Source organism: Vicia villosa, linkage group LG3 (assembly GCF_029867415.1).
Source record: "Vicia villosa cultivar HV-30 ecotype Madison, WI linkage group LG3, Vvil1.0, whole genome shotgun sequence".
Lineage (NCBI taxonomy): Eukaryota > Viridiplantae > Streptophyta > Magnoliopsida > Fabales > Fabaceae > Vicia > Vicia villosa.
Genome location: NC_081182.1, coordinates 179,858,152 through 179,930,240, shown reverse-complemented (window position 1 = coordinate 179,930,240; position 72,089 = coordinate 179,858,152).

Here is a 72,089-nt window from a genome sequence, read left to right as displayed (position 1 = left end):
AAACATGATGACTACAGTTGATGGCGTGCTTCTTTGAATAAGCTTGTCTTTCCAATGCGTTGCATGTGGGTTGCTTCTTCTTTCAGCCTTGGGAGTTATTCCCTTGTAAATGTTGCAACTGTTTTGCATGTGATGATGTTTTTAACGGATCTCCCTTGATTTTGAATTATTTCAATTTTGTATGTTGAGCTGTAGTTTCTTTATTAGCTTGTACGTGACTTCAGCTGATTGTTTGTATGCTATATGTCACTGTATCGTAGTCTTCAGAACTTGTAGCTTCAGAACTTCTGATCTTCATACTTGTATGATCTTCTGATGCTTTCACAGTTTCTTGCGGCTGATCTTTCTTGTTTATTTCCTTGCAGCTTCTGATGTACTTTCTGATTGAGACTGTTGTATGTAGATCTTGATATTGCTTGTTCTTCTGAATGGTATTGTTCCTTATTATTACTTCTCTTTTCTGATCTGTGGTCTTATGCTTGTGTAACGAGTATTACAGAAAAGGAATAAAACAGTGCTGGAGAAATTTGATTGTAATAAAGGGAATGTCAACTCAATGATGTCATCACTGAAATCAAGAGGAATATTACAGATAGAGCAGAAAGATAATAATGCAGAGAGAAAAGTTCAGACAGAGAGAGAGAGAGCTACAAGAATGAATTCACATCGATACCCCGCTACCCAAATAATATTCTCTCTTATAACTACTCATTCCCTTAACTTCCAGCTGGCAATTTTCTCTCTCTTACCACGTCCCAATTCCACTACTGCTGCAAGTTTGTTAGGACTGTTCCCATGTGCCTCCTCATTCACCTTCTCTCCTGGCCCACATGGTTTGTTATGCATGACATTACCTTCCCCTATAAAACCAACCTTGTCCTCAAGATTGAGATTGGGATAATTGGTTTTAATGTCTTCCAAATCTTCCCAAGTATCTTCACCTTCTAATCCATTTTCCCATTGTACCATACACTTGTTCAATTTGATGTGATCCTCTTAAAACCGTTCTGCTAGCTAACACCCTTATAGGTTGTATGATTGGCCCAATCTCTGTTACAGTCAATGGTAATGGCATATGTGAGTCTTGTGAACTCCCCTTGAATTGTTTGAGTTGTGATACATGGGACACCGGATGGATTCTTGCAGTGGAAGGAAACTGCAGTTTGTAAGCAACAGTCCCCACCTTATCTATTATCTCGAAGGGACCAAAGTATTTCATTGACAATTTTTTATTCTTCCTCAATGATGCTGAGTGTTGTCGGTATGGTTGTAGCTTAACCAATACCTTATCCCCCACTTGCAATGTCAAGTCCTTTCTCTTCTTATCAGCTTGTGATTTCATGATTTGTTGTGCCCTAGTCAAGTTGTTCTTCAATCGAGACAGCAATTCATCCCTATTAGCCAACTGTTCACTGAGCTCTGCATCATCTTGACTATTTGGTGTGTGTCTGACCAGGTTGGGAGGATCCCTACCATACAAGGCTTTGAAAGGCGTCATTCCTAAGCTTGTGTGAAAAGCAGTGTTGTACCAATATTGGGCCCATGGTAGTGCTTTGACCCAACTCTTAGGATTTTCCTGAGTAAAGCACCTAAGGTACATCTCCAAGCACTTGTTGAAAATTTCAGATTGACCATCAGATTGGGGATGATAAGCTGATGACATAGCCAATGTAGTGCCTTGTAACTTGAATAGGTTTTGCCAAAAGGAGCTAGTAAAATTTTTATCTCTATCTGACACTATAGATTTAGGTATTCCATGTAGCTTGGCTATATGATTCATAAATGTTTCAGCAACACTTCTACTAGTGTAGTTTGCTTTCATGGGAAGAAAATGGGCATATTTGCTTAGTCTATCCACTACTACCATGATAACAGTTTGACCATTAGAGCTAGGTAATCCTGTGATAAAGTCCATAGCGATATCCTCTCATACTTGTTGGGGAATCGGCAACGGTTGCAATAAGCCGGAAGGTAATGTATTGTTGACCTTGGCTTGTTGACAAATTAGGCAGTTCTGCACAAACTCCTTGACATCTTCTAGCATTTTTGGCCAATAAAACTGAGTCTTCAATCTAGCCATAGTTCTAGAAACTCCTGCATGGCCACCAATCGGGGAGTGATCAGTGCATTTTGATGCACGTTCTTCCATGTTTGTACTCAAGCATTTCTTCGGTTTGTTTTATTTATTTTTATGTTTTAATATGTTTTTATATTTTATTTTATTTTTGCACTTAATTGTTTTTCGTATTAATTTTTCAGCATTAGCAGTCTGCACGGAAACGATCATATCTGGAGTTCCAGGAGTCCGATTGAGGCGTTCTAATAATCGACGGAAAGCTAAGAGAAAGAGCTACAATTCTTATGTTGGAGTCGAAGTCAGATTCGGAACTCATATTTTCCAGAATTGCGTTTGAAGTTGCAGCACTAGTTTTAGTTAAGTTTCGGGTCAATTAGTTTTGGGCCTGGGTCGTATGTTTGACCCAGTTGGATAGTAAAACGGGTTGTACTCTTTCCCCTTAGGGTAGCAGCCGGGGTGCTGTAGCAATCATCTTCCATTCACGAAATTTTCCAAGCTTTTGACGATCCTGTAATGGAGAACTAATCCTAAGGGCTAATCTGCCGAATTCGAATTCCACAAAACTTTGAGGTTATTATTACTTTCAATTTAATTCAGTTCCTTTCCAATTTGTTATATGATTTCGTTTGCTTAATTCGTTCTTATAGAATATATTGGATTTAATTCGATTGATGCATGTTCCTTACTTTAATCGCGTTTAAACTTAGCTTATTCGTTAATTCGCGCTATCGATAACCGTTTGCTTAATTCGGTGAACCGTTTGCTTAATTCGGTGATTAGGAACATAACTCGTGTAGTATTGTCGACGCTTGTTTCATCAATATTGCAATCGAATAGGAATTGGTTCCGCTTAGGGAATTGAAATTGTAATAATCAATGATAAGTTGGAAGTAGAACCGGTAGATTAACCTGTTATAATCACTTATTTCAAAACAGCTTATTTTCAGAATCACTTTTGATAATCATTTTTTTCGACCAAACCAAACCCCCCCTAAATCGATTTACCTTTGGTTAATAATCAACGAGAATCCTTGTGATACGATACGCGAGTCACTTGTCGCTTTCTACGGTTTTTTTCAAAACTACTCGTTTTTGATCCGCGCGCGACAGCGGATCAAATTGGCGCCGTTGCCGGGGATTCTTGTGAATATTAACTGATATTAGAGTCTTAGGTGTAGTGTTTGTGTGTTTTGGCCATAGTTTCCCCACGGTTTTGGCCAATTCACGTTTAGAGTCGAAAAAGTCAGTTTTTGCAAAAATTGTGTTCGATTGTAAAAAGTTTTTGCTTACTGGAAGCAGAAAAATCGTGTGATCAATACTCCCTTACTCTAGAAGAGTAAGGGAATTCGACCCAAAATTGCCAAATTCATCGTTTTTCTATTTTTAATGAATTTTTTACTGTTTTGATAGAGTCGAAAAAATCCAAAAAAATTCTCAAAATTCTTATTTCATCTAATTAGATTAAATTTTGTGTTTTTTATATTTTTCTGAACTTATTTTAATCGTGTTCCTTCATTCTATTTGTTTATGGCTGTTATAGGACATTGTTGGCATTTTCGCATTTGTTGCTGCATTGCTTAATTGATTTTGATTCTGAACTTGATTTTGATAATATGGTTGATCAAAGAACACTAAGGCAGCTAGCTGAGCTTGATGTTAATTATAATGGTTTATGTATTGAATATGCTGATGTTGTTGTTCCCTTTGAATCGAAATCTGGTTTAATACACTTGTTGCCAAGGTTTAGTGGTCTTGCAGGTGAGGATCCACATAAGCATCTGAAAGAATTCCAGATTGTTTGTTCTACACTATTGAGACCTAAAGGAATAACAGAAGACCATATCAAGCTTAGAGTCTTCCCGTTCTCACTTCAAGGTGCTGCAAAAGATTGGTTATACTACCTTGAGCCGAATTCTGTTACAAGCTGGAATGATCTCAAAAAAGTGTTCTTAGAAAGATTCTTCCCTCCCCAAGTTACAACTTTTGCATCTTCCAGACCTTCACTAGAGGATATTGTCAAACAAATGGCTGCAAATAATCTCCAGTATCAACAACAAATAGATTCTACTCTTCAAACGTTGCAAACACAAATTGGACAGCTTGCCACTTTGATGAATGTCATGCAACAAGCTCAAGGATCAAACCAACTACTTTCCCAAAAAGTAGTGAATCCAAAAGGTCCTAATGTAAGTGTGATTTCCTTGAGTTTCAAAAAGAGTGTTGAATCAGTTGAACCAACACCAGAAAAAAATAAAGAGGTGGTTAAGTCCATTCCTAAACTTGATTCTGAAATTGTTGATGACACTTATAATGATTTGTTTGCAGCTGTCAATTTTCCATCTTTTTCTGGTTTTGATGATGTTTACTCGTGTTCTGATTGCACTGACACTAACGTGTGTGTTGTTTGTGCTGAGATTAATGATGCCTTGCAGGGTGACATTTTTCCTAAAGGTGAAGTTGTCGATGAAGTTGTTTATGCCGTTGAACTTGAAATCTCGGCTGCCCAAAACACACCATCCGTTGAACAACCACCTTCTTTAGAGTCTGCACTACTTCCTGAAGATTTAAATTATTCATCAAAGACTGAATTTGAGAATGAAGAGAAATCATTGAAGAAACATAGAAATGGAGTTGGATGGACTTTGATTGACATTCTTGATATTATTCCATCATGTAATGACCATAAGATCTCACTTTCAGATGAAGAAAAATTAGTGAGGCAGCCCTTTCATCCATTGATCTTTGATGTTGTGATAAATGGCATCACTTTCACGTGCGGATTCAACACTTTTACTTTTCGGAGATTGTTCTTTGATCCTGGAATAAAAGGAGAAGGAACTAAAATAAATTTCAAGGTCAATGTACACCGTATTAGGCTATTCCATGAGAGCCCTACTTTGGAAGGAGAGATTGTAAAAGAGGCTTCACTAGCAAAGGCTGTTTATGCAATCACATATCCTCCTTGAATACTCGGGTGTGTTCTTTCCTTTCTCCCACTCTTACTTTACATTTGAGTTCTTTTCATTGAGGACAATGCTTGTTTTAAGTGTGGGGGAGGGAATCATTTATTTTTTTTGAATTTCTTTTGTTCTTTGTTTTGTTTTGTTTTCAGTTTAAAAATAAAAAAAATAAATATGCATCGTTTTGAAAGTTTAAGGCTACAGACTGATTTGAGTCGAGTTTGCGGAGACTTGGGAAAAATTCACAAGATCGGTATTGTTCTAACACCGTAAGTCTCCGGCATATGGAAATTGATTTGAATTTGTTATTATGTTTTAGCCTTAATTTCTCATTCTTTGACAGCTCTTGAGTAGTTTATTTCAGCAGTCGGCACCATCTCTCACACACTTTACGCAGGGAAGCCGATGAATATAAGTGAATGTTCCAACAAAAAAAAAAGAAAAAAAAAATAAGGAAAAGGTAATACACCTTCTAAGTTTGGTGACCCTCACCCGGTCACTTAACCCAACGGTTGTGTAATCTTCAAAAAAAAGTTTTCAAAACTCTTTGTTAGTTGGTTCAGCGGTTTCTGGTGCTGAACTTGGTAGGGAGGATTACGGTCCGATCCCCCGCAACTACATTTGAGTAAGCAAAGGGTTATGCCACGCAAGTACCAGAACCCCGTGCAAAAGGATCAGAGTCACTAACCGGTCGTCTTGCTATAAGTGTGTGGAGATAACGGGCTTAATGTGATTGCGCCTGAATGAAAAAGAGCAAAAGGATGAGTAAGTTAGGCTATGGTATAATAATATGATTTGAATTGGTTTGTGTATTTAGGAGGCTTATGTCTGCATAACTGTGGTTAGTGTTCTTACAATGTCCTTAATATGCTAGATTCGTACCTGTCGATGCAAACTTACCCGAAGAAGATTTGTAGCCTAGGATGAGTAACTGTTGATGTATTCGTGCTTTCTTTGTTCTGTTTCTCATTTTGCTCGGAGTGCAAAAGTTCAAGTGTGGGGGAATTTGATCAGTGCATTTTGATGCACGTTCTTCCATGTTTGTACTCAAGCATTTCTTCGGTTTGTTTTATTTATTTTTATGTTTTAATATGTTTTTATATTTTATTTTATTTTTGCACTTAATTGTTTTTCGTATTAATTTTTCAGCATTAGCAGTCTGCACGGAAACGATCATATCTGGAGTTCCAGGAGTCCGATTGAGGCGTTCTAATAATCGACGGAAAGCTAAGAGAAAGAGCTACAATTCTTATGTTGGAGTCGAAGTCAGATTCGGAACTCATATTTTCCAGAATTGCGTTTGAAGTTGCAGCACTAGTTTTAGTTAAGTTTCGGGTCAATTAGTTTTGGGCCTGGGTCGTATGTTTGACCCAGTTGGATAGTAAAACGGGTTGTACTCTTTCCCCTTAGGGTAGCAGCCGGGGTGCTGTAGCAATCATCTTCCATTCACGAAATTTTCCAAGCTTTTGACGATCCTGTAATGGAGAACTAATCCTAAGGGCTAATCTGCCGAATTCGAATTCCACAAAACTTTGAGGTTATTATTACTTTCAATTTAATTCAGTTCCTTTCCAATTTGTTATATGATTTCGTTTGCTTAATTCGTTCTTATAGAATATATTGGATTTAATTCGATTGATGCATGTTCCTTACTTTAATCGCGTTTAAACTTAGCTTATTCGTTAATTCGCGCTATCGATAACCGTTTGCTTAATTCGGTGAACCGTTTGCTTAATTCGGTGATTAGGAACATAACTCGTGTAGTATTGTCGACGCTTGTTTCATCAATATTGCAATCGAATAGGAATTGGTTCCGCTTAGGGAATTGAAATTGTAATAATCAATGATAAGTTGGAAGTAGAACCGGTAGATTAACCTGTTATAATCACTTATTTCAAAACAGCTTATTTTCAGAATCACTTTTGATAATCATTTTTTTCGACCAAACCAAACCCCCCCTAAATCGATTTACCTTTGGTTAATAATCAACGAGAATCCTTGTGATACGATACGCGAGTCACTTGTCGCTTTCTACGGTTTTTTTCAAAACTACTCGTTTTTGATCCGCGCGCGACAGCGGATCAGGGAGCTATGATACTCTTGAAGGATTCTTTGTATCAGTTCATCTTCCACAGGAATCACTATTCTGTCTTTCCAAAAGAGCAGTCCTTCTCTGGTTGTGTAGTGACTAGTATCAGTGGATTGTTGGCATTCTGTCATAAGTTGCTTCAGATGTGGATTAGTCACCAACTTTGTTCTTAGCTCTTGTAAAAACAAGGAATGTGGTTCAGACCAAGCTAGCATAAACATTCTTGACAAGGCATCAGCTGCTTGATTATCTTTTCCTGGCTTATACTCAATTTTAAAATCAAAACCCAAAAACTTATGCAACCAAGCTTGTTGTTCAGGAGTTTGAAGGGATTGATCCATCAGACTTCTTAAACTTCTTTGGTCAGTTCTAATAATGAACTTATTTCCTAGCAAATAATGTCTGAATTTTGATAAAGCCTCTGTGATAGCTGTCATACCCCAATTTTTGACCTAAGATACCACCTCATATCATTTGCATATGCATCATTTGCATCTCTAACAAATTGCATAGCTTGTGTTTGCTACTTGTGACTCAGCAGGATTTAATCAGGAAATCACTCATCAGTACAAGTAACAATCAATTAGGGTTTTGTTCTCCCTTCATCTCAAATGAATCATCTTCATCAACAATCAACATTTGGTCCTAAGAGATTCAATTCAACAAGCTCAACAGCTTTGAATCGACCAGATTAGGGTTTTGACTGAAGATAGCATACTCCTGACTTCTGCTCAGGATTTGACCTAATGACTTGGGACATGACCTCAAGACCCCAAGTACATCATTTTGACCTAATCCATTGACTCAAGACATCTCCTACACAAAGATTGATCAGACAAATCCTCAGATCAGGGTTTTTGAATTATCAGGGACTAAAATCAGGGATCACATTTGGGAAACCCTAAAAATCCCCAGGAAGTCAATCAAAGGTTTCAATCATCTTCAAATAATCCCTATGACAACATCCAATGGAAATTACATCTCAATTCAAGATCCACAGTCATCAATTTCATCTGGTCGACAATTAGGGTTTTTGACCTGATTCACTGAATAACTGACTTTTTTAATCAGGACATGGTGTCACAACTCAAACCATGGCTCAATATCCTCTAATGCCTCAATGTGATCCATTCATACCATTCATTTGATGAGGATAGCCTGTTTCATTTGAAATCTCCAGAAACGCGATTCGTCTGAAAAAGTCAACTGTACAAGATCACCATTGACTTTTGGGGAATTTTGGTCAACCATGACTTTTGAAGTTTTAAATCATCAATATATGATATGAGAAGTCATTTGATCAAGAAAAATCAAGAAAATCAATCAAGAATCAAAAAGTCAAAAGTTTGACTTTCATACTTAGAAAATTTTTCTAAGTGTTTTTCATGGTTTTTTCCAAACTTTGGAGGGGAATAACTCAAAATTTCACCTACAAACTGAAAAAAACTCCCAACATGAAAGTTGTAGATTTTGATCCAATAAACAACTTTGACACATATAATTTTTTTTCATAAGATCAACCATTTAAGAGATATGGAGCTTCAAAGTTGGCATCTTATGAAAACTTCACTTAAAACTTCATTTTTCTCAAAGTTCATGGATCTTTTTCACCCATTTCCTTAAAGGTCTTGAAGAAACTTTCAACTAGGGTTTTGAAGTGTGTAACATGAGCTTTCCAAAATGTCCAAGAGCATGAAAAAATATGGAGTGTAGCTATGGTTTTGAATTTTGCCATTAGTGAACTTTTCACTTGAAATTTCAAGTCATTTTGCCAAAGTTATGAACCAAATTGCCAAATGATCCAAATAATGATGCATAGATGCAATGATTGAAGATATTTTCTGATTTGAAGATCAGAATGGAAGAGATAAGAAGCTTGGCAAAATAACCATGGTTAAGTCACTTTTAACCATTTGCATTTAATGTGAAAGATTCCATTTTATCTCTTAAGCCAAATCATCACTTCTTGATCAACTTGCAAGAGCTTTGCATTCAGAATCCTTGCCCTATAAATAGAGGTTCAAATCACTCTTCAAATCACACCAAAACCTCATAATCATAGGTTTTCTCTCTTCTTTCTTGATTTGCAAGTTTCATAAGTTTCAAAGAGGAAGAATTGCAATTTCCATCTCTTGCAATTTCTGAGCAAAGTGAGGGTTCTAACATCTCATAAACATCAAATGTGATGTGTTTGAACCATCCATACACTCCAAAAACACCAAGAACTCAGAATCACTACCTCACTTCTCAAATATGCATAACTTAAGCCTTATCATGCCAATTTTCATTCAAGCTCAATTCTGTCCAATCTAACCATCCAAACACCATCCATGTACCATATATGAACTATTCCAATCATCATCCCTGACCTGTAACTCCAAAATCACCAAGCTTGATCCTCACTTGAGCCCTACTGCAGATCGAGCATCACCAACTGGTCCAGAGGTTTTCAGTTCATTCCAATCATCCAAACATGTTCCATAAGGTCCACTGAAGCTGTCCAGATCAAGAAACAACATCTGGAACCTCTCATTTGCAGAATTCGATTCCCAGTTTGGCCGTTTTTGAAGGTAAGCCTCATGAACTCCAAACTCATACATACATGCATCATAAATGAAAAATTGAATTGCTATCTTGTTTCTGCACTATCACTGATCAATAGCCCTCAATCAATTTCACAATTCATCAATCCTACACGATTCCATGTTCAAATTCAGAATTAGGGTTCTTGGTGTTCATCACAAAATTGATCACCTTAGAGCAAATATAAATGAATTATGAGGGCACCATCATGTTTCTCGTCCAAAACCGAGCAAGATAGACTATCTACTTGATCAAAACAATCCAGTTTTAGAGAAATTCAAAATCAAAATAGGGATGTGTTCTTGGCGCCATTTTTTGTTCAGAGATTTCAAACACTCGTTTTTGAATATAATTAAATGAGCGTGTATCATAAACAAGCTGCGCGCGCAGCTCAGTTGGTTGTTGTTTTGAGTAGTGAACCTCAGGGCGTGGGTTCAAGTCCTAGTGGAGACAAAACCATTTTTTTTTTGCAACCTATTTTCTTTCATTTCTTCACAATTTCATTAATCATTTTAACCAATCAAAATTAATTATTTTTACTTCATTTTTTACACACTTATTATTTTATATATGTATTTTATGAATGTCAAAAAAAATCACAAAAATATATTTGTTTAATACATTTTTAATTAAGTTTAAAATAACATATTTTAAGTGTTTTTTAATACTTTTAAATATTGTTTTTCACTTGATTTCTCAAACTTAATCACTTGTAAATATTTTTTTGAGCAAACCCTAATCATCTAAGTGTCAATTGAAGACAATCTTTTTGTTTATCTTGATTAAATTAACTTCTTTCAAAATTCAAATCATTTTAAATAAGCGATCGCGATTCTTTTCAAAAACGATAAACCACTTTCTTTTGATTTTCAAAGAAAACTATTGATTAAATCTTTTTAATTAATTGATTTTCAAAACGATGTGGGGCCTCTCGAATATTAGAGAGTATAAGTCCCTTTCGTCTTTCTTTGTACAGAAAACTTTTTCCAAAACTTCAAAACAGTTTTTAAAACAATAAATCTCACATCTTTTTTTTCAAAACCATCCACCCTGTTTTATGAAAATAAAACAGGGGCCTCTCGAATATTAGAGAGTATAAGTCCCTTTCGTCTTTCTTTGTACAGAAAACTCTTTCAAAACAATAACTTTCAAACAGTTTTTCAAACCTCGCGTCTGTTAAAGATAATCAACCATGTTTTTGTAAATATACCATGGGCCTCCATGTAGGTATAAGTCCCGAGCCCTTTTGTACATACCCACTCAAGTACATGAAATTAGGTATTTCATTGTACGCCTTTTGTACATATCTCAATCAATGCGTTTTTAAACTTTGAATAACAAACCAAAAACGAAGGTTTCTTTAAATCTTCCCAAAATTATCATGGGCCTCCATGTAGGTATAAGTCCCGAGCCTTTTTGTAAATACCTGTTTACATAGCTTTGAATAAACTCAAGTGGACCTCTCCCCGAGTATGAGTCCCGAGCCCTGTGTATACAAATGGATCATGCTTACAGGTATATTTCCTTCATAAACTCCATTATATACACACACTTTGTCATATATATAATTGTTCATACCTGTTCATGTTTGTTCATACTTGTTCATGTTTGTTCATATGTGTGATATGTGTGCTTGTTCAACTTAGTACAACACTAGGTTCCCCATAGCCTCCTATTGGGCTTCGTGCAAAGAATCCCCACTAGTTTAGGTTAGGACATAGAGTATGGTTTCCCGGTGAAATCGCTCTAAGAGCTCAAACCAACTATACCATGCCTCCCCTTGGGCTTTGTACAAACGAGTGTCCCTCCCATAGCCTCCTCTTGGGCTTACAATGCAAGGACCCTGGATTGTCCCTCCCATAGCCTCCTCTTGGGCTTACAATGCAAGGACCCTCGGATAGCCTCCTCTTGGGCTTCGTACAAGGACCCACGGGCTTCTTATAAGCATCCCCCAATATCCAAATCAAATACCCTAGGAGATTAGACATTTTTCATCTCTATGCTAGGAGTATCTCTTATATATCATCACAAATAATCAATCAATCAATCAATCAAACTACTTTTTTGCCACAAGGCTGGCTAATCAATCAAACTGTTTTACCACCGTACTGGATGATTAATCAAAGTTTTTGTCACAAGGCTGACTTCATTGAAACTTTTGCCACGAGGCTGGCTGATTAATCAAAGTTTTTGTCACGAGGCTGACTTCATTGAAACTTTTGCCACAAGGCTGGTTAAACAACAAAAACATCTTTATCATTCTAAGCACCCTAAGTGGCATGGCCCCGGGCTTATAATGAAAAGATTTTCAAACAAAAATCAAACAGATGTATGTGATGATATAGATTAGATACATCTAGCATTTAGACGACATTTGTCTATTTTCCTTTGCTTCCACTAGCATAAGTGGGAACTACGATTGCTCTGATTTTCTCAACATCCCTTTGAGAATACGTAGGCACAAGGTCGATCCTTGGCGAGCAAAACAAAACACAAAAAAAACCACTCAAACCTTAGCACCCGTAGACCCCGAGCTACAGATGCTCTGATTCCCTCTAAGGGATATGTATGCAGAGGATCGCGATGATCTTTGCGAGCATAATCAAACAAACACCTTAGGTCCCACCTATTTCACAAGAACCTCCACCACAACAAGAATGGAATAAACAAAATAAAGAAACCTATAGAGTACTATAGATACGTTGGGTGCTAATACCTTCCCTTCGTATAACCAACCCTCTTACCCGGAATCTCTCCCCCGCTTTTTAGGTTATTGCAGCTTTTTTCCTTTTCCTACTTTGGAAACAATAAAAAGTTTGGTCGGTACAAAAGAAAAATCATTTTTTTGAGCACTCGAGCCCAAAGAAGGCATCAGGTGTCTCATCCCGAAAAAAGAGGAACAAAACGATTTTTCGCCCGCGACAGAAAAATGGCGACTTCACTGGGGATAAAAGACTTTTTGTTGTTTCCAAAGAAAGGGTTATTTCTATTTATTTTGTTTTTATTTTATTTTTGTTACATGTGTGGTTCCTTGGTTCTGTTACTTGTGTGGTTCTGTTACAAGTGATACATTATGGACAAATCCTAACCCGGATTAAGTACACATAAGAATTAGGTGGAGGGTATAGTCATGTATGGCATACAAGGAGTTCAGTCCTTAAAAAGTCAGCATGAGAATCCTTCCGCTCAGTGGAGGTTCCTTGTTTGTAGTATATGTTTAGCAAGTTCAGTTGCGAAGACATTATTGCTTTCATTGAACTGTAGAAGCTGAGTTGGCTGTAGAACCATAACCCATCCTGGCCTTATTAGGTTGTGGTGCAGAAACTATTCAGGTGTAGACTTGGATTAGTTGTCATGCGGAGAACCACACTCAGACGAGTTTTTCTTGAGAATATTGCTGGCTCACAAGTTCAGTTGTGCAAGCCGGTAATATCCGAAAGAAAAATGTGGACTCTGACGTATCAGTAGAACATGTTTTGCAGGTGATAAACCCTAGTACTATCCCATGTTTGGTTCTCTGACCTCATGCTCGTGACGCTGGACCGTTGAACTTGTGTGTACCATGTTTGTGTTACCATGTTTGTAGTACCGTGTTTGCGTTACCATGTTTGAACTACCATGTTTGCTTTACCATGTTTGAATATGTGGCATCCATGCATCCATGCATTCATACATTCATTAAAAAACCCATCTTTTTCCATAAAAACATGATTTTTCCAAAAAATTTTTAGAAATTTTCCTTGCAAACATTATAGGATTAAGTTATGGAGTGGGTAAAAAGGCATACCAAGAAGTACGGTTTCAAAGCGCCTAATATGGAAAGACTGAAAGAGTTAGCATCTTTTGTACAAGATCCTTCTGATTTTAGGAAAAGCCATGGAAAGCTTTTGCCTATCTTGAACACTCATGTTGATGAAGGACTTCTCAAAACTCTGGTTCAGTTCTATGATCCCGTCTACCGGTGTTTCACCTTTCCAGACTATCAGTTGGTACCAACCTTGGAAGAATATGCCAATCTTTTGGGTATTCCTGTGTCTGACAAAATACCTTTCAATGGTTTGGAAGCCATTCCTAAGTCACCAGCCATTGCAGCGGGTATCCACTTGAAGAAATCTGAAATAGAAAGTAATTGGACTACCAAAGGAAACCTTCCGGGTTTGACTTCGCAGTTTCTAATAAAGAAAGCCTTTGATTTCATTGAAACTGGTAGCATGATAGCTTTTGAAGCTGTATTAGCCTTGCTCATCTATGGGTTGGTTCTGTTTCCCAACATCAACGACTTTGTTGATATCAACGCCATAAAGATCTTTCTGAATGGAAATCCTGTTCCGACTTTGCTTGGTGACATGTATTTCTCTATTCATCACAAAAATCGCCAAGGTGGTGGAATCATTGTATGTTGTGCACCTCTTTTGTACAAATGGATTGTTTCACACTTACCTAAGTCTCCTATTTTCACGGAAAACCGAGAAGGTTTGCATTGGCCTCGAAGACTTATGTCCCTTACTAATAATGATATCCATTGGTATGCTCTGGCTCGCTGCGGCACAGAAATCATTGATAGTTGTGGAGAATTCGCCAATGTACCCCTCATTGGTACACAAGGAGGAATTAACTACAATCCGGTCCTAGCCCGACGACAACTCGGGTATGCAAATTCAGTTAAACCTGTTGGTCTCGCAGTGGAAAGCTACTTCTACCAAGAAGGGGAGGATCCTCAAGGGTTGAAAACAAGAATGGTGAGAGCTTGGTACGACGTCCGATGGAAAGGAAAAGGTGAGATAAGAAATTGCATTGCTACGGACGCCTATACCTGCTGGGTGAAGAAAAGAGCAAAGGAGTTTCGAATGCCTTATGATTATGAAAAACCCATGTTCCCTGTGGTGTCTCAACTACCCAATGTTCCCATTAACAATGTGGAGGAGTACCAGGAGATCTTAGCCAAGATGAGGTTAGAAAGGGACTCTTGGGAAGAAAAATTTCGTAAAACTGATGTGGAAAATAGAAAGTTGAAGAAAAGAGTGAAAGATCACGAAGAAACTCTCTATTACCAGGATGGATGGCTCATGAGCAAAGATGAGAAGATCCGTCGGAAAGACGCCGCAATCAGAAGATACATCAAAGAAAGCAAGAAGAATCCTGAAGCCTCGACAAGCAACGCTCCGATGCCTGACAATTGGAAGAATGTTGTTGACAAGCTGAAAGCTGAAAAAGCCGAGTTGAAAGCTTACTATGGAAAAGAAATCATGAAGCTCAAGCTGCACAACGCATTTGGTTCTTCGTCCGATGAGGATGTTTAGGATTTGTTTAGATTTTCATTTATCATTTGCTTTTGTAAGGAGCTATGCTCCAATGTTGTAACATTTCCCATTTATTCAATAAAAGAATTGTTTGTGATCAAATGTTTGCAAGGAAATAATCTTTAAAATGTTTGGAAAAATCATAAATTTCTTTTTGCATACATCATTCTGCATATCGAGTCTGTTGTATAGAGTCTCATCTTTTGGATCTTTCTCCAATAGATCGTCAAGCTGTCGCGTCTCAAAGTTTCTCGACCGCGTTCGCAATCAGATCACAGATACAATACTCGTTCAAGCAGAAGAAGAGTAATGGAACACTCTGAACAAGAGAATATTGAGCTCCGTGGTACAGTGACCACTCTTCAGGAAAAGTTGGAAAGTCTCACTACTCTGGTTGACTCCTTAATGGCCGCACAGAATCAGCCGCCGCCACCTAACAGTCAAGCAACGGTAACATCTGAAGTCACTACTCCAGTTTCTACAGTTGCATTCAACATTCCATCTTTCTCCATGCCAGAAGGTTGGGGCCCGCCTTTCAGCTTTGGTACAGGTTTCCGCCATAATTTCTCTGGGGTTCAAACAACCACAACTGAAGCGCCTGCTGCACAAGGTTCGGCGTTTATTCCACATTTAGGGGTAACTTTTTCCCAAATCACTATGGCACTTTCTCAACCCACTATGACAGTTCCGACCCCTACGGTTCACACTGTTCCTTATGATGGCAATAAGATTTATCATGATCAAGGTGATAGCACAAATCAGCGTAATCTTGTGGGAGATCTCCAAGAGCAGTTTAACAAGATGCAGTTGGAAGTTAAAGCTATCCGTGGAAAAGATTTGTTTGGAAAAAATGCCCAGGAGCTATGTTTGGTTCCCAGCGTACAAATACCGGCTAAGTTCAAGGTCCCTGACTTTGAGAAGTACAAAGGTAGTTCTTGTCCACAAAGCCATCTTGTGATGTATGCCAGAAAGATGTCTACTTATGCAGATAATCATCAGTTGCTCATCCATTACTTTCAAGACAGTTTGACTGGTGCCGCACTGAAGTGGTACACAGGCTTGGATAGCACCAATATTCGAACTTTCAATGACCTAGGCGAGGCCTTTGTCCGACAATACAAATACAATTCGGATATGGCTCCAGACAGAGATCAGCTTCGATCCATGGCTCAGAAAGATCATGAAGCTTTCAAAGAGTATGCCCAACGATGGAGAGAAACTGCTGCTCAGATTAATCCACCGTTAAAAGAGAAAGAGATGACCAAGATCTTCTTGAATACTCTCAGTCCGTTTTATTATGAACGCATGATTGCTAGTGCTCCAAGTGATTTCACCGAAATGGTAAACATGGGAATGCGTCTAGAAGAAGGAGTCCGAACCGGACGTCTAACTAAAGAAGGTGGATCTTCAAGCGGAACCAAAAAGTTCGGAGGTGGTTTCCCAAAGAAGAAGGAACAAAGTGTTGACATGGTATCCCAAGGGAAGCCAAGAGGAAACGTCAATCGTCGACAACAGATTGCTGCTATTGCGCCAGTCGTTAATACAACGCCAAATCCGGGATTTACCCCGCAGTTTCAACAACAACAGCCTCGACAACAGGCTCAACAACTTAACAACAATCAGAATCGTGTGCAAAGAGCTCCACAGTTTGATCCGATTCCAATGACCTATACAGAATTGTACCCTGCTTTGATTGAAAAAGGGCTCGTTCAAACTAGAGCACCACCACCAGTACCTGAGAGACTCCCATGGTGGTACAAAGCTGAGGTCTCATGCCCTTATCATCAAGGAGCACCTGGCCATGATCTTGAGCATTGCATAGCTTTGAAATATGAAGTTCAGAGGTTGGTTAGATCTAATCTTCTCTCTTTCAGAAATTTGAATCCTAATGTGCAAGCAAATCCGCTGCCCAATCATGGAGGGCATGTTGTAAACATGGTATATGGATGTCCTGGCCAATACCGAGTCTATAATATCAACTTCTCAAGAGCAGATTTGGTACAAATGCACGCTACTCTTTGTCGAGGGCCGAATTTTCGCCAGCATCAATACGGTTCTTGTAGAATTTGTTGTGTGGATCCTCACGGGTGTTCAATTGTGAGAAGAGATCTCCAAGTTTTGCTAGATAATGGTACTATTGAGATCTACAGAAATAGGGATGAAAATGAAGTTAACATGATAGGATGTTATCCGCATGAGCTTTTAGTCTCAGATATCAACTCGGAAATGCCTACAGTTAACGTCATCGTTCCTCATTTCAACATGCCTGAGCGCATGGAAGTTACTTACAACAAGCCAAAGGTTCCTATTGCTCCTTTGATCATTTGTCTACCTGGACCTGTTCCTTATGACTCTGACAAGGCAGTTCCATACAACTACAATGCAACAATGATAAAGGATGGACAAGAAGTTCCTTTACCAACTCTCTCATCTGTCGTAAACATCACTGATGTGAGTCGAGTAACAAGAAGTGGACGTGTGTATACTCCGCTACCTCCAAAGCAGCCTGTTGCTCCTGTAACTGGGCAAAATCCTGTCAATATTCCAGTGGGAAATCCTGTGGAAACTCCTGTCAGTAATACAAACACTGATGTTGGTCAATCCAGTGGAACCAATGTGAATCCTGACTTTGATGAAATTTTGAAGCTTATCAAAAGAAGTGAATACAAGATTGTGGATCAGCTTATGCAGACTCCTTCAAAAATCTCAATACTTTCATTGCTGTTAAACTCAGAAGCCCACAGGGAAGCCCTGATGAAGGTCTTAGATCAAGCTTTTGTAGATCATGATGTGACTGTTGACCATTTTGATGGGATAATAGCCAACATAACTGCTTGCAACAATTTAAGCTTCTGTGACGAAGAACTCCCCGAGGAGGGCAGAAATCACAATCTTGCTTTGCACATTTCTATGAACTGTCAGTCAGACTCTTTGTCCAATGTGTTGGTAGACACCGGATCTTCCTTGAATGTGATGCCAAAAACGACTCTTGCTCGTTTATCTTACCAAGGAATGCCTATGAAGTTCAGTGGTGTAGTTGTCAAAGCATTTGATGGATCGCGAAAATCAGTTATCGGCGAAATCAACCTTCCCATGACAATTGGTCCACATACATTTCAAATCACTTTCCAAGTCATGGACATTCAAGCTGCTTATAGCTGTCTGTTAGGACGACCATGGATTCATGAAGCAGGGGCAGTAACTTCTACGCTCCATCAGAAGTTAAAATTTGTAACAAATGGAAAATTGGTAACAATAAGTGGAGAACAAGCCTTGATGGTGAGCCATTTATCCAATTTCTCTTTCATCAGTGCTGATGATGTGGAAGGAACTCAGTTCCAAGGTCTCTCTTTAGAAGACGAATCTTCCAAGAAGAAAGCATCGATCTCTTCTTACAAAGAGGCAGTGAAAGTAGTGAAAGATGGAACTACCAATGGCTGGGGGCAAGTTGTGATCCCGACCAAGAATGAAACTAGAGCAGGTCTCGGATGTTCACCAACATTCTCAAACTGCACCAAGAAGGATGAAACCCTTCGACCGATCAAAGAAACATTCATTAGTGGAGGATTCCTTAACCCAATTCCTCAAGAGGTTAATGTCCTTATTGAAGAATGCATTGAAGAAGGTCTACCTGATCCTGAAGAAGAATGGAAATGTTATCTCAATGACTCGGGATACATATCTCAGGAAGAACCATATCCTCCTTCAGAGAAATCCAAAGGCACAGAAACTGAGCCTGTTCCTGCAGAGGTTTGGGACACCTTGGGACAACCAAGTGGAAAATTTGATTACATGGTGAAATACACTGCACCTGAAAGTTACAAGATTGCGATTGAAGATATCCAACCAACTGGATGGGGAGATTCCTTTGAATATGATAGTCAACCAGAAGAGGCTTATCAGCCCTGCCAATTTTCTCAGCAGCCTGAAATTACTGAAAATTTCAGCTTCAATGCACCTGCCAAGGTTTATAATCCTGAGGATGGTTATTATCACATAAATGCCATTTTTGAAGATGAAGGGGAAGATGGTCCCGCAACTGACTCAGAAAGTGTCGCTGACAATGAGTCTCTTCATCCTGAAGACTGGGAAATACATCCTGAAAATTCCGAAGATTGTGACTCGTCTTATGCTCTTCAAGAAGTAGAAGAAGACCGTTTCAACTCTACAAAGAACAAGGGTGACAAACCAGGACCTTCAAATCCTGCTCGACCAGCGGTCAATGTCAATACTGAAGATAATTCTGGGGAGAATTTTCCTGAATACATAATGCACAGAGGAGTTCGTTGCTACTGGAAAGCTGTCGACGTTCCGAATGTTGTTCGCCGCTCAAAGTAATCACCTCGCTGTTATTTTGACCTCCTGCCTTGCCCGAAGCAGAGAGATGTTTTATAGGGCTTTGCTTTTAAATGTTCCGCCCAAATAACTTTGTGTATAGGGCTTTGTTTTAAAAGTTTCCCTCTTTGTCCTGCCCAAGGCAAATGAGTTTGTGTTTAGGGCTTTGCTTCAAAAATGAATCATAAATAAAGTGTCATTTTGAATTCCCTACGTTATATGTTTTATTTTTGCTTTTTTCTGGAAATGGTAATCCTAAAAAACCAAAATAAAAAAAATAATAAAAAAATAAAAAAAAAACTTTCTCAAAAAAAATCTGCATACACTCCTGCATTCATAAATTTTCTGAAATAAATATAAATCACATGTGCAGATTTACTATTGATAAACCCATTGAATGCAATAACCCTATGCCCTCTCCCAACTTTGAGTTTCCTGTGTTCGAAGCCGAAGAAGAGGAAGAAGAGGAGATCCCGGACGAGATCTCTCGATTACTTAAGCACGAGGAAAGAGCCATTCTGCCTCACAAAGAGCCTTTAGAAAAGATCAACTTGGGTTCTGAAGAAGACAAAAAAGAAGTGACCATTGGATCGCTGCTTGATGCTGATATCAAGAGTAAGTTGACAGACCTTCTCAAAGAATATGTTGACGTGTTTGCCTGGTCCTACCAAGACATGCCTGGGTTGGATACCAATATTGTTCAGCATTACTTGCCATTGAAGCCGGAATGTCCGCCAGTTAAGCAGAAATTGCGAAGGACTCACCCTGACATGGCTAACAAGATCAAAGTGGAAGTTCAAAAGCAACTCGACGCAGGTTTTCTTGTCACCTCTGAGTATCCTCAATGGTTGGCCAACATAGTGCCAGTTCCAAAGAAAGATGGAAAAGTCAGAATGTGTGTTGACTACCGTGACTTGAATAAAGCCAGTCCCAAAGATGACTTTCCATTACCACATATTGACATGCTGGTTGATAACACCGCTAAGTTCAACGTCTTTTCCTTCATGGACGGGTTCTCCGGTTATAATCAGATCAAGATGGCTCCTGAAGACATGGAGAAGACATCTTTCATCACCCCATGGGGTACTTTTTGCTACAAAGTGATGCCGTTTGGATTGAAGAATGCAGGCGCAACTTACCAAAGGGCAATGACTACTCTCTTTCATGACATGATGCATAAAGAAATTGAAGTTTATGTGGACGACATGATAGCCAAGTCCAGCACTGAAGAAGAACATATTGAATACCTTTTGAAGTTGTTTCAACGACTAAGGAAATATCAGCTTCGCTTGAATCCTAACAAATGTACTTTTGGGGTTAGATCTGGAAAACTCTTGGGTTTCATTGTCAGCCAAAGAGGTATTGAAGTAGATCCCGACAAAGTCAGAGCTATTCAAGAGATGCCTGCACCAAAAACTGAAAAGCAAGTAAGAGGATTTCTCGGACGATTGAACTATATCTCCAGATTTATCTCTCAAATGACTGCTACTTGTGGGCCAATTTTCAAGCTTCTCCGCAAAGATCAAGGGGTTGTATGGACTGAAGATTGCCAGAAAGCGTTCGACAGTATCAAGGAATACCTGTTAGAACCACCAATATTGATTCCTCCAGTTGAAGGAAGACCACTAATCATGTACCTTACTGTGTTAGAAGAATCCATGGGCTGTATGCTTGGACAGCAAGATGAGACCGGTAAGAAGGAGCATGCCATCTATTACTTGAGTAAGAAATTCACAGATTGTGAGTCTCGGTACTCCATGCTCGAAAAAACGTGTTGTGCTTTGGCCTGGGCTTCAAAACGTCTCCGCCAATACATGATCAACAATACTACTTGGTTAATCTCCAAAATGGATCCGATCAAGTATGTCTTTGAAAAGCCTGCCTTAACAGGAAGGATTGCCCGATGGCAAATGCTGTTATCCGAGTATGACATTGAATACCGTGCTCAAAAAGCGGTCAAAGGGAGCATTCTCGCCGATCATTTGGCGCATCAACCAATTAATGAATATCAGTCTCTCAAGTTTGACTTTCCTGATGAAGATGTCTTGTACTTGAAGATGAAAGATTGTGATGAACCGTTACCTGAAGAAGGTCCTGAGCCTGGATCAAGATGGGGCCTAATTTTTGATGGAGCAGTAAACGCTTTTGGCAATGGAATTGGGGCAATCATCATCACTCCCAAGGGTACTCATATCCCATTCTCCGCCAGATTGCTATTTGATTGCACCAACAACATCGCAGAATATGAAGCTTGTATCATGGGTCTAGAAGAAGCCATTGACTTAAGGATCAAGATCCTTGACATATATGGAGATTCAGCCCTCGTGATCAACCAAATCAAAGACAAATGGGAAACTTTCCACCCTGGCTTGATTCCCTACAGAGATTATGCAAGACGTCTGTTGACTTTCTTCAACAAGGTTGAATTGCATCATATACCTCGAGATCAGAATCGAATGGCAGACGCCTTGGCTACTCCATCTTCCATGTTCAAAGTCAGTCACTGGAATGATGTGCCTAAAGTCAGAATTACGCGCCTTGAAAGGCCCGCTTATGTGTTTGCAACTGAAGCAGTCATCGATGATAAACCGTGGTTCCACGACATCAAACGCTTCCTTCAAACTCAAGAGTACCCACTTGGGGCATCAAGCAAAGACAAGAAAACTCTAAGAAGACTTTCTGGCAGTTTCTTCCTGAACGGAGATGTGCTATACAAAAGAAACTTCGACATGGTTTTGCTCAGATGCGTGGATAGACACGAAGCAGACATGTTAATGCATGAAGTGCATGAAGGGTCCTTTGGAACTCATTCAAACGGGCATGCAATGTCCAAAAAGATCTTAAGGGCAGGATACTATTGGTTGACAATGGAATCTGATTGTTACAAACACGTGAAGAGATGTCACAAGTGCCAGATCTACGCAGATAAGATCCATGTGCCACCGACTCTACTCAACGTTCTCTCATCTCCATGGCCTTTCTCCATGTGGGGTATCGACATGATTGGAATGATCGAACCAAAAGCTTCAAACGGTCATCGTTTCATCTTGGTAGCAATTGATTACTTCACCAAATGGGTCGAAGCAGCATCTTACGCCAATGTTACAAGACAAGTGGTTGTGAGGTTTATCAAGAATAACATCATTTGCCGATATGGTATTCCCAGCAAGATCATTACTGACAATGGTTCAAACTTGAACAATAAAATGATGAAAGAATTATGTGAGGAATTCAAGATTGAGCATCATAACTCTTCTCCTTACAGACCAAAAATGAACGGCGCCGTCGAAGCTGCCAACAAGAACATTAAGAAGATTGTCCAGAAAATGGTCGTCACTTACAAAGACTGGCATGAAATGCTGCCATTTGCTTTACATGGGTACCGTACTTCAGTGCGTACTTCAACAGGGGCAACTCCCTTTTCTCTAGTATACGGCATGGAAGCTGTGCTCCCCGTAGAAGTTGAAATTCCATCAATGAGAGTCCTCATGGAGACCAAGTTATCAGAGGCTGAATGGTGTCAAAGCAGATACGATCAGTTGAACTTAATAGAAGAAAAACGTATGACTGCTCTATGCCATGGACAGTTATACCAAGCAAGGATAAAACAAGCCTTCAACAAAAAGGTTCGACCTCGTGAATTTCAAGAAGGCGACCTCGTGCTTAAAAAGATCTTGTCTTTTCAGCCATATTCTAGGGGCAAATGGTCTCCTAATTACGAAGGCCCGTATGTTGTCAAAAGAACATTTTCTGGCGGCGCCATGATTCTTGCAACCATGGATGGTGATGAACTCCCACATCCTGTGAATGCTGATGCAGTCAAGAAATACTTTGTCTAAAAAATACAAAAAGAACAGCTCGGTAAGTCGAAAACCCGCAAAGGGCGACTTAGGCAAAAATGAGCGTCTCGGTGGACTGAAAACCTGAAAGGGCGGTCCAGGCAAAAATTAGAGACAAAAACAGAAAAAAATTCATCCTGGTAGATTGAAAACCTGAAAGGGCAATCTAGGCAAAAATTAGGGATTTATGACAAAGTAACTGCATTAGTCTATACTTCGTCACCTGAGGAGTCTGTACTTCATCAAAGGATCTTCAAACAAATCATTGCCAATCTGAAGCAACAAGCACAGTTGGAACTCAAAGTTGTTGGGGGGAATAGTGGTTATTGCCTTCAATGTAGCCTTTTCCGCATAATTACCATTTCCAACTTTTGTAAATACTCCATGGAATCACGCCTTTAGCTGATTTCCATCCTATTAAATAAATTTGAGCCTTGTGCCCATTTGTTTGCAATCTTTAATTTCTTTCAGCTTGCAAAATGACGCTTTAATTGTGTTATTCGCTTTTGAAACAAAAAAAGAAAAAAATAAGTTTTAAATGAATTTACTTTCCTTTTTCAAAATAAAAGCGAAACTTTCCTTTGAGTTGTGAACAACAGAAGGAACATCAACAGCTATCTCCATAAGACGAATCAAAGATTATAATAGGAAAAGTTCTCCTATCCCCAGTGGAGAAGCTCTTCTATCCCCAGTGGAGAAGCTCTTCTATCCCCAGTAAAGAAGGTCTTCATCCCCAGTAACGAAGATTTTCTATCTCCAGTGAAAAGGTTCTTCCATCTCAATAAGAAAAGATGCTCATCTTCCCCAAAGAAGTTAAAACATGCAACCCCATTCATCACCTGTGTTATCTACACCGTGTTGAAGAACATTTGCCAAGTATCTGGTTGTATTGCGACGTCGGTCCTTCTCCAGTATATACTCCTCTGTTTGTCAGTATCGTCAGCATACATGCTACATTCATGACATTCATCATTCATACATATTTGCATCATTTATGCATTCTTGCATTTTTCAAATGTCTGCCTAAAATCACTTGTTTAGGATATATCTATCCTCAAAAAAAAAAAAAAAAAAAAGAGAAAAAGCGAAAAAAGAAGAAAAGAAGCAGGTATGGGTGTGTCATCTCTCCAAGTAGGTTGTCACCCATAAGCAGAAAGAACATCTTCTTTCTCCAGTTCCCCACTGAGATCATTCCTCGTGGAAGAAGGTTGCTTTAGTTTCTCCTCTCAAAACAAAGGAGAAAATCCCCACTGAGTTCATTCCTCATGGGTACAAAGTCTTGTTTGACTGTTTCTTTCCAATTCATTCTTGGTTAGAACTTTGTCTTTACCAAAGATTCAAATTACGATTCCTCGAATAGAATCGTGAAAAAAAAAGACAATGAGCAATAGCCTCATCATCCGAGCAGCTTGTGTCTCTTTCAAAAGCTTTTTCCTCTCAAGGAAATCAATCATGAAGATCATTTGACGATCAGGGCCTTATTACTGTTCACAAGGCTGAATAACCAGTAATTTCCCTAGCTAAGTCTCCAGAATCATTTTGTCACTTGGCTGATAATTGATCATGTCTTCAAAACCACTATCACAAGGCTGGTAGTCGGTAACCTTTTGTTCTGGTTATATTATTAAACATGTCTATCCCAATGCTGATAGTCGATAATATTAACCGAACCTTTGAAACTCTTTTTACCTTGTCAAGTCTATCACCATGCTGATAGTCAGTAACACAGTTTCATACCTTTCACCTTCACATTATTAAACAAGTCTATCCCCATGTTGATAGTCGATAATGTCGATAGGTAAGCTTTTCTTACAAAGCTATCATTCCCCAATAAAGCATACACTTGCTTTCCCGAAAAAACGGATTCTCTTCCTAAAACGGATTGAGACATCCTTCCCGATCACTTTTCCCCAGTGGAGTCAGTTCTTGATATCCCCTCGGTAAAGATATCCTTGCATCATTCGCAATTTTGGTATCTTAGGTCCAAAATTCGCGTCTTCTGATATTTAAGTCTCTTCCACCCTATCGAAACGAAGATTTTCAATCTTCATGTCTCAGGTTGAAGAAACTTAAATAGGGGCATCTGTCATACCCCAATTTTTGACCTAAGATACCACCTCATATCATTTGCATATGCATCATTTGCATCTCTAACAAATTGCATAGCTTGTGTTTGCTACTTGTGACTCAGCAGGATTTAATCAGGAAATCACTCATCAGTACAAGTAACAATCAATTAGGGTTTTGTTCTCCCTTCATCTCAAATGAATCATCTTCATCAACAATCAACATTTGGTCCTCAGAGATTCATTTCAACAAGCTCAACAGCTTTGAATCGACCAGATTAGGGTTTTGACTGAAGATAGCATACTCCTGACTTCTGCTCAGGATTTGACCTAATGACTTGGGACATGACCTCAAGACCCCAAGTACATCATTTTGACCTAATCCATTGACTCAAGACATCTCCTACACAAAGATTGATCAGACAAATCCTCAGATCAGGGTTTTTGAACTATCAGGGACTAAAATCAGGGATCACATTTGGGAAACCCTAAAAATCCCCAGGAAGTCAATCAAAGGTTTCAATCATCTTCAAATAATCCCTATGACAACATCCAATGGAAATTACATCTCAATTCAAGATCCACAGTCATCAATTTCATCTGGTCGACAATTAGGGTTTTTGACCTGATTCACTGAATAACTGACTTTTTTAATCAGGACATGGTGTCACAACTCAAACCATGGCTCAATATCCTCTAATGCCTCAATGTGATCCATTCATACCATTCATTTGATGAGGATAGCCTGTTTCATTTGAAATCTCCAGAAACGCGATTCGTCTGAAAAAGTCAACTGTACAAGATCACCATTGACTTTTGGGGAATTTTGGTCAACCATGACTTTTGAAGTTTTAAATCATCAATATATGATATGAGAAGTCATTTGATCAAGAAAAATCAAGAAAATCAATCAAGAATCAAAAAGTCAAAAGTTTGACTTTCATACTTAGAAAATTTTTCTAAGTGTTTTTCATGGTTTTTTCCAAACTTTGGAGGGGAATAACTCAAAATTTCACCTACAAACTGAAAAAAACTCCCAACATGAAAGTTGTAGATTTTGATCCAATAAACAACTTTGACACATATAATTTTTTTTCATAAGATCAACCATTTAAGAGATATGGAGCTTCAAAGTTGGCATCTTATGAAAACTTCACTTAAAACTTCATTTTTCTCAAAGTTCATGGATCTTTTTCACCCATTTCCTTAAAGGTCTTGAAGAAACTTTCAACTAGGGTTTTGAAGTGTGTAACATGAGCTTTCCAAAATGTCCAAGAGCATGAAAAAATATGGAGTGTAGCTATGGTTTTGAATTTTGCCATTAGTGAACTTTTCACTTGAAATTTCAAGTCATTTTGCCAAAGTTATGAACCAAATTGCCAAATGATCCAAATAATGATGCATAGATGCAATGATTGAAGATATTTTCTGATTTGAAGATCAGAATGGAAGAGATAAGAAGCTTGGCAAAATAACCATGGTTAAGTCACTTTTAACCATTTGCATTTAATGTGAAAGATTCCATTTTATCTCTTAAGCCAAATCATCACTTCTTGATCAACTTGCAAGAGCTTTGCATTCAGAATCCTTGCCCTATAAATAGAGGTTCAAATCACTCTTCAAATCACACCAAAACCTCATAATCATAGGTTTTCTCTCTTCTTTCTTGATTTGCAAGTTTCATAAGTTTCAAAGAGGAAGAATTGCAATTTCCATCTCTTGCAATTTCTGAGCAAAGTGAGGGTTCTAACATCTCATAAACATCAAATGTGATGTGTTTGAACCATCCATACACTCCAAAAACACCAAGAACTCAGAATCACTACCTCACTTCTCAAATATGCATAACTTAAGCCTTATCATGCCAATTTTCATTCAAGCTCAATTCTGTCCAATCTAACCATCCAAACACCATCCATGTACCATATATGAACTATTCCAATCATCATCCCTGACCTGTAACTCCAAAATCACCAAGCTTGATCCTCACTTGAGCCCTACTGCAGATCGAGCATCACCAACTGGTCCAGAGGTTTTCAGTTCATTCCAATCATCCAAACATGTTCCATAAGGTCCACTGAAGCTGTCCAGATCAAGAAACAACATCTGGAACCTCTCATTTGCAGAATTCGATTCCCAGTTTGGCCGTTTTTGAAGGTAAGCCTCATGAACTCCAAACTCATACATACATGCATCATAAATGAAAAATTGAATTGCTATCTTGTTTCTGCACTATCACTGATCAATAGCCCTCAATCAATTTCACAATTCATCAATCCTACACGATTCCATGTTCAAATTCAGAATTAGGGTTCTTGGTGTTCATCACAAAATTGATCACCTTAGAGCAAATATAAATGAATTATGAGGGCACCATCATGTTTCTCGTCCAAAACCGAGCAAGATAGACTATCTACTTGATCAAAACAATCCAGTTTTAGAGAAATTCAAAATCAAAATAGGGATGTGTTCTTGGCGCCATTTTTTGTTCAGAGATTTCAAACACTCGTTTTTGAATATAATTAAATGAGCGTGTATCATAAACAAGCTGCGCGCGCAGCTCAGTTGGTTGTTGTTTTGAGTAGTGAACCTCAGGGCGTGGGTTCAAGTCCTAGTGGAGACAAAACCATTTTTTTTTGCAACCTATTTTCTTTCATTTCTTCACAATTTCATTAATCATTTTAACCAATCAAAATTAATTATTTTTACTTCATTTTTTACACACTCATTATTTTATATATGTATTTTATGAATGTCAAAAAAAATCACAAAAATATATTTGTTTAATACATTTTTAATTAAGTTTAAAATAACATATTTTAAGTGTTTTTTAATACTTTTAAATATTGTTTTTCACTTGATTTCTCAAACTTAATCACTTGTAAATATTTTTTTGAGCAAACCCTAATCATCTAAGTGTCAATTGAAGACAATCTTTTTGTTTATCTTGATTAAATTAACTTATTTCAAAATTCAAATCATTTTAAATAAGCGATCGCGATTCTTTTCAAAAACGATAAACCACTTTCTTTTGATTTTCAAAGAAAACTATTGATTAAATCTTTTTAATTAATTGATTTTCAAAACGATGTGGGGCCTCTCGAATATTAGAGAGTATAAGTCCCTTTCGTCTTTCTTTGTACAGAAAACTTTTTCCAAAACTTCAAAACAGTTTTTAAAACAATAAATCTCACATCTTTTTTTTCAAAACCATCCACCCTGTTTTATGAAAATAAAACAGGGGCCTCTCGAATATTAGAGAGTATAAGTCCCTTTCGTCTTTCTTTGTACAGAAAACTCTTTCAAAACAATAACTTTCAAACAGTTTTTCAAACCTCGCGTCTGTTAAAGATAATCAACCATGTTTTTGTAAATATACCATGGGCCTCCATGTAGGTATAAGTCCCGAGCCCTTTTGTACATACCCACTCAAGTACATGAAATTAGGTATTTCATTGTACGCCTTTTGTACATATCTCAATCAATGCGTTTTTAAACTTTGAATAACAAACCAAAAACGAAGGTTTCTTTAAATCTTCCCAAAATTATCATGGGCCTCCATGTAGGTATAAGTCCCGAGCCTTTTTGTAAATACCTGTTTACATAGCTTTGAATAAACTCAAGTGGACCTCTCCCCGAGTATGAGTCCCGAGCCCTGTGTATACAAATGGATCATGCTTACAGGTATATTTCCTTCATAAACTCCATTATATACACACACTTTGTCATATATATAATTGTTCATACCTGTTCATGTTTGTTCATACTTGTTCATGTTTGTTCATATGTGTGATATGTGTGCTTGTTCAACTTAGTACAACACTAGGTTCCCCATAGCCTCCTATTGGGCTTCGTGCAAAGAATCCCCACTAGTTTAGGTTAGGACATAGAGTATGGTTTCCCGGTGAAATCGCTCTAAGAGCTCAAACCAACTATACCATGCCTCCCCTTGGGCTTTGTACAAACGAGTGTCCCTCCCATAGCCTCCTCTTGGGCTTACAATGCAAGGACCCTGGATTGTCCCTCCCATAGCCTCCTCTTGGGCTTACAATGCAAGGACCCTCGGATAGCCTCCTCTTGGGCTTCGTACAAGGACCCACGGGCTTCTTATAAGCATCCCCCAATATCCAAATCAAATACCCTAGGAGATTAGACATTTTTCATCTCTATGCTAGGAGTATCTCTTATATATCATCACAAACAATCAATCAATCAATCAATCAAACTACTTTTTTGCCACAAGGCTGGCTAATCAATCAAACTGTTTTACCACCGTACTGGATGATTAATCAAAGTTTTTGTCACAAGGCTGACTTCATTGAAACTTTTGCCACGAGGCTGGCTGATTAATCAAAGTTTTTGTCACGAGGCTGACTTCATTGAAACTTTTGCCACAAGGCTGGTTAAACAACAAAAACATCTTTATCATTCTAAGCACCCTAAGTGGCATGGCCCCGGGCTTATAATGAAAAGATTTTCAAACAAAAATCAAACAGATGTATGTGATGATATAGATTAGATATATCTAGCATTTAGACGACATTTGTCTATTTTCCTTTGCTTCCACTAGCATAAGTGGGAACTACGATTGCTCTGATTTTCTCAACATCCCTTTGAGAATACGTAGGCACAAGGTCGATCCTTGGCGAGCAAAACAAAACACAAAAAAAACCACTCAAACCTTAGCACCCGTAGACCCCGAGCTACAGATGCTCTGATTCCCTCTAAGGGATATGTATGCAGAGGATCGCGATGATCTTTGCGAGCATAATCAAACAAACACCTTAGGTCCCACCTATTTCACAAGAACCTCCACCACAACAAGAATGGAATAAACAAAATAAAGAAACCTATAGAGTACTATAGATACGTTGGGTGCTAATACCTTCCCTTCGTATAACCAACCCTCTTACCCGGAATCTCTCCCCCACTTTTTAGGTTATTGCAGCTTTTTTCCTTTTCCTACTTTGGAAACAATAAAAAGTTTGGTCGGTACAAAAGAAAAATCATTTTTTTGAGCACTCGAGCCCAAAGAAGGCATCAGGTGTCTCATCCCGAAAAAAGAGGAACAAAACGATTTTTCGCCCGCGACAATAGCTAGCAATTCTCTAATGTAAGCAGATTGCTTCTGCATTCTAGGTGCCAATTTCTTGGAGAAATAAGCAATGGGATGTCCCTTCTGTCCCAACACTGCTCCTACTCCAATGTCGGATGCATCTGTCTCTAAAATGAAGGGCTGAGTGAAATCCGGTAATGTGAGTACTGGTGCCTCAGTCATGGCTTGCTTCAACCTCAAAAATGATGCTTCTGCCTCCTAATTCCAAGCAAAGTTATCCTTCTTCAAAAGATCCGTCAAGGGTCCAGCTATTTGGGCATAGGATTTTATGAACCTCCGGTAGTATCTTGTAAGGCCAAGGAAACCTCTGAGTTGTTTGACATTGCCTGGTCTAGGCCACTCTAGAACTGCTCTAACCTTTGTACTCTCCATTGATACTCCTGTGCCAGATACTTTGTGTCCCAAATAATCCACTTCTGTAGTTCCAAAAGAACACTTAGAGAGTCTAGCATACAATTCATGATGTTGTAAGACCTGCAGAACTGCTGCTACATGTTGCAAGTGATCCCTCCATGATGAGCTATATATCAGTATGTCATCAAAGAATACCAGTACAAATTTTCTTAATGCAAACTGAAAAATTTGGTTCATCAAGCACTGAAATGTTGCTGGGGCATTTGTTAGCCCAAAGGGCATGACCAACCATTCATAATGACCATGGTGTGTTCTAAAAGCAGTTTTGAATCGATCCTCCGGTTTAACCATGATTTGATGGTAACCTGACCTCAAATCCAGCTTAGAAAAGTATTGAGCTCCAAATAATTCATCTAACAGTTCATCCACCGTTGGCAAGGGAAAACTATCCTTCACAGTAATAGCATTAAGAGCCCTATAGTCAGTGCAAAATCGCCAAGTACCATCCTTCTTTTTAACTAGCAGTATCGGCGACGAAAAAGGACTATTGCTTGGTTGAATTATACCTTGATCCAACATCTCTTGCACCATTTTTTCAATCTGTTCCTTTTGAGCATGTGGGTACCTGTAAGGTCTTACCTTAACAGGACCTGAGCCTTGTTGTAGAGGTATAGCATGGTCTTGATCCCTTTAGGGAGGTAGTGTTGTTGGAATCTTAAAGACTTGAGCATAATTATGCAACAATATCGCCATTTCAGGATCAATATTTCTTGGTAATTCTGTTAATATATCCTCAGGAATATCTTTCTTGAGCCACTAAATTGCAAAACACTCCTCTATTGCATTAGTGTGATGTAATCTTCTGAAGTGGTTCAATTGGGCTGGACTTGTCTCCACATTTCCCTCTCCTTGCAGTGTAATAAACTGATTGTTCTGGAAAAATTTGAGAGTTAGTGATGCATAATCAGCCACATGAGGGCCCAATGTAGCCAACCATGTTGATCCTAATATGACATCTGCACCTGATATTTGTAGTAAATACCCAGGAACCTTGACCTCTTGTCCTTGAATGTGTAATGGAAGCTGTTGAATCTGGCCTTCTGCAGTAAGCATTTGCCCGTTACCTACCAAAACTCTGAGATTAGGGGCTGGTTCAATTGGCAGCTTCAATTCCTGAGCCACTCTAGGTTGAATGAAATTATCAGAGCTACCACCATCCACTAAGATTTTCACTTGGATGCTGCCCACTTGACCTGTAAATCTAATGGTACCAACTCTATTGGATCCTCTCATAGCATTGAGAGACAGGTGATGAGTATCTGCTTCTTGTGTTGTTTCCTCCACTATTGTTATTAGTTCTTCCCCCTGTATGTCCTCATCAGTTTCCAATTGAAGTAACATAACCTGTCTGTTGGGGCACTTATGAGCAGGTGAGAACTTTTCATCACAAAAATAGCACAAATTCTTCTCTCTTCTCAATTGAATTTTTGCAGGTGAAATTCTTTTAATGTTCTGGTTTCTGTTATTGAATGGTTTGATTGCAGGTGTTGGTAATAATGGTGGTAAGTTGGATTTGGTGCTATTTTCAATCTTTTGGTTGATTGGTTGGCTTCTCTGAGTGAATGAAGTATTCTGGTTATAAGTTCTAGATGGTGTTATGTTTGTTTTGTTTTTGTTTGTAGCTGTGTATTTTTCTTCAAACAGTTTAGCTAGAGCCACTGCCTTACTCAGATTCCTAGGCTCCATTGCTCTCACATCCCTGCTTATTTCCTCATTTAGACCACTAAGAAAACAATCTAAAATAGCTTCAACACTCAGTCCATCTACTCTATTCACCAGTGCAGTAAATTGTATGTAATAATCATTCACAGAAGCAGATTGTTGCAATTTAAATAGAGTAGCACGAGGACAGTCATAAGCTGAAGGTCCAAAATCAAGTTCTAGGGCTCTAGTGAGTGCAGACCAAGACATGGATGGGTTGGTTTTCTGAATCATTTGATACCATGGAACTACCTCATGATCGAGATGCACAGAAGCTATGATTAATCTATCGCCATCCGGAGTAGCATAATAATCAAAGAATTGTTCAGCTTTGAATATCCAATCCATGACATTCTTACCATCAAATCTAGGAAAATCAAGTTTCACAGATCTCACCTGAAATGGATTTCTCTGTTGCTCTTTCAAAGGGTTCACACCACCATGGGAAGACACCGATGTCGCTTGCAGACGTTGCAGTAGCTGACCCAGTGTATTGTTGAGCTGAGTAAATTGAAATTCATTTGCGCTCTGGATCTTCTCCATTCTCACCCTTTGAGCGCTTCCTGTAACTTCCAACCGTTCAATCTGTTCGTGTAATGTTGTACTGACCAGATCAATGGCATCAGCATTCTTCTTCAGCTCAGCATAAATCTCCTTCATACGTGTGTTGTCTGCCATGATGTGATGAAAGCACCAATGTAACGAGTATTACAGAAAAGGAATAAACTAGTGCTGGAGAAATTTGATTGTAATAAAGGGAATGTCGACTCAATGATTTCATCACTGAAATCAAGAGGAATATTACAGATAGAGCAGAAAGATAATAATGCAGAGAGAAAAGTTCAGACAGAGAGAGAGAGCTACAAGAATGAATTCACATCGATACCCCTCTACCCAAATAATATTCTCTCTTATAACTACTCATTCCCTTAACTTCCAGCTGGCAATTTTCTCTCTCTTACCACGTCCCAATCCCACTACTGCTGCAAGTTTGTTAGGACTGTTCCCATGTGCCTCCTCATTCACCTTTTCTCCTGGCCCACATGGTTTGTTATGCATGACAGCTTGCTTGACATATTATTACTCTGAACTTCTGATCCGTAATGTTTAGCTTCGTCAATCTTTTGAATGTTTGGTTCTTCTTTCATGTCTGACTCTGATGCAACCTGTATAAGCATAATTTCTGCGCACTGAATGAAACAATTAGTAATAAAATTGTTACTCACAAAATATATGTTCGTTATCATCAAAACCATATTCTGAACATAGATTCTCAATCTTGTTCTAACAATCTCCCCTTTTTGATGATGACAAAAACCATGTATTTTGATGGAACAATTTTATGAGAGGATAATAGTTAAGCAAGTAAACTTCATCTCATTTCTCATGTTCAATCAATCAATTTTAATTTTCATCAAAATGTACTATTCTTTCTCCCCCTTTTTGTTATTATCAAAAAACGTTTAAGAGGGTAGTATCAGACTTAAAAATAATTTCTCTGTTAAATCAAGCAACTGATTTATTCATCAAGGTCTATTCTAGTCGATTTCTTTTCTCTTTTCTCCCCCTGAGATATACACTCTCCCCCTGAGCTAGATACCCTTATGAATAGCTTTCTGGTTTAAGGCTCCCCCTAAATTAAGTAACCCTAATTGTTTCTGATTTAGCTACCCTGAGTTCTAACAATCTCCCCCTAAGATAAATATCTGAATGAAAGATATGCTAATGGATCAACCCATTGTTTTGGGTCACGAGCTATGGCCCATACGTTAACCAAAACAGTTGAATCTTTTGGAATGTGGTATCCAAAAATCTCACAACTTTCAGAAGCAATTCTTGGAAGTGAAAGAGGCGTTGGAGGGTGCAAACGAAATGTTTCTCTTATCACGGCTTGTAGATAAGGTAGATTTGATATGTCCTCTTCCGTGACGTTTCTGTCTTGACCTATAATGTTGTCCAATTCTTGTCGAAGTTTGGTTAGGATTTTTGGGCTTCGAAGGAGCTCTGCAATGGCCCATTCTATGGTGATTGATGTTGTCTCTGTCCCTGCTACATACATGTTCTGGATGAAAAATGAAATATAAAATATAGTGATTTATAGTCACAAAATTATAATTTTAAAAAAATAAAGTATAAAATGAGCATATCTCCGCATCAAGTTTTTTATAGTCACAAAATTAATCTACTGCCCAATTCACTTTTTACAGTTCAAAGTAACAGCAATAGTGTTTTTTTTTTATAAAAAAAATAATATAATATTGTGATCATGACTAAAATAATTTGATGCAATTTGACATACAACTTTCGTAGATTTTTAAAATTCAAGCACAATGGCGTATGAAATCAACCAAGACTTTGTCGTTTTATTTTTCTCTTTCCCTAATTATATGAAGTTGATCAATTTTAATGTTGATTGTTTTTTAACATTTTGTTCTTTTTTTTAGTTTACTAAAATATAAAACCATTAGTTAAAAACAAATAGTTTGAGAAATGTAACATACCAGAAGCAATCCTTTGATCTCAACTAGGGATGGCAACGGGTGCCCGCGGGTGCGGGTTTTATACTACCCAAACCCGAATCCAAACCCAAACTCGCAACAAAATACATAAAATATATTTTTCCTTCAATTTTCTTACAACTTTCCATAATATATATATATATATATATATATATATATATATATATATATATATATATATATATATATATATATATATATATATATATATGGCATATCATATGAGAATGTCATATTTATATGAGAATGTGAGAATGAATCTGAACCATTGAATTTTAAAATAAGTGGTAGAGATTATGAGTGAATTTTTTTTTCTCTCTACTACATCAACTCCTTGAAGATCTAACCACTCCAACGAAGGAAAAAAATCACCAATGTTAAAAACGCCACCTAAAATAAACAACTCATCAACCAGAGCCTTAAACTCATCAGCTTTAGGGTCAAAACCACCATTGCCATCATTGAATACTCTCTTTGCTAAGACAACCTTAGCAAGTGTGTTGGTTGTACATACATTCAATAATTGTCCCAAGTTCACAGGTTTTGAGCCTGAATTACTTGCCAAATTGTGTGTCAATCTTGCTACTTCTTGAAATAGCAATATAAATATATGATTTTATATTAGATTTTTTTAAATATTCAATATAAAACTATACAGTTTAAAAAAAATATTTTGTTTTATATATCGGTATAAGAAAATTTCTTTAGCCACCTCCCTATGGGGTCACCCCCAGCGAAAATTCCAAAATACCCCTGCTTCGGAAGTTCATTTCCGAAAGCGTCTTTTTTTGAAAAAATTGACTTATTTCGGAAGTTCATTTCCGAAAACATTATTTCGGAAGTTCACTTCCGAAATACTGCAATTTCTGCAGATTTATCAAAACACTCCCCCTCCCCCAATCATTTACCCTAAATCAAAACAAAAAGTGGCAAAGGCGAAAATTTGTGCAAACAGAATTCCAAAGCTGCATCAAGGCTCCAATCACACTGCTAAACAACATTCAAAAGCCCTCAATCCTAACACTTTGTAAGTTTTGAAATTTTTAGATCTATTATTCAAATGCATGTTATTTAGGGTTTTAATTGCATAAATGATATATGGTTAGGTTGTTAGTAGTATTTAGGTTGTTTAGAAGCATTTTGATTTGGTTTGAAGTTTGGTTTAGGGGTCTGCCATGGAAGTTGCAGAAAACTCCATCGCAGGGGTGTTTCGGAAGTTCATTTCCGAAAACACCTCCATCCCAGTTTTCGGAAATGAACTTCCGAAATGTATCAGAAGTTCAAATTTTTTTGTTTTTTATTTTGTCTCGCATATTAATCGATTTCAATTGTTTACAGGAACATGTCAGACAATCAACCAGCACGCAGGACTGCGTCTTCTAGAGAGGGTAGGGAGTGTCCGTTTTAATTTGCAAGTACTTTATTTTTAACGCCTTTGTTTATTGTGCCTGTTTCTTTGAAGTTTGTGTCCCTTTCTTCTTTTATAAAAGGAGGTCTCATGGACCTTTCTTTCTTCATTTTTACGCAGCAATGGGTGGCGCTAAGGGAAGAAAGGGTTCTTCAAAGAAGGAGGTGAAGGAGGTGAAGGAGAAGAAGAAGGTTTTGACTGGTTCTGCTTCTCGTCCCCTGGGGGTCCATGGCTCGGACGTGCAGACTCAATCTTCAGGCGTGATCAACGCTGATGGTTCTGATACTGAGTGGGATGAGGATTGGTATAATTATCTTCATTCGGAGGAGTTCGCTCGTCGGGAAGAATAACGTGTTTTTATTTTGTTTGATGTGTATTTTGTAACGCTCGTCGGGCAGAATAACGTGTTTTTGTTTTGTTTGACGTGTTTTGTTTTGTTTTGTTCTGATTTCGGATTGTATCGCACAGTGTTTTTGTATTGGATTTATCATCTTAGTTTTTGGATTGTTCTTATTTCAATATGTAGATTCTTGGATTTCATCGCCGCGAACACTATCCATCTTCTGGATTATAAACATAGAACTTTGACTTTCCCAGCGCACCCCTTTGTTTGATTTTTTTGTAATGACGTCCCCTGATCAGGTAAGAAATGTGGACACATGTGCCTACGTAAGCCTTCTAAGACGGTTACCTTCTAAGAAATGTGGTAACACTTTCCTACTTAAAAGCCTACGTAACAAAAATTGGGAAGCTCCACAGCCACGCCCTATTTAAAAGAATAAAAAACCTTTTGAAATTTCGAAGTTCCCTTTTCCTTCTCCCCACCACTCTCAGACGGTTAACTTCTAAAACACTTTCCTATTTAAAAGCTTCTCACCCATTTTTCTTTCAAAATATCCCAAATCATTTTCGATCCTAAGTCTTCTTCTTTGCTTTAACGTTTTCTATCTCTTGTTTCTGTTTCATCACAATGTCTCGCCGCGGTGGAGGAAATCATCCCGAAAATCGCCGGAGTCAACCATCTCCTGCACATTCTCAACAATCATCCATCAATGCTGCAGGACCAGGCCGTGGTGGTGGTGGTCGTGGCTCTCGCGGTGGACGTACTTCCAATCCTTCTTCCTCCGGACATCCACCTCCTCCGTCATATGCTCCGGCCCCGGTTACCTCTCCTCCGTCTGTTGTTGCAGCTCCGGTTGTTCGTCCATCTGTTTCAGCGTCGTTTGTTCCATCTGTCGCAGCGCCGGTTGCTTCCTTGAGTTCGGCTCTGATCTCCATCGAGAGCCTGACTGCCGAAGTTAAACAGAAGGCTACTCTAGAGTCGGCTCCGTCGTCTCAGAAGGAAAATTCAAGTTCGTGCTAATCATTTTCAGTTGCGAGTGGCTGATAAGGATCTACACCACTATGATGTAAGTATAGTTTGCTCATAAGTTTTTTGTTGTTGTTTTATTATGTTGGTAAGTTACAATGTGGTATGGATTTCTAGAGGATCAGGACTTTCTAACCTGTTGCAGCATCTCCTCCATCGTCTTCATCCGATTAAATAAAGCGAATCGTTCTTGTTTGTCATTTTGATTCTGTCCAGACCTTTTTTCGGAAGTGCATTTCCGAATTCCTCCAAGGGGGGTGAGTTCGGAGATGAACTTCCGAAACACCACATTTTCTGAAAATGTAACTTTATTTCGGAGATGCATCTCCGAAATCAATATTTTATATTAAAAAAAACACGTTTTCGGAAGTTCATTTCCGAAAACACCTTTTTTTTCAAAAAAAAATACCTTTTCGGAAATGAACTTCCGAAACAAGGGGTAGTGTTGTAAATTCACCAGGGGTGAGCAAGAAGGTTAGGAGGTGGGTGAAAAAATTCTCCAGTATAAAAGGTAAGGGTGTATAGGATTTTTTGAAAAATTTGCGAGCCATTTTTTAAAAATTATATAAAAATACATAAAATTAATAGTCCTGAATTCTTTAATAAATTTGATATGTATTGTAGTGTGTTACCGGTTTTTTTTAAAAATATAGTATGTGGGTGTGCCACATTTTTTAATAAATTCAACAGGCTATTTTTTGTAGTTAAAAAAACATAAAATTAATACTATCAAACTTTTAATAAACTTACTATTAATTCAAATTATTTTTCAAATTTTATGAATTTATGCCTTCTTTTAAAATCTAATGTAAAATAATAATTTTTTTTGTCAAAATATATGGTAAATGCTGGTTTTATTTAAAAAAAAAAGTATAAAGTCATAAATTCTGAAATTCTTTTTTATGATTTTATACATGACTTTTAAAAAATCGAACATAAATATTAAAATTTCAAAAAATATAAAAATTTGATTTTACTTAATTATTTATTTAGCCATATTTTATTTTCAAAACATTGCTTGAAATATACTATCATGATTTTTTATAAGGTCGATCAAAGGGTCAAGCAATCCAGGCTAGGGTTTTAGGTCTAAAATGTTTGGGCTAAAAAAAGTTTCAAATTTTTTTATTCAATTATAAAAATATATAATAATTTATTAGTCATATATTATTATGGTTGAATTGGTAAAATGTAATTTTTCATTGGTGCAAAAGAAAAAGCAATAAATAAATGATTTAAGATGTTTTTGGTACGTCAATGGAATTGCAAGTAATTAGGTAAGCATAGAAATCACATCTTTTGAAAAAGTGGTATCTTAGGCTATTTACAATGGTTTGTATATTCAACACTATCTTTTTTTCATTTTTTATTCTCCACATCATCTTCTCTTTTTTCCACGTAATAATTCAACACTCATTTAATTTTTACTCACTACAATGATTTTGTTTAATAAAATTCAACACTCAATCCCACCATTTTAAACAATGACAACAACCAATAAAATTTTGCAAAGTAATTTATGTGGACCCGCACTTTCTCATTCAACATGTTGAATGTTTTCAACACATATTAATCCACATCACAACACCTCATTGTAAATGGTCTTATAGATAACGTTAATTACTACGTGAAGAGTTTAGAATTACACCCCTATTCTTAACACACATTTTTTTATGGATATATTTTGTATCGATATTATTAAATCATTTTTATGTATACGTATTGTTGACATCATAAACACAATATTGAAAACATCATTGTGATTTTGATAGTAATTTGAAAAATAAAAAACTAAAAAAAAATTATATGTGTAAATGTCAGTTTTAGACAGAAACATTTTTTTTAAAAGGTCGCTATTATATAAATTGTCTTAAAATTTTGTTGTTTTGATATAAAGGTCTACAAAATTTTTACCTACTAAACTAATAAAAAGTGTTTGAAAATTGAATGTTGAAGGTAAAACATAAAGAATTTACTTTACCCTCCCATTTTTTAATCAAATATCTATTTTGTCCTTTAAAAAATAAAATAAAATAATTAATTTTTTTTTAAATTTTAAATTTTATATCAATTATTTCAAAAATCAAATATAAAAATATAAAATTTAAGAAAGTCTATGATTTTATAACAGATTTTTCACAAATCTAATGTAAAATTATGAATTTGGAAAAAAAACCTTTTGTTTTATACTGGATTTGTAAAATAATCGGTATATAAGTAAGGGTGTATCACATTATTTGAAAAACAAAATAGGCTAGTTTATAGCAATTATTGGTGAGGACTAGGTTACCCCATCAAAATTAGGGGTAAATTACACATTTTTATATGGACAAATAAGATAATGCCATTTGTATTTCTTTTTAAATGATTATTATTATTATTATTTTATTAAATATTTAATTCATATTTTTTTATTGTTTTTATTTTTAATATTATTACACTTTATCTATTTTACCCTTTAATTAAAAAATGAAAAACAGAGTTACTATCTTCTATTTTGTATTGATTGAAAATCAAATGCTTTAATTTTTTTCCCCTTCCACTGTTATGGATCGAAAATCCCTAACAACCTCCCCTTCCACTGATCTGAAATCCCAAGAATCTCCTCTTCCACCATGTCAATTCACTACATCTCTTCAATTCAAAAGCACACGAGATCATGTCGGTGTCGGTGAAAGCGCCATCAGCGAGATTTGGCAAAAGCAAAGCGATCTACAACACTAATGGCTAATCTGATTGCTAATGGAAGCAAGCGACGGCGGCTAGTGTTTGCACTGATGCTCATTGAGTCACCACCATCTGTTGCGGCTGCTCCACCATCTAGTCCCCCCCATCTGCTGCAGCCGCGTCTTCGCCAATCGTCACCACCTGCGGTCGCCTTAATCTCAATGAGTCACACCCTGTTCCCTATTTCTATTATAATTTGAACTACCTTTAATTCTACTTTTATTTTTATAATTGTTATGCTTTTGTTATTTGTGATGATAACCGTGAGGATACGCGAGTTTTACTTACGAGTGTTGCTTATGTTCATTTAAAGCATGCTGAAGTTTCTAGATATATATTTTGTTGTTTCTGGTCTGTTTTTCTGGGTTTTTATTTCCACTTTTGTTGGTTATTTTAATTTACCATTACTATTTTAATGAGTATCTGTTTTTCTGGGTTTCTCATTACGAGTGTTGCTTATTTATATATTTTGTGGTTTTTGGTCTGTTTTTCTGGGTTTTTATTTCCACTTTTGTTGGTTATTTTAGTTTACCATTACTATTTTAATGAGTATTTGTTTTGGATTTGGTTCCTCTATAACTAGGATAAAATAATTGATCTCAAAACAGTGAATTAACCAATGATTGATGTTAAGTACGTATGCATAAACAATCGCACGTGTGTTGGAATATCAACCGTTGACTTATTTGTGAATGGTTGTGATCATGTTTGTTAGAATCGTGATATAACTGCTGAGATTGTACGATCTTGCACGCCTGTAGTTGTTCTCAATGTTAGATTATTTCAAAGATCGTGGAAGATGGAAGTGCGATTGATTCTCAGAGGAAAAGCACTGGATCCTGGGTTTGTGAGATCCACGCACCCGATTCCAACCCTTTTCTGTCTTAGAGTCTAGTGTTTTAAACTTTCAAATCTGACCTGTTTACATTGCAACATAAGAGTTAAGACGGAAATTTTAATGTGTTCATAGTTTGTTCCTATATTTTCAAATCGTGCCATAGCATCATTTTAATTTAGTTTTCCAGGATATATCTTGCACCAATGTTCTTACACTTATTGAGTTGTTATATTTTTCTGGTAGGTTGTTCTTCATATGCATCTTCGTCAGCATATTTAATATGCATGCTTTGAGAATCCATTTGTTAAAACATATTTGATTCCAAAATCCAAGTAGATTTTTTTTTGAATCAAAAAAGGGGGAATATATTAATTCAAAAAAACAAGAGATACAAGGTGATCGCAAGGATCCAACCCACCAAAAGGACCAAGAAAACCAAGAAAACAAAGAAAAAACTAAAGCATTCATAATCAAATCTGCTGGTAGAATCGACCTAGAAAATACTTTCTAACCGCCCGTCATCTGTAAAGGTAAACTCCGAAAAAAAAGTTGAATCACTATCAGCTTTTCCTTGAAAATAACTCAAAGTGGCAAAAGTATCACCACCTTCAATTCTTACCCTTCCTTGATGATGAGTATAGTTGTATAGGTCATTTTTAATAAATCCAAGACTTTCATGACCTCCTTTTTGCCCCATCAAAAAGCCCAATATATGACAAGTTCTAACGCCTTGTGAATGCAAACCATTGACAACTTGTTTATCCGCTTCACTTAATTTACGATAATTGGGAATCAAATGAATAAAACGTGTAGGAGTTAATTCATGGTTATGAGATGACTCAAATTTAGTAACTCTCCAAACCTTACAAACATAATCATAGGCTACTCGAAATCTAGCAAGACAGCCAGTTCGCATAGTTGGCCGATATTTATCCTCATTCTTCTTATTTTTTCTTTCACTCTTTCCTTCTTTATTGCAAAGTAATTGACGGACAACATTTTCCTTTCATGATCGCGTACAACATCATCTTTCCTTACCGCAAATCCATGGAAATGCGCATATGTTATGTAAAATTGTATCGCTTCTTCCTCTATGCTAAATTCCATAGCTCTTATATCTTCATCTGTAACTTCACTTAAACATTTATGACCATTACAATCCTCTTTCTCTAACGTATCTCTCTCACTACCATCACCGTTAACACTGGTGAATTCCACCTCTTCACCGTCACTATCGAGATGCAAAGTTGATTCACTATATGTAGACATTTTAAAATAAATCCTGAAATAAGAGAGGATAAAACAATATTGTTTCATACATAAATCATAGTATAACACAAAACACTAATATCAATTTATATTTTTCATGTTTTAATATATAATAAATCAAAAAGCAACACTAAAATTTAAGCCATCTATCTAAATACTTAAAATCAACTAAAGTTCTGTTCAATCACCATTGAGGATTATAGATAACAAATGAATGAATGAGTGAATCACCACTTTAGTTTTTGGATATTATAAAGAATCTAAAAAAGTGATCTCTAGAAATTACAATGTTTCTTAAAACAATTTTAAAACTAAGTTTATAGAACCAAAAGATTAACATAGCAGATGCCAATTTATACTCTGTTTGAGTAAACATACATTTTAGTTAAGGTGACAGAATCATATAACTAATTATATATATGTTATTTACACAATAACGATTTAGTATAATTTGATTTCATAAATTGTCATGTAAAGTTTATATAATATAAATAGATGAGTTAAAAAGTAATTCCATCTTAATAAGAACGAATGATCTCTATAATTAAAAATCACCAATCACATTAATCTTCAAGGATAATTGCAAGACTAAATTGATCTATCAAAAATAAAAAATATTAACATGTTTTTATACTTTAAACTGCAAAAATCATTTCAAGATTCTGATAATTTTAAAACCAAATGACCCGATATCTACACAATTTAATGAATAAAATAATGATTAACCCATAGTAATTAGACTGCATTATTTACCTTGAATCAAGATAAATCCAATTTCAATACCTAGATATATCTCCCCATTCAATAAACACACTCCTTGTCGATAACATATAACACTTCTTTCTAAATAGATAATAATAATATTTCCCCTCCCCTATTTTTTTCTTATAAAATAACATTTTCGATTGTATATCATTTCTTCATATATAAGGGGCATGAGACACAAAGTCAAGTTAAATAAATATGGATAAGTTAACATTCATACCTGATACATATACGTTTGCAATTTCATGAGTCTTGCATACAGAAATTGCAGTACCTTCCTCGCGTCATAGGCAACAAAGAAGGAAGAAGCCGATTTTCTACATTTACATTATAGTTTCAGCAAAACAATTTTTCTTAATTAAAATTCTTATACAATTTAAGCAGATGACATCAATGATAAAAATTCCAATCAAAATAATAATTAGCTCAAAGACAAATCTTAATTAAAAAAGCCAAAGACAAACATTGAAATAAAAAAGCCAAAGACAAACCTTAATATATAATAATTAACTCAAAAGAATATTTTCCTCATGTAATCATTCAAAATCTAATTGAAACGTGTGTATTGATCCTTATAATTTTAATCCTCGGGTACATATAGCTAGAACTTAACCGAAAAACACATCTCTGGAATATGAATCTAGGGACTTAAATTGATAAATTTAATATACTTCATAGACTAATTTGGTAAAATTCATATACTTCAAGAATTACTTATTAATTTTGTATACTTTATGTCTTTACTATTTCTAAATGTAAAGGTTGAACTTGTGAATTGTGAGGTTATTTACTGATAATAAAGAAGAAGCAGATTAATTTTGAATTTGATAGACACCATTATTCTATTTTTTCTAATTTGAAATAAGTACTTAAAGATTGAACTATTTGCATGAAAATTTTTGTTTCAAACATTGGCACATGTCTGCCAGAACACTTATGTACCAAAGTCATTTGGAAAAGAGTTTTTCTTTATCAGTAGGAATCGGGGTTTACGACACTCACACCCTGTGTATAACAATTACTTGTGCTGGACACCGATGGTATCTTCAAAAAAGTTTGATCAAAGGTCAATGAAATAGTGCCAAAAAAGCTATTGCTTCAAACAATTGACCATAGAAATAGTGTTGAAAGGAACTAGTTTCTTCAACAGTTAACATTTAATATTGTGGAGAATTACAAACATAAGTATAGAACTCATGATCAAAAACCTAACGAAAAAAATCCAGATGCCCATGAATTCATCCAGCAAAATGGTTTGAACTTTAACAAATTCACATTAGAACTCTGTTCCAGGAATATTCGTATAAATTTTAACAAAATTTTATGTGAGAATTCAATTTCTTATAACAACTCAGATTGTAGTATAAATAAATATAAAATTCATTCAGAATTTAACAATTACCTTAAAATTTTGAGTAATTTCACAAATTGGTAAATTACACACAAAAGTAAATATATCGAGTTCTACGTATCGTAGAGTGTCACTATTTTTGTTTAACTAAGTGTGCTATTTTTTTAATGAATTCGACAGGTTACTTTTTAAATTATTTAAAAAATACAAAATTAACACTATAAAACTTTTGATAAATTCTGTATTGTAGGGATGTCCAGATTTTAAAAATTTTGTCTAAAATCATAAATCTTTTCTATATTTATGAGTTTATATAAGTTTTTGAAAAATAATAATTTCTTTTTTAAATTTATGGTTTTTACTAGTTTTTCTAAAAAAATACAATATAAAATCTTATATATTTTTTTAAAAAGTTATAATTCTATACATGATTTTTCAAAAATCTTACATAAGATTTAAAAACTATAAAAAAAGTGAAAATTTGATTTGATTTATTTAACCATTTCTAATTTTTCAAAACATTGTTTGAAATATACTTCTATGATTTCTTAAACCCAATAGGAGGAAAAAGGAAACTTTCAATTTTTAAAAAAAAATTCAAATAACCATGTTTAAAAAAAAAATTACACCAAAAACCAGGTTTTCGGGAAAATTACCTGTATGACCAGGTTTGGGAGGTGGTCTCCACGTAGGAGCCACCTCCGGTGGTGCCAACTCACAAACCCTAACAATTATGCGCCACCTGAGGTGGCGCCAACTTGCAAATCCAACATTCGAGCCACCTGGGGTGGCGCATACTTGTTGGTTCTTTTTTTTTTTGTTTTTTTTTCTTGTTTTAACATTTTTATTTTATTTTGTTTTTGATTTTATTTTAAATTGTTTTAACATAATTAAAAAAACTATTAAATAAATAATTAGACAGGTAGTGTTTAATGATATAAATAGGGAAGAAACATTACAAATACGAGAAATACAGGAAAAACATTACAAATACGGGAAGTACGGGACAAACATTACAAATACGAAAAAAAAGAGAATATTTTTAAAACATGGATATTATGCTATTCATGACCCCTCGGACCATGACCCCTTGGACTATGACCCCTCGGACCATGACCCCTCTGACCGCCAGTTCTGCAATCTGGAATTGTTCGAATCCGGTTGGAAGATTCTCGACGACCCCCTTCTCCACGACCCCCCCTATTCCTTGGTTTTTCTTGTTGTGTCTGGGTAGGTGGGCCTCGAATTAGCCCCTCCATGCGCTCGTTGGACATGTAGTCTTGTATCCTGCTGTCAAATAGTCGGGTCCCCATGCCCTCAAAGATTGGTCTTGGCGGTGGAGTTGCGTCATATGGTCGGTAAAACCCAGCGCTTGATTGGCCTTGGAAAAAATGCATTGTTTGTTGGGGTGTGGTGTAGCCATATTGTTGGTGTTGTGATTGTTGGGGTGTGGAGTAGCCATATTGTTGGTATTGTGACTGTTATACCCCAAAATTTGCCCGCATCTTTTTTCAAGAAAACTCCAATCTGAAAATTAAGAGTCTCATATAATCATGGATTTTTATTTCAACAAATATCCTGACATATGAAATACTTAGTTTTTAGAATTTTTCTTATACAGTAATTTGGCTTGCAGTTGAATTTATTCTTACGCAAACGCCAAATACTGTTTATTACTTCACACATGCTATTTATTTATTTACAGATAAATAGTACTGACACAATTGGTACAGAGTTAAATCTTTTTGCAGGCGCAGAATCAGGAAACTCAGACTGTACTGGTAACAGTCAGTCGACAGTCAAACTGCTGGCAGTACAATTCTCAGTGATTTGTACCATCAATCAAATCAATCTTTTACAATTCAAAATTCCTAGATTTTTGTTCTAGAAGTCTTCTGAATATCACGCGATTAGCAGAGACTCAACACTGCACAAAAATCAGGTACGCTTAACTGTCTCCTACACAAACAGTCCCTGACTAGGGTTTTCTTGTTTTTACAGGAGAAACAAGTTTTTGAGACCTCAAATGGATTTCATGCACATCCATATATCTCAAAGTACCATCATACAAATTTTCAAACTTCAATTCACTCAGACGCACCGTCAGCAGCTCAAACAGTCAACAGACGACCCGTTTGACCAAAAAGTCAACAGACAGTCAAAAATGAATTTTTTTGTCAAAGTCCATATTTTGTCAAAGGATTCATCATTTGATCATTGGATGATCATAAATCATCAAGGAAAGATCAAAAATCAACAAAACCCTAAGATTCAAAATTAGGGTTTTTGCCTGAAAAGTCAACTCAACTTTGACTGGTCATAACTCTCTCATCCTTCATCCAAAAAATTCAAACCAAAGCTCATTTTGAAGGAAATTCAATTATCTTTCAAATGCAATTGATCCCATGGTCGTTGCATTCACCATTTGAAAAATATGACCAAAGACATTACAGGTCATTTTCAAAGTCAACAAAAAGACACTTTTTTCAAAAGGACACACAAGGAGCATCAAAAATCATTTTGACATGAGACCAAAGACATTGGTTAGAGGACTCTTTGAGGTTTCCAAAAAGTGCAAGAACTCCTTCATATGACAAAAATTGAGGGATTTACACCTTGTTGAAGTTGGCTAAATTTTGGGAAAATACATGAAATCAACATTGCTCAAAAATGTATTTTTTCCAAATGGGGCCAAGTTTTCATGGTTCAAACATCATTTCCATAATATAATGGGCCTCCCACGACCAAGACAAAGCCCACATCATTTTTATCCATTTTTGATTTAATTTTATCACATATAAGATTAAATTTAAAAAGGAAAATGGAAGGATAATGCATAGCTTGAATTCCAAGCATGACTCATCAAGAGAATCATTCAACTCTGTCCCAAGCCAAAGTACAGCAGAGGGAGAGAAGAAAATCAAGCCATAGTGGCTTAAATGCCAAGCTACACATGTGGAAAAAGTCAAAAATTCAACAAAGCACTTATTGCTTTCTAGCTTAGATTTTAAGCACTTCAATGCTTATATATAGGCTAACATACTTCAGTAATGAAGGGAGACAAGTTCAGAAACAAAGCCTTGCTTGTAACACACTTGTAATCACTTGAAACTTTTCAAAGAAATCTCAAATTCGAATTTTGAATTCCAGTCACTTTCCATACAAACTAAACATTCTAATACCTTCCTCAAGCATCACTGAACATATCTCAATCATTTCCAAGTCTTGAAACCTCATAAATCGAGCTACCTAGGCCACGGTTTGTTCAAACTAAAACTAACTTATATCTCATAACACACGCATATCTAGCAAGATGTAGACATATATTTGAACTTAGTGTGGTGTGTAGATCGTTTCTGGACATTTAATTAAGGTTTGGTTGCTTATATACGAAGTTACCATTTTAGGGTTCATACTCTCCAAATTAGGGCTTTCTGAAATAAGCAAAATTACAGGTTCTAAGTGGTACCATTGAATTCGTATGGACTAGACGAATTGAATGGGCATGTCGCGCCAAATTTATAAACACGTTTACCCCTATTCGCTATTTTGCAGGTTTAAGCATCACTTATTATAGCGCTTTTTTACAAAAGCGCTGTTAAAGGTGTTGTCTGGAGGTTGAAGACGAAGACGTGTCTTCCCCCCATTGGTTCAGACGCGCGCGTGTTTTTTTTAAATTTGTCTCTGATTCTGTGCTTTGCAGGTGTAACTTTTACCACGTGCCTCAATATCTGGGCCATCTGATCTCATTTAATGACTCATCCAACGCATCAGAATGAATCCCCATACCATGGACTCTCAGATTAATCACACATGATCATGTATCCTTTTATTTTCTATTTTATTTTAATTTTCTTTGCAAAATTAATTAAAAATAGTTTTAAAAATCCAAAAAATACACAAAAAATATTTTTAGACTTCTAAAATAATATATTATTTTCTGAAATAAAAATATTTTATTTTTCTTCATAATTTCAATATTTTGCATAATTAATTAGTATATATTTATATATTTGCTTTTTAATTATTCTAACCAATCAAAAAATCATAAAAAAGTGTTCTTTATATTAAATATTGTTTATATGTTATAAACTAATTTTGTACATATTTAGGATAATTTTCTCTTTAAGTTTTAATTATTTGTATAATTATTTGCATAATTATGTTTTAATATAGCTTAATCAATTTCAAATCAATTTCAAAAATTCCAAAAAAATTAGTTTTGTTTTAAAATTAATTGACAAATATTTTGTACATTTTTTTAAAACTTAATTTCTAGGTTTAAATCTATTTTCATCTTTTTTCTTCATTTTAATTTAATTAATCATGCATTAATTATAATTAAAATCAATCATAAAAAATCCAAAAAACATGCCTTTTATTTTTCTTGCAATTTAAATTCCTGGATAAATGTATAGGATGTCAAATTCATGTAAATAGGCTAGTTTACATTTCCTGCACAATCGATGTAATAGCGTAGATTTACTTTCCGCACTTTACATTTCCGCATTTTAATTTCCAGCAAATATAAACTGCGTGTATGTCAAAGATAAAATTGAACCGTTAGATCACTAACTTCAAAGATAAAATATCTGAATACAAACACAATCACACTTGCACCTCTTAAGGTAATCCCTTCTCATTCTTTTCAAAATCAAAGTCAAAATTCCACTGTTTCGAGTACAAAATCGAACCTTTTGTTTGTATCCGGTGAAAGGATAGATTTTTAAAGGAAATAAGGATAAAGACCTTACAACTTAGGGTAGACCTCCTAGTTTGCTTGCTCAAATCAAAACAAACAAAATTCTCATACACTGTTGTTTTTCAAAACAAAACTTTCCAAAAAGACAATATTTTGTATACATCCAAACACGGATCATTACAAAGTTAACGTTCTTTTCAAAACATCTTTCGAAAGATAAACAAACATTTTGTATACATCCACACAAGGATCATTACAAAATTCAATTTACAAAGGTATTTGAAACCACATATGAGCATTCTAAAGCAATTGAAAAATGATCGAAAAACAAGTGAGCTAAGCAAACTTAAGAGCCCATGGATAACCATGGATACAAAGGATGCTAACACCTTCCCTTTGTATAACCTACCCCCTTACCCAGAATTTCTTAAAGGTCTTTTTTCTGTTTCTTTTATAAACCTTTCCTTAATTGGATAAAATAAAAGGTCGGTGGCGACTCTGTGAATTTTCAAAAATGCGAAAGCATAAACGATAAAAAAGAGTCAGTTCACGTATCTCTCCCGCTCAGAGGTATGGCCCGAAAAAAACGGAGGTCCACAGAACTGGCGACTCTGCTGGGGAGTCACTTTCAAAAAACAAAATGTTTTCTAAAGGGGTTACCTTAAGAGAATAGATTACTTCGATGTTTTCAATTGTTTGACTTGATTGCTCTATTTTTCAAAGGTTTGTTTGGGTATTTTGCTTGTGTGAAAGATTCTAACCCGAATCTCGAGATACCTTAAGTATATGACAATAGACCAAGGAAATTGTACGGCATGTACCGATACGGTTGATCTGATAGTCATCATTAGTGCGATACTTTGGTTTATACTGATGTCCCTTGAAAACGATCAAGGAGTATATTAGGCTTCCGAAATGTCATTAAACATTAATTTGTCTTAGAACCTTTTTAGTTGAACTTGACTTATGGCCTATTAAGCGGCTAGCTTTGAAATTGATCGAAGTTAGTTATCCTCGAAGAATATTTTGATCGGCCGCTCGAGCGCCGTATTGAGATGTTACTTCCAAGGATCATAGAACCCGAATACTATTCTAGGACAGGTTTTAACCAACTCAACTTCAGTGGGGAGGGTATCACCTATCAGCTCCATGCAAGCCTTTAAACCTAAGGCTATTGTTTGATTTGTTTTTGTGTGCCACATGTTTACATCATAAGCATATCATTTTCTCACAAAGCACTTCAAGAATCAAAGAGTTTACCTTTGTTTTTGCAGGTAATGGCTCCCGCCACCCGAGATTACATCCGAATCAACATCTCAACGATACCATCTGAACTAAAAGACTTAGTGTCAGAATTCCCCAGGAATGTTCAATTCACCGAAAGGCATGGTCACCTACTCCATTTGGTTACCTCAAAATTTGAAGAAGACATGATACGGGTCCTGTTCCAGTTCTTTGACCCTGAACATCATTGCTTTACCTTTCCTGATTACCAGTTGGTACCCACTTTGGAAGAATTCTCTGAACTAATTGGATTACCTGTTCGAAATCAATTACCTTTCACTGGTTTAGAAAGGATTCCAAAACCTGAAGTCATTGCTGCTGCTTTACATCTGCGAAAATCAGAAATCGAGTCCAATTGGGAAACAAAGAGTGGAGTTAAGGGTTTGCTTGCCAAGTTCTTATTGGAAAAGGCTCGACTACTGCTAGAAAACAAAAGTTATCCAGCTTTTGAGGAGGTTATGGCCCTTTTGATCTATGGGTTGGTTTTATTCCCAAATCCCGACCAGTTCATAAGTATACACATCATCAACCTTTTCCTAATCCGTAACCCGGTACCAACATTGATGGGAGACATTCTACATTCTCTACACACTCGTACCATGAAGAAACGAGGAACTCTCATGTGCTGTATACCACTACTGGCTAGGTGGTTTACATTTCATCTTCCCCGATCAGTGTTGAGAAATGAACAAAGAATGCAATGGTCTCGCAGGATTATGTCTTTGTCTCATTCAGATATCCGGTGGAACAACTTCTTTCAAAGAGACATTACTATCATTGATCATTGTGGAGAGTACCCTAATGTGCCACTCCTTGGCATCAAAGGAGGCATCACTTACAATCCCTCTTTAGCTCTACGCCAATTCGGATATGCAAGGAGCACAGTCCTCATGACATGATTATCCGTGGCATTGTGTTTGATTACGAGAATGATTCCCATAGACACCGACGAAGGTTTATACATGCACGGGGCAGTGTCTATAGAATAGAAAGCAAAACTCTAGGACAATGGAATTCTATTCCTATGGAACCTTACCTCAGATGGGTCCGCACTCATGCTCAGAAACTCATTATGCCCTATCCCGCTATTCTACCTGTAACTATTAAGCCAAAGGACGAAGGAGACGAACCCCAAGTTATTCTACACCCGGATATGCCAACTGACCTAGAAGAGTTGCAAAAATCTTGGGTTCAACTAAAAGAGGAAAGAGACACCTTCAAAGCACACTGTCAGGACTATGAGAGAAGGATATTGGAGCTCACCGGACAGCTTCAAGAAGAACAGCAGATCAACACATTCCTGGGGGCAAAGAGAAAGCGTCCATGGGAGACCTGAAGGATCATTTATTTTATTTCTGTCTTGTAAGCCCAAATGAGGCAAAGAAAAAAAAGAGAATAAATTGATTAACTAATGTTTGTTTCCTCTTTAACAAATCTAAACTCTAAGATCCTTGAAAACATTGCACACACATTTCATTCATATACACTGCATTCACATACATTGCATTCATATACATTGCATATACATTTCATACATTTGCATATACATTTCATCCAGTCATACACATTGCGTAACAGGTTCCCATGACGGATTTCTCATCTCCTCGCTGTTTATTTCAGTCAGAAGAGATGGAATCTGAGACAAGCATCAAGAACCTCGAAGAACAGAATGCCCAAGTTCAAGTGGCAATTCTGGAACTGGCAAAGGGGCAACAAGAACTAAAAGCCCTGATAATCAAGAAGAAAAAGAAGCCCAAATGATCTGTAGGCGTGAGTCACCTGAAAAGGAAGATCAAAATTCCAGTCAAAAAGTTCAAAAAGCCACCGATCCCTGAAACAGTCGGTGATGGTGAACAAGAAGACAATCAAAGCAACCAGGGTTCTGCTAAACCCTCTCTCTCTTCAAATGAAGAAGATGATCATTCTGGGGACGAACCGGATGATGACAAATACCAACAGCTGGAAGACCGTATGAAAGCTATGGAGATACAAAAAGTACCTGGTTTAGATTTCAATGATCTGGGGCTCATCTCGGATGTTGTTATCCCTCCAAAATTCAAAGTTCCTGTCTTTGCAAAATATGATGGAGTTTCTTGCCCGAAACTACATCTGAGATCCTATGTGAGGAAGATACAACCTCATACAACAGATAACAAATTGTGGATTCACTTCTTCCAAGAAAGGCTGTCGGGTACACAACTCGAGTGGTACTACCAGCTGGAAAATACCAAGGTTCATACTTGGGAAGAATTAGCTGCTGCTTTTTACAAACAGTACCAATACAATGCTGATCTTGCGCCAACCCGTACTCAACTAAGGGGCATGTCTATGGGACCAAAAGAAAGTTTCAAAGGATATGCACAAAAGTGGAGAGATATGGCTGGAAGGGTTCAACCACCCTTATCTGATCGCGAGCTAGTCGACATGTTCATGGGCACTTTAACTGGCCCTTTCTATAGCCATTTGCTGGGAAGCTCATCATCAGGTTTCACTGACCTGATACTGACCGGAGAACGTGTCGAAAGTGGCATTCAAAATGGAAAAATTCAAATAGGTTCCTCCTCTGGTACTACAAAAAGGCCCATCAGCGGGAGAAATGAGGTCAATGCAACACAAATTCAGAAAAGTCGCAAAAGTGAACAGCATCAATCTGTAGGGGCAGTTCTGATCTCCGCATCTACACCTCAAAAAGATCAACAGCCAAAATATACGCATCGACCAGATGCACCAAGAAGAAATTTCACCAGAATCAACATGCCAATCTCTCAGGCATTACAGCACTTGCTAAAAGCAGATCTGATCACATTAAAAGGTCCTCCAAAGAATGTCAACACTTCCTCTCCGAATTATCGCCCTTATACAACATGTGCCTATCACTCAAACTTTCCAGGACATGACGCAGATCACTGCTGGGCCTTGAAAAATAAAATACAAGATATGATAGATGCTGGGGAAATTGAGTTCGATCCTCCAGAAACTCCAAATGTCATCACTGCACCTATGCCAAAGCATGACAAAACTGTTAACGCTATCCTGGACACTGTTTACATCTATGATGTGAACGAATTATCAACTCCACTCTGCGAAGTCAAAGGAAAGCTAATCCAAGCTGGTTACTTTCCAGGGTGTGACCCCGACTGCTTTTAGTGCTCATACCTGCCCAATGGTTATGAAAATATGAGGATGGGAATTCAAAAGTGGATGGATCGCCGTATCATTATGTTTGAGAGGCTCCCTTCTATGGACATGCTGTGCGAAGTCTTTGCAAACGGGATGAGAATAGAGGATGCCTCAGTGATCTCTAGCTTACCATTCAAAATCTCTGCCAAGGCTCCATTCAAAATTTCTGCTACACTCAAAGTGGCATCAGTAGTCATTGTTAGTCCAACTCCATTTCCATACTCCTCAGACAAAGCTGTCCCATGGGGATACGACACTAATGTTTATGTTCATGGAGTTAAGCAGGGTACCTCGACTGAAGAGGCCGCAAAGTTAACTACTCCAACTGTGGGTAATATTGTGGGTACCAGCAAGATCACGAGAAGTGGAAGAATCTTTTCACCAGAAATTTCTCCAAATGTTGCTGCTGGTCCAGTCCGAGTCCCAGTTCCTAATCAAGATAACAGCGCTCGAGGCAAAGAGCCACAAGTTGAACAAGTTCAAACCCCGGTGGAGATCACTGCTGAGGATCCATCAAAGCAAGAAATGGAGGAAATATTGAAAATCATCTGCAAGAGTGATTACAATATTGTTGAGCAACTAGGGCACACCGCTTCAAAAATCTCAATGCTATCTCTGCTAAAATATTCAGAAGCTCATGCCAAAGCTCTGATGAAGTTCCTTAAAGCTGCGCATGTGCCTCAAGAGATCTCAGTCGACCAATTTGAGAATTGTGTTGCCAATCTAACCGTGAACAATGGTCTCAGTTTCTCTGATGTGGATCTAACCCCTGCTGGAAAAAATCACAACAAAGCCCTACATATCTCCATTGAATGTAATGGCACCACTTTATCTCATGTGCTAGTAGATAACGGTTCTTCTTTGAACGTGTTACCGAAAACAGTACTAGAAAAGCTTGACTTCGAAGGAATTGTGTTACAACCAAGTGATGTTGTGGTAAGAGCCTTTGACGGGTCAACAAGAACGGTATACGGAAAAGTGAATCTCCCAATCAGAGTGGGTTCTCAAATCTTCGATTCTATCTTTTACGTAATGGAAATTCACCCAGCCTACTCCTGTTTACTTGGACGCCCTTGGATACATGGGGAAAACGCTGTAAATTCTACCCTGCATCAGAAGTTAAAATATCCAGTAAAAGGAAAGATTGTCACAGTCTATGGCGAAGAGGAATATGTGGTTAGTCACCTAAGCAATTCCAAATATGTTGAGTTGGAGGACGAATTCATCGAAACTCCATGCCAATCTTTTGAGGTGGTCTCTCCAGATGTCTCTACCACCAAGCATATTCCTGCTACTCCAACTACAACTATGGCTTCTCTCAAAGATGCCAAAGCCATGATTGAACAGGGTGATTGCACAGTATGGGGACAGCTTCCCGATATACCCTACAAGTCTGACAAGCTAGGCCTGGGCTATGATAGTGAAGATCAAAAGAATGATCAAGGTCCTCGTTCCGGAGGATTAATGTCACACTTCGTCAGCCAAGAAGTAAACGCTATTGAAGATGAAGGAGTGTTCTTGAACCATATCATTCAGCCATATCCAGATGAGATTCCACCCATTTCCATGGGAATGTGGGATGCTGTGGGAGAACCAAGTGACGGGTATAATTATCAGTATACCGCACCTCAGAATTCTTATATTGCTATGGAAGACATTACCCCGACTGGATGGGGTGATCAAATTGAAAATGACGAAAGTTTCACAAGTCCCATCACTGAGCAATATCAAAATCCACCCAAAGAAGTATGGGACACGCTAGGAGAACCCAGCGGCAAATATGACTATATGGTGAAATATTCCGCTCCTCCGAGCTCACAAATTGCTATGAAGGACATTGTCCCAACTGGATGGGATGAACATTACGATGACAATTTCGCTTTTGAAGAAGCCAGGGAAATACCAAGTAACGAAGGTTGCTTTCTGTCAGAATACACTCCTCATCAGGATGCACAAGTCTCTATTCAAAACATCATCCCGACTGCATGGGACGGCCTTATCGAGCATCTCGCTCAGCCAACAGAGATATCTCAGCCTGGGCTCTCGTATCCAGCAGAGTATATCCCTTATCCCGAAGGATCACCGGCTCATTTTCCCACTAATGAAATCAATGCTGTGGAAGATGAAGAAGACAACTGCAACTGGAACAGCTGGATACTCCCTGCTCACAATAGTGGATTGAACAACTGGAAAGCTGAGGATGTGATGTCCTTTGACCAGGAGTAAATGCCATTTCCTGTTTTCTTTGTGTATATTGTGCAAAGATAAAAATGGTTCCTGAACAATCGAACCATGAGCCTGAAAGCCGTGTGCCTTGCCCAAAGCACACTGGCCCTTCTATAAGGACTTATCATATCATGATCATGTGCATTCAATAAAATCATGGGACGTTTGCATATTTAAATTTTGTGATCCTTTTTCTTTCTTTCTTCGCTTTCAAATAGCTATGTTTTTTCTTCACACACACTCACATAACTAACATGCAGATTCACATACACTCTGGATCCAGTCAACAACGATTCTGCTATTGCCCGTCATGACTTTGAAAGTCCGATCTACCAAACTGAGGACGAAAGTGAGGAAGATTGTGAAGTGCCAAGAGAAATTGCAAGGCTGCTAGAACAAGAAGACAAGGCCATACAGCCTCACGAGGAGCCAATTGAGGTCATCAACTTGGGCAGCAACGAAGAAAAGAAAGAAGTCAAAGTAGGGGCTGATTTAGAACACAGCATCAAGCAAAGACTGATTCAAATGCTGCGAGACTACGTCGAGATATTCGCCTGGTCCTATGAAGATATGCCAGGCCTTGACACGGACATTGTAGTTCATCGCCTGCCAATCAAAGAAGGTAGCATTCCAGTCAAACAGAAACTACGAAGGAGTAGGCTTGATATGTCAAAAAAGATCAAAGACGAGGTTGAAAAACAGTTCAATGCCGGATTCCTAAAAGTTGTAAGTTATCCTCCTTGGATAGCTAACATCGTGCCTGTACCTAAAAAAGACGGGAAAGTCAGAATGTGCGTGGACTACAGAGATCTGAACTGGGCTGTCGCGGGCGAAAAATCGTTTTGTTCCTCTTTTTTGTGGATGAGACACCTGATGCCTTCTTTGGGCTCGAGTGCTCAAAAAAAATGATTTTTCTTTCGTACCGACCAAACTTTTTATTGTTTCCAAAGTAGGAAAAGGAAAAAAGCTGCAATAACCTAAAAAGTGGGGGAGAGATTCCGGGTAAGAGGGTTGGTTATACGAAGGGAAGGTATTAGCACCCAACATATCTATAGTACTCTATAGGTTTCTTTATTTTGTTTATTCCATTCTTGTTGTGGTGGAGGTTCTTGTGAAATAGGTGGGACCTAAGGTGTTTGTTTGATTATGCTCGCAAAGATCATCGCGATCCTCTGCATACATATCCCCTAGAGGGAATCAGAGCATTTGTAGCTCGGGGTCTACGGGTGCTAAGGTTTGAATGGTTTTTTTTGTTTTGTTTTGCTCGCCAAGGATCGACCTTGTGCCTACGTATTCTCAAAGGGATGTTGAGAAAGTCAGAGCAATCGTAGTTCCCACTTATGCTAGTGGAAGCAAAGGAAAATAGACAAATGTCGTCTAAATGCTAGATGTATCTAATCTATATCATCACATACATCTGTTTAATTTTTGTTTGAAAATCTTTTCATTATAAGCCCGGGGCCATGCCACTTAGGGTGCTTAGAATGATAAAGATGTTTTTGTGTTTAACCAGCCTTGTGGCAAAAGTTTCAATGAAGTCAGCCTCGTGACAAAAACTTTGATTAATCAGCCAGCCTCGTGGCAAAAGTTTCAATGAAGTCAGCCTTGTGACAAAAACTTTGATTAATCATCCAGTACGGTGGTAAAACAGTTTGATTGATTAGCCAGCCTTGTGGCAAAAAAGTTTGATTGATTGATTGATTGATTGTTTGTGATGATATATAAGAGATACTCCTAGCATAGAGATGAAAAATGTCTAATCTCCTAGGGTATTTGATTTGGATATTGGGGATGCTTATAAGAAGCCCGTGGGTCCTTGTACGAAGCCCAAGAGGAGGCTATCCGAGGGTCCTTGCATTGTAAGCCCAAGAGGAGGCTATGGGAGGGACAATCCAGGGTCCTTGCATTGTAAGCCCAAGAGGAGGCTATGGGAGGGTCACTCGTTTGTACAAAGCCCAAGGGGAGGCATGGTATAGTTGGTTTGAGCTCTTAGAGCGATTTCACCGGGAAACCATACTCTATGTCCTAACCTAAACTAGTGGAGATTCTTTGCACGAAGCCCAATAGGAGGCTATGGGGAACCTAGTGTTGTACTAAGTTGAACAAGCACACATATCACACATATGAACAAACATGAACAAGTATGAACAAACATGAACAGGTATGAACAATTATATATATGACAAAGTGTGTGTATATAATGGAGTTTATGAAGGAAATATACCTGTAAGCATGATCCATTTGTATACACAGGGCTCGGGACTCACACTCGGGGAGAAGTCCACTTGAGTTTATTCAAAGCTATGTAAACAGGTATTTACAAAGGGCTTGGGACTTATACCTACATGGAGGCCCATGATATTTTTGGGAAGATTTAAAGAAACCTTCATTTTTGGTGTGTTATTCAAAGTTAAAAATCAAACTGATTGAGATATGTACAAAAGGCGTACAATGAAATACCTAATTTCATGTACTTGAGTGGGTATGTACAAAAGGGCTCGGGACTTATACCTACATGGAGGCCCATGGTATATTTACAAAAACATGGTTGATTATCTTTAACAGACGCGAGGTTTGAAAAACTGTTTGAAAGTTATTGTTTTGAAAGAGTTTTCTGTACAAAGAAAGACGAAAGGGACTTATACTCTCTAATATTCGAGAGGCCCCTGTTTTATTTTCATAAAACAGGGTGGATGGTTTTGAAAAAAAAGATGTGAGATTTATTGTTTTAAAAACTGTTTTGAAGTTTTGGAAAAAGTTTTCTGTACAAAGAAAGACGAAAGGGACTTATACTCTCTAATATTCGAGAGGCCCCACATCGTTTTGAAAATCAATTAATTAAAAAGATTTAATCAATAGTTTTCTTTGAAAATCAAAAGAAAGTGGTTTATCGTTTTTGAAAAGAATCGCGATCGCTTATTTAAAATGATTTGAATTTTGAAAGAAGTTAATTTAATCAAGATAAACAAAAAGATTGTCTTCAATTGACACTTAGATGATTAGGGTTTGCTCAAAAAAATATTTACAAGTGATTAAGTTTGAGAAATCAAGTGAAAAACAATATTTAAAAGTATTAAAAAACACTTAAAATATGTTATTTTAAACTTAATTAAAAATGTATTAAACAAATATATTTTTGTGATTTTTTTTGATATTCATAAAATACATATATAAAATAATAAGTGTGTAAAAAATGAAGTAAAAATAATTAATTTTGATTGGTTAAAATGATTAATGAAATTGTGAAGAAATGAAAGAAAATAGGTTGCAAAAAAAATGGTTTTGTCTCCACTAGGACTTGAACCCACGCCCTGAGGTTCACTACTCAAAACAACAACCAACTGAGCTGCGCGCGCAGCTTGTTTATGATACACGCTCATTTAATTATATTCAAAAACGAGTGTTTGAAATCTCTGAACAAAAAATGGCGCCAAGAACACATCCCTATTTTGATTTTGAATTTCTCTAAAACTGGATTGTTTTGATCAAGTAGATAGTCTATCTTGCTCGGTTTTGGACGAGAAACATGATGGTGCCCTCATAATTCATTTATATTTGCTCTAAGGTGATCAATTTTGTGATGAACACCAAGAACCCTAATTCTGAATTTGAACATGGAATCGTGTAGGATTGATGAATTGTGAAATTGATTGAGGGCTATTGATCAGTGATAGTGCAGAAACAAGATAGCAATTCAATTTTTCATTTATGATGCATGTATGTATGAGTTTGGAGTTCATGAGGCTTACCTTCAAAAACGGCCAAACTGGGAATCGAATTCTGCAAATGAGAGGTTCCAGATGTTGTTTCTTGATCTGGACAGCTTCAGTGGACCTTATGGAACATGTTTGGATGATTGGAATGAACTGAAAACCTCTGGACCAGTTGGTGATGCTCGATCTGCAGTAGGGCTCAAGTGAGGATCAAGCTTGGTGATTTTGGAGTTACAGGTCAGGGATGATGATTGGAATAGTTCATATATGGTACATGGATGGTGTTTGGATGGTTAGATTGGACAGAATTGAGCTTGAATGAAAATTGGCATGATAAGGCTTAAGTTATGCATATTTGAGAAGTGAGGTAGTGATTCTGAGTTCTTGGTGTTTTTGGAGTGTATGGATGGTTCAAACACATCACATTTGATGTTTATGAGATGTTAGAACCCTCACTTTGCTCAGAAATTGCAAGAGATGGAAATTGCAATTCTTCCTCTTTGAAACTTATGAAACTTGCAAATCAAGAAAGAAGAGAGAAAACCTATGATTATGAGGTTTTGGTGTGATTTGAAGAGTGATTTGAACCTCTATTTATAGGGCAAGGATTCTGAATGCAAAGCTCTTGCAAGTTGATCAAGAAGTGATGATTTGGCTTAAGAGATAAAATGGAATCTTTCACATTAAATGCAAATGGTTAAAAGTGACTTAACCATGGTTATTTTGCCAAGCTTCTTATCTCTTCCATTCTGATCTTCAAATCAGAAAATATCTTCAATCATTGCATCTATGCATCATTATTTGGATCATTTGGCAATTTGGTTCATAACTTTGGCAAAATGACTTGAAATTTCAAGTGAAAAGTTCACTAATGGCAAAATTCAAAACCATAGCTACACTCCATATTTTTTCATGCTCTTGGACATTTTGGAAAGCTCATGTTACACACTTCAAAACCCTAGTTGAAAGTTTCTTCAAGACCTTTAAGGAAATGGGTGAAAAAGATCCATGAACTTTGAGAAAAATGAAGTTTTAAGTGAAGTTTTCATAAGATGCCAACTTTGAAGCTCCATATCTCTTAAATGGTTGATCTTATGAAAAAAAATTATATGTGTCAAAGTTGTTTATTGGATCAAAATCTACAACTTTCATGTTGGGAGTTTTTTTCAGTTTGTAGGTGAAATTTTGAGTTATTCCCCTCCAAAGTTTGGAAAAAACCATGAAAAACACTTAGAAAAATTTTCTAAGTATGAAAGTCAAACTTTTGACTTTTTGATTCTTGATTGATTTTCTTGATTTTTCTTGATCAAATGACTTCTCATATCATATATTGATGATTTAAAACTTCAAAAGTCATGGTTGACCAAAATTCCCCAAAAGTCAATGGTGATCTTGTACAGTTGACTTTTTCAGACGAATCGCGTTTCTGGAGATTTCAAATGAAACAGGCTATCCTCATCAAATGAATGGTATGAATGGATCACATTGAGGCATTAGAGGATATTGAGCCATGGTTTGAGTTGTGACACCATGTCCTGATTAAAAAAGTCAGTTATTCAGTGAATCAGGTCAAAAACCCTAATTGTCGACCAGATGAAATTGATGACTGTGGATCTTGAATTGAGATGTAATTTCCATTGGATGTTGTCATAGGGATTATTTGAAGATGATTGAAACCTTTGATTGACTTCCTGGGGATTTTTAGGGTTTCCCAAATGTGATCCCTGATTTTAGTCCCTGATAGTTCAAAAACCCTGATCTGAGGATTTGTCTGATCAATCTTTGTGTAGGAGATGTCTTGAGTCAATGGATTAGGTCAAAATGATGTACTTGGGGTCTTGAGGTCATGTCCCAAGTCATTAGGTCAAATCCTGAGCAGAAGTCAGGAGTATGCTATCTTCAGTCAAAACCCTAATCTGGTCGATTCAAAGCTGTTGAGCTTGTTGAAATGAATCTCTGAGGACCAAATGTTGATTGTTGATGAAGATGATTCATTTGAGATGAAGGGAGAACAAAACCCTAATTGATTGTTACTTGTACTGATGAGTGATTTCCTGATTAAATCCTGCTGAGTCACAAGTAGCAAACACAGGCTATGCAATTTGTTAGAGATGCAAATGATGCATATGCAAATGATATGAGGTGGTATCTTAGGTCAAAAATTGGGGTATGACACGGGCAAGCCCCAAAGATGATTTCCCTTTACCACACATCGATGTACTGGTTGACAATACCGCACAATGCAAGGTATTCTCCTTTATGGACGGATTCTCAGGGTACAATCAAATCAAGATGGCACCCGAAGACATGGAAAAAACAACCTTCACAACACCCTGGGGAACCTTTTGTTACAAAGTAATGCCCTTTGGTCTGAAAAACGCAGGAGCAACCTATCAACGTGCAATGGTAGCGCTATTTCATGATATGATTCATCAAGAAATAGAGGTGTATGTCGATGACATGATTGCAAAATCCAACACCGAGGAAGAATATCTGGGTCATTTACACAAGTTGTTTGACAGACTCAAGAAATACAAGTTGCGACTGAACCCAAATAAGTGTACCTTTGGAGTAAGATCCGGCAAACTCTTAGGTTTCATCGTCAGCAGCAAAGGTATTGAGGTTGATCCCGCCAAGGTTAAAGCCATTCAAGAAATGCCTATACCTCGTACCGAGAAACAAGTCAGAGGATTCTTGGGACGTCTAAATTACATCGCCCGATTTATTGCCCACATGACTACTACTTGTGTGCCGATCTTCAAACTGTTGAAGAAAGATCAAGTGGAAAGGTGGAATGACAAATGCCAGTTAGCCTTTGACAAAATCAAAGAATATCTCCAAAAACCTCCAATCTTGTTGCCACCTGTGGAAGGCAGACCTCTGATAATGTACCTAACTGTGTTAGAAGACTCAATGGGGTGTGTACTAGGACAACATGACGAATCCGGCCGAAAGGAGCACGCAATCTGCTATCTTAGCAAAACGTTTACCGATTGTGAAACAAGATACTCACTACTCGAAAAAACTTGTTGTGCCTTAGCTTGGGCGGCTCGCCGACTAAGACAGTACATGCTAAATCACACCACTTTCCTAATCTCCAAGATGGATCCCATCAAATACGTGTTCGAAAAACCTGCTCTCTCTGGAAGAATAGCGAGATGGCAAATGATCTTAACAGACTATGACATTCAATACACTTCACAAAAAGCAATCAAAGGAAGTGTGGTAGCTGATCATCTGGCTCATCAAGCAGTGGATGATTATCAAGCATTGAAATTTGACTTCCCAGACGAAGACATTATGCTAGTCAATGACTACAAACAACCAGGACCAGAAGAAGGACCCGAGCCAGGATCCCGGTGGACTATGGTTTTTGACGGAGCTTCTAATGCACTTGGCAATGGCATCGGAGCTGTGATCATTTCCCCCGCAGGAGGTTATACACCATTCACTGCCAGATTAAGCTTCAATTGCACTAACAATATAGCCGAATACGAAGCATGTATTCTGGGTCTTAAAGCTGCAATCGATCTAAGAATCAAATTCCTGGAAGTCTACGGAGACTCGGCCTTGGTAATCTACCAAGTCAAAGGGGAATGGGACACAAAGCACCCGAATCTAATTCCTTACAAAGAATATGTGCTGAGTTTGATTCCTTAATTCGAAAAAATCACTTTCGAACACATCCCACGCGAGGAAAATCAACTAGCTGATGCTTTAGCTACCATGTCATCCATGTTCAAAGTCAGGAGGGACAACGAGGCGCCTATGATCACCATTTACAGGCAAGATGAACCATCCTATTGCAATGAGATCAATACCGAGGGAACAGAAGAAAAAACATGGTTCCATGAAGTAAAAAGATATCTCGAAGCTCAGGAGTACCCTGAAGGGGCATCCATTAACGACAGAAAGTTTCTAAGGAGATTTGCTGCCAAATTCTTTCTAAGCAATGGAACCTTATACAAACGCAACCATGACTCGACTTTACTTCGCTGTGTAAACAAGAAGGAAGCAGAACAGATCATGGAAGAAATACACAATGGTACCTTCGGTACTCATTCCAGTGGACATACAATGGCTAAAAAGATCCTGAGAGCAGGTTATTACTGGTCTACCATGGAAACAGACTGCCATCATCACTCCCGAACATGTCACAAATGCCAGATATACGCTGAAAAAGTACATGTACCTCCAGTTCCATTAAGCGTCCTGACGGCTCCTTGGCCTTTTGCAATGTGGGGTATTGATATGATTGGAGAAATCAAACCTACTGCCTCCAACGGACATCGCTTTATCCTGGTCGCTATTGACTACTTCACAAAGTGGGTAGAAGCAGCTTCATTTGCTTCTGTTACCAAGAATGTGGTGGCCCGGTTCATCAAATACAATCTCATTTGTCGGTACGGCATCCCTGAACGGATTATCACGGACAATGGCACAAATCTAAACAACAGAATGATTACTGAACTTTGCACACAGTTCAAGATCAAACACCATAATTCTTCTCCATATCGACCAAAGATGAACGGCGAGGTGGAAGCTGCCAACAAGAACATCAAGAAAATCATACAAAAAATGACAGTAACCTACAAAGACTGGCATGAGATGTTACCTTTTGCTCTTCATGGTTATCGCACATCTGCGCGTACTTCAACAGGGGCAACTCCATTCTCCTTAGTCTATGGTATGGAGGCAGTTCTTCCAATTGAAATTCAGATTCCTTCCTTAAGGATTATGAAAGAAGCCAATCTAGACGAAGACGATTGGATTCAAACACGGTTGGACCAGATAAACTTGATTGATGAGAAAAGGCTCGCAGCTATTTGTCATGGTCAGCTATACCAAAAGCGTATGATCAAAGCCTTCAACAAAAAAGTCAAAAGTCAAGCATACCAAACTGGTGGCTTGGTTGTCAAACGCATCATCTTACCACAAGGTGATCCCAGAGGCAAATGGACTCCCACCTACGAGGGACCATTCATAATCAAGAAAATATTCTCCGGCGGCACCATGTTGCTTACCACCATGGATGGTGAGGATTTCCCACACCCTGTGAATGCTGACATAGTCAAAAAATACTTCGCTTAAAAAGAAAAAAAGCAGCTCGCTAAGTTGAAAACCTGAAAGGGCAACTAAGGCAAAAAATGAGCGTCTCGGTGGATTGAAAACCCGAAAGGGCGGTCCAGGCAAAAATTAGAGACTAAACAAATACTATCCCGATAGGCTGAAAACCTGAAAGGGCAGCCTAGGCAAAAGTTAGGGAATGAAGCATACAACTATGTTCCGTTCAGCTGCCTACTCACCATCAAGATTCAACACCTCAAAGACACCGATCAGTCCAATCACTTTCTTCCAACAAGTGAGGGATGAGATGCTCGAAGACAGATTGGCAATAGCAGAATTGAAACTTGACTGGATTGTTTTCACATAGCTATTTACCTTCATAAATATTTTCCAAAACTTTATGACAGTTTCCTACTTCTAGGATTATTGTCTCCCTGTGCTAATCAGCCTATCATGGCTCTTTTTCAAAAATCAATGCAGCTTAGGCTCAAAAATCACCATTTTCACTTTTTCTGTTTTAAATACGTAAACGTCCCAATGATAATTCTGAATGAACATGTGCATTTGAATATGATTGATGTTTACCAGGAAAAACAGGAATAGCATTCAGGTAATGTCCCAATTATCTGGACATCATCCCATCAGAAGAAAATCCCCAAGAGAAACATTTCTCAGCAAATTCCTCAAAAATATTTTCTCTTCAAAAGAAGTCTTATCCCCCAGCAGGGTTGTTCCAGATTGCTATCTTCAAAAGGTGTGATCCCCGCACCCGGACTTGGTCAGATAGTGCATCGGAGGATTATGCATCTTCCTCATTCCCATTTGAAAGGGCATCAGAACTTCCAGCTACCTTTCATTCCCAAGTGATAGTCAAAAGATCCTTCAACAGAGTACCATGGTTCTCAAAGAATTTCCCCAGCCGAGGATACTCAAACAAGACAAAAGATCATCAACAATCACAATATAGTCATATCCAGATGACTGACGAAAATTTATTTTCCCAAATAAAAGCTTGACATCACATTCATACATCACACATTCATATTCACATTCATACATCATGCATCATGTGCATATTCATACGCATATTCATACACAACATAACATGCCTATTTCTCCTTTAGCTCACATCACATGCATTATAAACATTGCATATCACTAACTTGATTTTTCAGGTAGACGGATATCTTCAACAAAGATATTCTCAATCACATGCAGTGTTCACCTGAATTCCATGAACAGTTCTCTCAGATATAATCAAGCCGAAGATTCATTCTGATCACTTATCAACTCAAAAACTAACATTGCAGATCTAAAGTTGATACCTCAGACGGTTCCAAAACGATCTAACATCGCAGATCTAAAGTTGATACCTCAGACGGTTCCAAAACGATCTAACATCGCAAATCTAAAGTTGATACCTCAGACGGTTCTAGATTGATCTAACATCGCAGATCTAAAGTTGATACCTCAGACGGTTCCAGAACGATCTAACATTGCAGATCTAAAGTTGATACCTCAGACGGTTCCAGAACGATCTAACATCGCAGATCTAAAGTTGATACCTCAGACGGTTCCAGAACGATCTAACATCGAAGATCTAAAGTTGATACCTCAGACGGTTCAAGAACGATCTAACATCGAAGATCTAAAGTCGATACCTCAGACGGTTCAAGAATGATCTAACATTGTCGATACCTCAGACGGTTCCAGAACGATCTAACATCGCAGATCTAAAGTTGATACCTCAGACGGTTCCAGAACGATCTAACATTGCAGATCTAAAGTTGATACCTCAGACGGTTCTAGAACGATCTAACATTGAAGATCTAAAGTTGATACCTCAGACGGTTCAAGAATGATCTAACATTGTCGATACCTCAGACGGTTCCAAAACGATCTAACATTGAAGATCTAAAGTCGATACCTCAGACGGTTCAAGAATGATCTAACATCAAAGATCTAAAGCTGATACCTCAAACGGTTCCACAATGATCAACTTTCAAAATCTAAAGCAGGAAAAACTTTGGACAAGTTCCGTAGCAATCATCCTCCTAGACTTAAAGCGGTAACCTTGGACGGTTCCGAAACAGTCAACACAAAGACTTTCAAATCCTTCATCAAGATATAATCAATGGATTCATTCTGATGAACAAACCATCAACCCATTCACCAGGTGGCATCTGAAAGCCCATCTCAGGTAATGTGTCAATCTGCCAACAACATTTCACAGACGACGTTCAAATGCAACTTCCAACATATCTTCTGATCAAGGTAAGTGCAAATTTTCAGGGCATCTAAATATTCAATCATCTTCTACCTTCAGATTTCAGACAATCTCTTCAGGTTTAAGAAGATTGAATAGGGGCAACTGTTATACCCCAAAATTTGCCCGCATCTTTTTTCAAGAAAACTGCAATCTGAAAATTAAGAGTCTCATATAATCATGGATTTTTATTTCAACAAATATCCTGACATATGAAATACTTAGTTTTTAGAATTTTTCTTATACAGTAATTTGGCTTGCAGTTGAATTTATTCTTACGCAAACGCCAAATACTGTTTATTACTTCACACATGCTATTTATTTATTTACAGATAAATAGTACTGACACAATTGGTACAGAGTTAAATCTTTTTGCAGGCGCAGAATCAGGAAACTCAGACTGTACTGGTAACAGTCAGTCGACAGTCAAACTGCTGGCAGTACAATTCTCAGTGATTTGTACCATCAATCAAATCAATCTTTTACAATTCAAAATTCCTAGATTTTTGTTCTAGAAGTCTTCTGAATATCACGCGATTAGCAGAGACTCAACACTGCACAAAAATCAGGTACGCTTAACTGTCTCCTACACAAACAGTCCCTGACTAGGGTTTTCTTGTTTTTACAGGAGAAACAAGTTTTTGAGACCTCAAATGGATTTCATGCACATCCATATATCTCAAAGTACCATCATACAAATTTTCAAACTTCAATTCACTGAGACGCACCGTCAGCAGCTCAAACAGTCAACAGACGACCCGTTTGACCAAAAAGTCAACAGACAGTCAAAAATGAATTTTTTTGTCAAAGTCCATATTTTGTCAAAGGATTCATCATTTGATCATTGGATGATCATAAATCATCAAGGAAAGATCAAAAATCAACAAAACCCTAAGATTCAAAATTAGGGTTTTTGCCTGAAAAGTCAACTCAACTTTGACTGGTCATAACTCTCTCATCCTTCATCCAAAAAATTCAAACCAAAGCTCATTTTGAAGGAAATTCAATTATCTTTCAAATGCAATTGATCCCATGGTCGTTGCATTCACCATTTGAAAAATATGACCAAAGACATTACAGGTCATTTTCAAAGTCAACAAAAAGACACTTTTTTCAAAAGGACACACAAGGAGCATCAAAAATCATTTTGACATGAGACCAAAGACATTGGTTAGAGGACACTTTGAGGTTTCCAAAAAGTGCAAGAACTCCTTCATATGACAAAAATTGAGGGATTTACACCTTGTTGAAGTTGGCTAAATTTTGGGAAAATACATGAAATCAACATTGCTCAAAAATGTATTTTTTCCAAATGGGGCCAAGTTTTCATGGTTCAAACATCATTTCCATAATATAATGGGCCTCCCACGACCAAGACAAAGCCCACATCATTTTTATCCATTTTTGATTTAATTTTATCACATATAAGATTAAATTTAAAAAGGAAAATGGAAGGATAATGCATAGCTTGAATTCCAAGCATGACTCATCAAGAGAATCATTCAACTCTGTCCCAAGCCAAAGTACAGCAGAGGGAGAGAAGAAAATCAAGCCATAGTGGCTTAAATGCCAAGCTACACATGTGGAAAAAGTCAAAAATTCAACAAAGCACTTATTGCTTTCTAGCTTAGATTTTAAGCACTTCAATGCTTATATATAGGCTAGCATACTTCAGTAATGAAGGGAGACAAGTTCAGAAATAAAGCCTTGCTTGTAACACACTTGTAATCACTTGAAACTTTTCAAAGAAATCTCAAATTCGAATTTTGAATTCCAGTCACTTTCCATACAAACTAAACATTCTAATACCTTCCTCAAGCATCACTGAACATATCTCAATCATTTCCAAGTCTTGAAACCTCATAAATCGAGCTACCTAGGCCACGGTTTGTTCAAACTAAAACTAACTTATATCTCATAACACACGCATATCTAGCAAGATGTAGACATATATTTGAACTTAGTGTGGTGTGTAGATCGTTTCTGAACATTTAATTAAGGTTTGGTTGCTTATATACGAAGTTACCATTTTAGGGTTCATACTCTCCAAATTAGGGCTTTCTGAAATAAGCAAAATTACAGGTTCTAAGTGGTACCATTGAATTCGTATGGACTAGACGAATTGAATGGGCATGTCGCGCCAAATTTATAAACACGTTTACCCCTATTCGCTATTTTGCAGGTTTAAGCATCACTTATTATAGCGCTTTTTTACAAAAGCGCTGTTAAAGGTGTTGTCTGGAGGTTGAAGACGAAGACGTGTCTTCCCCCCATTGGTTCAGACGCGCGCGTGTTTTTTTTAAATTTGTCTCTGATTCTGTGCTTTGCAGGTGTAACTTTTACCACGTGCCTCAATATCTGGGCCATCTGATCTCATTTAATGACTCATCCAACGCATCAGAATGAATCCCCATACCATGGACTCTCAGATTAATCACACATGATCATGTATCCTTTTATTTTCTATTTTATTTTAATTTTCTTTGCAAAATTAATTAAAAATAGTTTTAAAAATCCAAAAAATACACAAAAAATATTTTTAGACTTCTAAAATAATATATTATTTTCTGAAATAAAAATATTTTATTTTTCTTCATAATTTCAATATTTTGCATAATTAATTAGTATATATTTATATATTTGCTTTTTAATTATTCTAACCAATCAAAAAATCATAAAAAAAATTGTTCTTTATATTAAATATTGTTTATATGTTATAAACTAATTTTGTACATATTTAGGATAATTTTCTCTTTAAGTTTTAATTATTTGTATAATTATTTGCATAATTATGTTTTAATATAGCTTAATCAATTTCAAATCAATTTCAAAAATTCTAAAAAAATTAGTTTTGTTTTAAAATTAATTGACAAATATTTTGTACATTTTTTTAAAACTTAATTTCTAGGTTTAAATCTATTTTCATCTTTTTTCTTCATTTTAATTTAATTAATCATGCATTAATTATAATTAAAATCAATCATAAAAAATCCAAAAAACATGCCTTTTATTTTTCTTGCAATTTAAATTCCTAGATAAATGTATAGGATGTCAAATTCATGTAAATAGGCTAGTTTACATTTCCTGCACAATCGATGTAATAGCGTAGATTTACTTTCCGCACTTTACATTTCCGCATTTTAATTTCCAGCAAATATAAACTGCGTGTATGTCAAAGATAAAATTGAACCGTTAGATCACTAACTTCAAAGATAAAATATCTGAATACAAACACAATCACACTTGCACCTCTTAAGGTAATCCCTTCTCATTCTTTTCAAAATCAAAGTCAAAATTCCACTGTTTCGAGTACAAAATCGAACCTTTTGTTTGTATCCGGTGAAAGGATAGATTTTTAAAGGAAATAAGGATAAAGACCTTACAACTTAGGGTAGACCTCCTAGTTTGCTTGCTCAAATCAAAACAAACAAAATTCTCATACACTGTTGTTTTTCAAAACAAAACTTTCCAAAAAGACAATATTTTGTATACATCCAAACACGGATCATTACAAAGTTAACGTTCTTTTCAAAACATCTTTCGAAAGATAAACAAACATTTTGTATACATCCACACAAGGATCATTACAAAATTCAATTTACAAAGGTATTTGAAACCACATATGAGCATTCTAAAGCAATTGAAAAATGATCGAAAAACAAGTGAGCTAAGCAAACTTAAGAGCCCATGGATAACCATGGATACAAAGGATGCTAACACCTTCCCTTTGTATAACCTACCCCCTTACCCAGAATTTCTTAAAGGTCTTTTTTCTGTTTCTTTTATAAACCTTTCCTTAATTGGATAAAATAAAAGGTCGGTGGCGACTCTGTGAATTTTCAAAAATGCGAAAGCATAAACGATAAAAAAGAGTCAGTTCACGTATCTCTCCCGCTCAGAGGTATGGCCCGAAAAAAACGGAGGTCCACAGTGACGATTGAGTGATCATTTGCTCGTTTGGGTCGTATTCGTCATCTAGACCCATGTCGAGGCTGGGTTGCCTATTGGAGTTGGAGGGGCCGGCGTCGTGGTGTTTTTGGGTGAAGCCCCATGATTGTTGTTGGATGGGTTACCTAGTGGAGGTGGAGGGGCCGGCGTCGTTGTGTTGTTGGGTGAAGCCCCATGATTGTTGTTGGATGGGTAGCCTAGTGGAGGGGTCGGCGTCATGGAGTTGTTGAGTGAAGCCCCATGATTGTTGTTGGATGGGTTGACTTTGGTAGAGCGTTGGTGTTGTTTGATATTCTTCATGGTAAGGTTGTTCGGAGGTTTGGCGTTGTTGGCGTTGTTGACGTTGTTGGGATGGTTATTGGGGTGGTTGTTGGTTGTATTGTTGTTGGCGGGGGTCGTGGAGGTAGTAGGGGTCGGACACATACATATCGGGGGTTGTGACTGTTCTATACCAATTCACGTAGTCTGCGGTTGGATACATGGGGAGTTGGGCAACAGGGAATTGTAGTAGACGGCGGCGACGCTGCTTCCACATCTCACAAAGTTCAGGTGCGAATGAATGATAATCTGCGTGATCCCATTGGTGATTGACTCTTCTAAGATGCCAACGACCCAGATCAGTGGGGGATCCGGGATTGGTTGATGCATGCCAAACTGGAGTCTCTCACGGTAAGATTGGTGCATCTCCACGATGTAGAACCTTATTATAGGTGTCACTGCAGTCCAAACTTCTTGGTCACTCTCGTTAGGCTCGTGGTCTAGCATCAAGTATGGTCTCCAATTAAACTGCGTAGGAGAAAAGAATAATATATTATTAAAAAAGATGATGGATTGTAATACATCTATATGATCATATAAAAGTATAGTGGTAATACATCTTCAGCTCGGAGGTGATCCAATAGTTGCCGATAAAAAATAATATTCCCCCTCGGATTCTTGCTGTAATTCAATTTAGGACCACAGAACCTAAAAAAAAA